Source organism: Nuphar pumila, chromosome 3, assembly GCF_984573655.1.
Source record: "Nuphar pumila chromosome 3, dmNupPumi1.hap1.1, whole genome shotgun sequence".
NCBI lineage: Eukaryota > Viridiplantae > Streptophyta > Magnoliopsida > Nymphaeales > Nymphaeaceae > Nuphar > Nuphar pumila.
In genome coordinates this window covers 122,797,373-122,855,325 of record NC_143251.1, presented here as the reverse complement: position 1 = coordinate 122,855,325, position 57,953 = coordinate 122,797,373, and the positions used below count along the sequence as shown (strand labels likewise).

General features: G+C 37.8%; 1 protein-coding gene across 6 annotated transcripts; it reads left to right on the top strand.

Moving 5' to 3' along the window:
• The first annotated feature begins 383 nt into the window (after positions 1–383).
• LOC149843577 (protein EXECUTER 2, chloroplastic-like) lies at positions 384–53,680 on the top strand. 6 transcript variants are annotated; one of them, XR_016430904.1, is made up of 13 exons: positions 384–861; positions 1,409–1,525; positions 1,614–1,679; positions 18,682–18,788; positions 18,864–18,945; positions 19,121–19,813; positions 39,104–39,230; positions 39,327–39,496; positions 39,791–39,865; positions 52,751–52,843; positions 53,141–53,249; positions 53,367–53,407; positions 53,535–53,680. XR_016430904.1 is itself a non-coding variant. In XM_089999926.1 (12 exons), exons 1-11 carry the CDS (start codon positions 583–585, stop codon positions 53,237–53,239), a joined length of 1,908 nt encoding a protein of 635 aa, XP_089856052.1. In that variant the 5' UTR covers positions 384–582; the 3' UTR covers positions 53,240–53,249; positions 53,367–53,680. The 6 variants fall into 6 exon arrangements, 3 of the variants coding, with proteins under 3 accessions (XP_089856052.1, XP_089856051.1, XP_089856050.1); XR_016430905.1 differs by having other exon boundaries at positions 53,362–53,407; XR_016430903.1 differs by having other exon boundaries at positions 53,141–53,407.
• Positions 53,681–57,953: the final 4,273 nt, after the last annotated feature.

Sequence of the window (57,953 nt, the reverse complement as noted above, 5' to 3'; positions counted from 1 at the left end):
GAATTTACATTTCAATATTATCCTAAGATCCGTTTTTGAAAATAATTCATAGAATGTGGATCAAAAGATTCAAAACCCAATCTGGGTATGATCCATTTTCACCCTAGTACTCGGTGGCTCTCTTTTTTCCACAAGCCTGATAATCTGTTCCGTTAATTCCCTTCTGCCTCTAATACTGCAAAGGTATAACAAAAAGATCCTATCTTCTGACATATAATGTGTTGATCCTAGCCGTCCAACTGATGCATCTGGACGGCTAGGATTACTCCACATTGAGGTGACAATGTGGATTTATCTAGTTGTTGGTTGAACGGCTAGGATTAAACGTGGATGGATCCTTGACGATGATGGGATCCGCCCTCAAGATGTAGACCTTCTGGGAAAAGGAATAATCTGGATAAGTTGGAAGAATCTAAAACAAGGGTGCCTGAGGTCCTGCATAATATTCCATTCTCCCCGCGCGTGCTTATCGATTTTGCGAGGATAGATGTTGTGGTAAGAAACTCAAGGATAACAAGGACCAAGGGATATCGTCGTCGACCATCAGAAGGGGAAGAAGAAGAGAAGAGTAACGAAGAAAGCATGGTGGGACTCGTCACTGGTGCGGCAACGAGTAGGTGGTCTTCTCTTTCTGTCGTGGGATACCACTCTTGTGGTGGCAGATCTTTGGGGAAGAGGGAGTTGCGCACCATCTTGGGTGGTTCATTGTGGAATTCGAAGGAGAGAAGGCTGCTGAGCAGCGGTTCTGCGAGGAGGCGATTGAGGTGTCGCTGCAACTCTGCTTCAGAGTGGGATTGGAACTCGTGGACCCGCCATTTCTCTGAGATCGACCAATCTGAGAGCTATTCCTCGCTTCTCAAGGTTCAAACCAATCTCTCTCTCTCTCTGGGTTTTGCTTTTCCTTTTTTTCCTGGTTTTAAGCTTTAGTTTGGGAATATAAACATTCCCCATTGGAAGAAACTGGCGAATTTTAGGGCTACCCATCTCTTCTTTTTCATGTTTTAAGCTTACCCATTATGATAAATTGACAAATTTGGCGATACCCATCACTTCTTTTCCCTTTTTCAAGCATACCCATCATTCTGTTTCATGGATGACATGATGCATATGGAATAAGTTGCTTGGATGATTCAGCAATGATAGAAAGGTTGCAAGGAAATTAAAGGGATAAGCATGGTAACTACAGTTGAGGAAAGTAAGCTCTTTTCCCAGTGAGCTTCGTAAGTTAGTTTACCTCTTGGCAATAAGACTAGTTGTTCTCCTTGTTTTTATAGATTAGTTAGTTTGAAGAAACGTGCGAAGGAGACGAGAGAATAGGTGTTTTGAACACAACTGAAGTTGTAAGCAGATACTTATCTCCGATAGTAATGAAAAGAATAGAGAAGTTGAACTACTTGTATGTTTTCAGTTTCAACTCGAGGATGCTATCGAGAAGGAGGACTTTCAGGAAGCTGCAAAGTTGAAGAAGGCCATTACTGAAGCACAATCAAAGGATACTGTGTCTGATATCATGTCCCAATTGAAGGTGATACAACGACTTTACTAGATTACTTTTATGTTGTTGTGTACACAGTGCATATGTAACAGCTATCTAACCTGTGATTCCTTCACAGAAAGCTGTGCATGAGGAGCAGTACCATGACGCATCCAAAATTTGTGATCTTACTGGCAGTGGGCTGGTAATTTTCTACTACTAATGTGAACGTGCTTCATTGTTCTTCTTGTGGCCTAAAATGTATTTATTGTTAATTAACATGATGTCGCATAGACTTTTAACTATTTTCACACCCTCTCTTATTTAAGATTCAGAACTATACGATAATGTGATGCATTGAACTTGTGTTCTGTAATGGTACCTTGGTTTATATTTGGTTGAATATGCACTATTCTGCTCTTCTTTTACTGTGGTTGTTACTTCATCAATGACCATGATTGAGTTCTTGCTGGCATCGATGGCATTTTAATATCTAGCCAGCTGTGCTCATATCACTGCAAAAGTGAACTTCCCCTGTTTGTGATCTGATTACTGTAATCAAATACAAGAAGAGTGTGCACAATATAAAAGCTACTAAGTGCTACACAATATACAAGAGAGTGCACAAATACAAAAGCCACTAAGGCAATACAAAAGGCCACTAAGGGAAAATACAAGATCACAATAGGATAAACAAGCACAAGCCACTAATGGGCAAGAGAACACACATTAAAAGTAAATATTTATTGATTAAAATGCTTAAGAGAAACATATTTTAAAATGGGAAGGAACCCATACACACACACACTTGATGAAGAGGACAAAAGCATGTCTAACAGTTAGTTAACAGCAGGTCAAACTAGCTGTTACACTAGCCATTATGCCCAACTGTTAGTAGTGTAGCAACTAGTTTTAAACAAGATAAAATATATATTATATAATACCATTATATGTATTATATAATATATGCGCAAAGGATATACATATATGTATATACATGTATATATGTATACACATATATACATACATATACATACATGTATATACATACATGTACTTGTATGTACATATATGTATATAAGGAAAATACATTAAATATTAACACTCCCCCTCAAACTTACGGTGATATCATCGAAAGTTTGTCAAGGAAAAACTAAAACCGAGGAGAAGGGAGCGCTTTGGTAAAGAAGTCGGTCAACTGATATTACGAAGTAACATATGGTAGTGTGCTAGCTTTCTTTAAGTATTCTTCACGAAGATAGTGGTAATTCATCTCAATGTGTTTAGTTCTTTCATGAAAGGTATGATTGCCAGCTATATAGATAGCACTCTTGTTGTCACAATACAATTTTAAGTGTGTCTGCATGTGAACCCCCATATATTCAAGCAATCTTCTCAACCACACAATCTCTGATGTCGTAGTCACTATGGGTATTCCACCTCCGTTGATGATAAAAATATTTTTTGTTGTTTCTTGCACTTCCACGACACTAATGAATCACCTAAAAAAATACAAAAGCTAATGGTTGAGCGTCTGACATTAGCATCTCCCCCCAATCTGAATCATAGGAAGTAATTAAGTCAAGAGAGGAGGTGGAAGATAACAAGTCCTTTAGAAATATGTATCTAATAATCCTTATCACAACTCTCATATGCATCGTGGTGGGAGAATGTTGAAACTAACGTACAATATGAACTGCATGAGATATATCAGATCGAGTAATGGATAAGTATGTGAGCACTCCAATCATTTACCGATAAGGAGTGGGAACCTTTAGATAGAGGTGGGTGATGGGTCTCATGGCCCACGGGCCTGCCCGACCTAGCACACCACGGGTCGGGCTTGAGCCGAACCAGGATTTTGACCTGAATCGTTCAGTGTATATATAACATAAAATATATATTTTATATATAATATAATATATATTATATATGATATCATACATAGTTGTCAGAGACGAGTACGAGGTACTGGTGCGGGTACGCGAAGCCCTCAAAAGTTTCGAGCACGTTTTGATTGAAACGAGTTTCTCAAAAATGTTGGTACGAGTTTCTAATAAGCATTGGTATGAGGTTCTGGTATGTGATTTTCTTAACATTGGTACGAGTTTCTAATGAAATTGATATGAGTTTTTAGAAATTAGACCTCATCATTTACCTTGTAAGAATAATAACATCTTATATATTGAGATAAAAGAAAAGCTAAGAACAAGAGCAAAAGAACCAACTTTAATAATAAAATAATCACATAAATTTGCCATGTATAGCTATAACAATGGGCTAATGTCTCAAGTTATATGAAAAATATTGAAAGCAAAGTGTTTTAAGACAATAATCAAATAAAAAAACATGGAATATCAAACTAAATACAAAAGAACTGGAAGCAAGATGACATGAAGATTTTCAATGTCAAAACTTCAAGTGCGTATCATCTATGACTGCATAAACCCCTTTCCCTTTGAGTTGTTAGATTGGCCAATTAGTTCCTTTCCTTGGTTTGGAATTCTGCTTTCACCTTTTTGATTTGTCCTTGCTTCAATTTGTATACCGACATTTCTTCTAAAGAAAAGCCTATCTCTAAGCCCACCACCTTGTTCATTAGGGATTATGGAACCAAGGTATTGCTGGCCACTACCTGCAAGAATTTCTTATGTATCATCAGAACTTTCTTCAACTAAGTTGGTCATACACATCTCATCTAACTTAACAATAACATAATCAATAGCAGGATACTCTTGATTAATGTCCCAATTTTTGTAAGGCCCATGCTTGTAATTTTCTTTAAATTGAGAAATCAGCCTTAAGTTTGAATGGATAAATACTAAGTCATCGGCATGTGATGCATTCAACCTATTTCTCTTGATGTTCTGAATAAAACTATGTGTACTCCAATTTCTTTCTGCTGATGATGTAGAAATAGGTTGCGACAAAACTTTTATATCTACTTGGTTGAGTTGAGGTACATCAAGACCATGATAGTCCCACCAATCAAGAACACTCATTCTTGGATCATTTGTATCGTTTATTGCATCGACTATTCAAAATCGAACTCTTCTATTTGCAAAATCCAAATATTGAAACCTAACAATATAAATAATTGCATCATCTCAAAGAATCCTCTTTAATGCTTTCATAGCATTATTCATAATGACAAATTCCTACATCTTTGCCTCTTTTAGTTCCCATGAGGTGCCATGATAAGTATTCTTGCAAAAAGAGCACTCCCATGTCTTAGTACCACCAGAAGATTTTCCTTCGGTTTGAATAACTTTCACAAACTTCCATAATGGCAATCTTGTTTCTTGCTCTGAAACTACTTGACCATCATCTGCTTCTAGAACTGAATCACTGAATTCATAAACACTTTGGTATGGAAACTCATGCTCCTCTTCAATTGTGTAATTGTCTTCTTCCATGATCCTGTAAAACTAATTGAAAATAATAGCAAATATTAGATCATTCATGCACATAAAATAAAAAACACTAAATAAATATATAACCATGAAATTTCTTTTATTTATCAAAAAGACATTGCAACAACTAGAAAGCTATGTCACATGGGTGCGGGTGCGGGGATTCGGCACTTCCAAAAAATCCGGGTGCGGGGGTGCGGTAGGGGCAAAAATGTAATATATATATATATATAAGGGGGGTCCGGGGGTTCCCCCGACGCGGGTCCGTCTGTCGGATCAGTTCTCGATACAGATCCAGGTTCTCCAGACCAGACCCAGACCTGGAACCCAAATGGGTCTGGGTGGGAGCCCGGGTCAGGACCGACTCAATGAGATCCGGGTAGACTGATCCACCCAAAATGGGTTTGGATCGGGTCTCTCATTGGGTCAGAATACTCGATCTGACCTCGGTAATGAAATCACTTAAAACTTAAAGTTCGGTTTCTGAGAAACCGAAAGATTAGTTTCTCAAAAATCAAAAGTCACCAGAAAAGGGCAAAAGCCCCTTCGGCCTCCTAGTTACTAGGAAAATCGTTGGTGAAGCTATCGATGAAATGGCGACGCCCGACGAAAGAAACTCTCTGCTTGCCTGCGACGGCAGCCAGATTGCTGGCCAGAGCCAAAAAACACCAAGTGCTGAAACCCCAGCGAAGAACCCAACTGATGCATGGGTTTGGGGTTTCGGCCAACAGTATCAGTCCGGTGACAGCGAAAATCTAACGACCATCCATAGCAGCCAACGACGCAGGCAAGGCCGACAGTGATCCACGACAAAAAACCCCTTCCAACGAAGGGCATTGGCCACCCGATCCTGCTGACAGAAACCGAAAGTGCCACTTGCGAACGGTGGTACTCCAACTCTGCCACCGACAGCGGTGAGGCCGCCGACGATTGTTGGCCCCCTCATCTCCCCGACGAAAGCCACAATGGCTTAAGGGTATAGCTTTTTTTATTGTGCATTCCACCGACAGCCAAAAAAAATGGACCGAAATGAACCTGGGTGCGGTCAACGCACCCAGGGTCGGGTTGACTGCACCTGGTGCCGCACCCGCACTCGCGTCGACGCGGGTGCGGCACCCTGCTAGTTGAATCCCTGTTACATAGCTAGAAAGTTTGGAGCATGGATAAATTCAAATCATTGTGACAACACTTATAGCCCACAATTAGAAAATCATAATAGAAAAGGGCTATATAAGAGGGTTACATAAGCTTAGTATTGGAACAACCAAATTGTAATAGGGTTGCATAAGCATGTATATGTAAGTTTCAACATCATTTAGCTTCCTTACTTCGCATGCCCATAAACATCTTGAGCCTATGAAAGCAAAATCTAGAATAACTACACACAGAGAGAGAGAGAGAGAGAGAGAGAGAGAGAGAGAGAGAGAGAGAGAGAGAGAGAGAGAGAGAGAGAGAGAGAGAGAGAGAGAGAGAGATCTGTGTACAACCAGCATCAATCATGCATTTCAAGGTCACAAATTTAAGTTTCAACATCATTTGGCTTCCTTACTTCGCATGCCCATAAACATCTTGAGTCTATAAGGGCAAAATCTGGAATAACTACAACAAGTGTTCTTAGAGGGAGGGAGAGAGAGAGTTTTGTATCAGCACCAACAAATCAAACTCGAGTTCTTCTTCTTCCTTCCATCAAGGTGCAACTTTGAAGGACTTTGAGCCTCCAACAGTCCAACGTTCTTAAGCTTCCTTTTGTCTTCTTTTTTGTGTAATTGGTTTTAGTCTTTCAGTGTAATGCCCCAAATTTCAAACTTGCGAACCTTTTCAGAAAAACAAGCAAGAGACTAAAAATATCTCTTTCCTTCAGAGTTTGTTTATGAAATCAGCGGAAGACTATTCTTTTGTTAAATTCAGAAAGGCAAGCTGACAACTTTGGGCGCGTTAGCTAAAAGAACCAAAACGCACAAACCATGCTACTTGCAAGACACTTGGAAAAGCCACTTCCATTAAAAGAAGTTTTGCAAATAGTACAAAATTTGGATATCCCAAGGAAAATCCGTTACAAAACCCAAAACGTCCAAGACGCGAGCTAAGAGCAGGAAGAAGAAAATCTTGAAGCCATCGTGCCATCGCCCGTGGTGTACCTAGTCATCACCTGTACCCATAGAATGGGTTAGTTTCGCGAAAAACTAGTAGGTGCACAAGAGAGTTTACAGGAAACTGAATTATATACATTTAATTCAGTATGATAAGCAGTTTAAAGCAGATATGCAGTTAAACAGGTAAACAGTGCAAACGGGTAAGTAGTGCAAGCGAGTAAGTAGTGCAAGCGAGTAAGTAGTGCAAGCGCGTAAGTAGTGCAAGCGAGTCTCACGACCCAACAACCAGTGTGAACAAACTTTATGTTTTGATATTACTGGCCTGCGGGTACGCGCAGGCAAAACGTAGAAACAACTTAGACTAGTTCGGGCGTCTGTTATTCTATGTATTTTCAATAACCCAAATAATTAGTTGAGTCCGCTCCTAAAGGGACGGCTTTAGCCGAGAGAGGATTTCTCAAAGGTAGGTAAACAGTGCCACAAATACATCCAACTTCTGCAAAAGTGTTGAGCTAACTATTGTAGCCCCTTTCCCCTAACTCCAATGACTGGGGAGGTCGGATCATTGCCCGTGGGGTGGTTGTTAACAACCTGTCCATTGGAGTTTTGTACCGCTCTGTCCTCTCCCTTGACAGACAACAAGAAGTGGATGGGTGCGTTAGGGGTTGCTTAACTAACGAATCATCCTATGCTGTGGTCTTTAAACCACTTGAGTATCTTGCTTGTGAAGGCGAATCAGTCACCATTTAAGCGATTACAACATTGTGCATTTAGCACTATTCGAGGTCGCACGACCATCTCATCCGATCATCGCAGTACTAGCGTGTAGCGCACGACTACAAGTACTCTAGGATGAAAGGGGTATAGCTCCTCAATAGGAGCCTCAACAAAAGTGTTTCACAAAGATATAATATTTCTCAAACGTTACTTTTGACATTCTTTATCTTTTGAAACAACCAGCAGCTTTTGCCAACATTTGGCATGCGATTTTCTAGAATCTCATCCGCTATCGGGGTATCTACATGCCTCGCATGACTCGATACCGGCCTCGATAGACGAGATACAAGTTTCTCAATAGAATCCCTGCTAAGAAGTTCGCTCGAACCTCAACTCGTTTGCAGGACTGCGTACTCGAAGAGCCAGGATCCTTGCGAGGTATCCCCCTCCTTAGATGAGGATGTAACACTAGCTCCCAACTCAACTCTCGTCGCAAGAGAGAGAGTGGTGAATGAGCCTTGCATCCTCCACGAGGATGCCTTTAAGGCATACGCAAAGAGCGAAAACCTCCGCGTCATCTGCAATAGCAAGGCAGTAACAACACATATGCAAAAGCAAGAGTTTAGGCGCAAAGCGCGACGACAAAGTAAAGACGGTAAGCAGAAGTGCAACGAAAAACCTTAGCGCAACGCACAACGGCAAGTAAAAACTGTAAGCAGGAGTACAACGCAAAACCTCGACGCGATGCGTGACGGCAAGTAAAGACTGACAGAAGGTAAAAGACACGACAGAAAGTAAAGGGCAAGGATCGCGAAACCGCGTCCTTGAGTTAAGTGCATACCCGTATAAATAAATAAATAAATATATATATATATATATTTGTATATATAAATATATTTATTTAATGGTCATTTTAGTTTAATTGAACTTAATTCAATTATTCAAGTCCTCCATGCAATCTTCCCCTACCTCGAAGAGTTGCAAGCTTGCTGCCGTCTGCGGGTGTAAACAATTAATGGCTCGGGTCGCGGAGTGCGAGCGGAATCCGTCGTAGCTGCAAATATGCGATATTAACGTGCAACCAAGACAAAAGCAAAAAACAAGGAGAAGACTCAACTTCTCTGATACATAGGGCTGGGGCAGGGCCGAACGACTCTTGCTGCCAAAAGAACAGGTGCAGGGGCCATCGGCCCCTACTGGAAATTTAAAAAGGCAGGGGGCCATCGGCCCCTGCTGGAAAAGTACAAAGGGCAGGGGCCGATGGCCCCTACTGGAATAGCAAAAAAGGGCAGGGGCCGATGGCCCCTGCTAGAATAGTAAAAAGGGGCAAGGGCTGATGGCCCCTGCCAGGAAAATGAGTAGAGAGAAAGAGAGGCGCAGGGGCCAACAACCCCCCTGCGGCTTTTGGGAGAGGAGGCAGGGGCCAAAGGCCCTTGTCGATTTGCTTAACAGGGAAACGAGACAGGGGCCTTTGGCCCCTGTCGGTTTCTTAGAGGAACAGGGAGTGGAGCCCCCCCCCCCTGTCAACCAGAGGTGATGGCAGGGGGCTTTGATCCCCTGTCGACCCACCATGGATAGTGGCAGGGGAGGGAGAGACCCCCTGTTGGCAAAACAGGAGGGACAGGGGGAGCGGAGCCCCCTGTCGACAAGCCAAACGAGAAGGAAGAGAGGGGGAAAGGAGAGAAAACATGAGAAAAAGAGAAAAACCGTACTTGGTGGTCGTCGGCAGCGTCGGAGGGAGTCGCTGGTGGTGGTGGTTCGTCGATGGTCGCCTGCGTCGCTCCCGACAGTAGGAGAGCCGAGAGAGATGCAGGGAGGAGACGAGAGAGAATCGGGGGGCGAAGAGTGCAGAGAGCGACGAGAGAGGGTCGGTGAGGGAGCGTGAGGGTGAGAGAGAAGAGACGAGAGAGCAAAGAGGGGAAAGGGAGGTTTCGAGAACCTCCCCCCCTTTGCCTCGCTGTCTTTAAGAGACAGTGAGGGAGGCGGTGCCTCAGTTGGGTCCGGGTTCGGATCCGGATCCGACCCGAATCCAGTCATTTAAATTTTTTTTTGATTGTTACATTCAGAGTTGGAACTTAGAATCTTAGATGAAAGAGGAAACAACTCTTCTTGTTTAGTATGTTACTATATAATATGACAATTACCATATTGAGAGGGACAATCTTTATGTAATGCATTATAATGAGTCAATGATCGCCACCAAGCCCACCACCATGCAATGAAACTGTGTTTGGTACTCGTTTCACCTACTTAAGAGACACATTTCCTATTTACTTAGAGATGGGTTTCTTATGCAACAGAAACCAGTCTCATATATTTATGGGACGAGAATTTATGGTTTCTGAAACTAGTTTTGTACCCGTACCTGATACTAGTATCACTGAAACGTCAAACACAAGGCTTAGAGGCGTATCATTGCAACTATGATATAATATGCCCAACCCAGCCCGATTAGGCTCACGGGCTTAACAGGCGGGCCGTGGGCTAGGGTTTTCCCGACGGGCTGACCCAAACCAGGCTTTTGGCCTGGTCTATCAATTGATGGGCCGGGCCGGCTAGGTCAACAACATGGTCAACCCGGTCCATTAGCGAGTGGGCTGGCCTGTTGCCCACCCCTACCTTTAAGGTATTTCATTATCAATCTTCATTTTTGCATTGATAACTTTTGTAGTGTCCACTTTCTTTTCCTCATAAATTCTTGACCTATCAATAATCTCTGTATCCAACTTCATTTGCGTTAGTAAATATCCACTAGAAAAATAAGTTGCTTTAATTTCTAGGAAAATTTTAAGAAATTCAAGGTCAGTCATTTCAAAATTTTCTTTACTAACACTTTTAATATAACTAACCCCCTGAGTCCCTACTTATCTCCTCCAACGATGATCATGTCATCAACATAGAGAAGTAATACCACAATACCTGCATCAAATGCCTTAACAAACATTGCAATTGTCACGAAAACGATGTGAAAACCAAGATACTCCAAACCAAAATCCAAATGCCAAACCAAAAAGCATTTTGATACAAACAAGACACATTAAAACAAATACAATACAAATAATGTGAATGAATGATTTCATTAAGAATGAACATTAAAAATACAAAAAAAAAATACATAAAGACCTCACTACAATATACTCTCAAAGACTTAAAAAATACCTAAAACTACCCATCACTCTCTCACTTTACAATGTACACACCCATCCCTATTTATAGGGAAGGAGAGGAAAGGAAAAGAAGGGAAGAACCCTTCTAGCCGTTGGAGAGGATCCAACGGCTAGAAATCTAATCGTTGGACCCTCTCCAATGGTTATATAAAGGCAATATTGGTTGACTTAGTCAACCCAACTTGACTATTATATATAATATATATTTTATATAAATAACAATGTATATATACATATATATTATATATAAATGTATATATATATATATATAAGATTACATCCATCTTAACACTCTCAAACCTACAGTGACTCGCTGTAAGTTTAAAATTACAAAGAAGAACATCATTACGTAGAATGTCTTCATAGACTTCACAAAGTTCTTTCATTTGGTGCTTCTTTAAAGGGTGTTCAATCATACACTCCATTACTCAGAGGATCTTCAATATCACCAATGCTTGAAAAAAACTTGCAAGTAGATCTAACACAAGCAATCTAACAAGAAATAACTATACTTATATAAATTATGGAGGGAGGATGGTCAAACACACAAACATACAATATGTAGAAAATATTTAATAAGTCAATTTAACATTTTCAAAATCGTAATAATTGATTTTGAAGAGTCATTAACTTCAAACATGTTAGTCATTCACAAACTCGACTTAATAGATAATCAAAAGTTCTTAATTCACAAGAGACTATAATAGAATAATGTTAAAAGAGATGCAAACAATGAAAGTTATTTTATGTAAATCATGCACATATATATCTATCACAAAAGGTCACATTAATGCATATCAACTATAATGAAATAACAAAAGATGCAAAAACAATATTACTAAGGGCTTTCAAGATCCTAATCACAAAAAGACACAAGCACAAATCAATGCCACTAAGGGCTTGCAAGATCACAATCACAATGTGCACAAGCACAAGTCCACTATGGGACAATACAATAATAGCCAACAAAAGGCAACACAAGAAGGTAAAACATATATTTTATTGAGTGAATGCTTGAGCTAAAAAGCATAAAAGAATAGGGGGGAACACACCCCTATATATACTTAAAAGGAGAGAAGAGGAGGCCATTGAGAGCTCCCAACGGTCGTATTTTTTATTGTTGGGATACCAATGGCTCTACAAAATTACATTTGAAAAAATAAAAAATAAAACAAGTAAAAAATAATAGTTTAATAAACAGTTTTATTACAAGTGAAATGACTAAAATGCTCCTATAAGGCATTGACCTATATAACTATATATATGAATATATGTATGTATATATAGTATATACATACATGTATACATATATTTTAACATTCTCCCTCAAATCCCATATATATAATATCTTTGCAAAAAAATTCAGAACTGCATTGTTACTGAAATGGGTAGGGCATTAGTCTTTATTAAGAACATGTTGGATTCAAATTCTGCTTTTTGGGCCTTTTTTCACTGAGAATTTTTAGTATGTATAGAATTTTTTCAATAATAATAATCAAAAGACACATTTTAGCTTAATGGTAGGTCCCTTGGTTAACGTGAAGGAGGCCGGTGGATCAAATCCCTCCTACGTAATTTTTTTTTAATAAATCTTGTTTAGGCTCGGCTCGAGCTCAGAACTGAGCTGAGTTCAGACAACGCCTTACAAGCTTGGCTTTGAGCTCAAGCCGAGCTTGGACATAGTGATTTTGATCCTAGCCGAGTTCAAACTGCCCAGGCTCAATTCGAACTCGGCTCGTGTGCATCCCTAGTTGGGAGCTCCGAATAGTCATATTTCTTACCGTTGGGAGCCCCAACGACTCTATGGTCATTTTGACCATAGAGCCCCCAATGGATCTACAAAATTACATTTAAAAAAATAAAAGATAAAGCAAGTAAAAAATAACTATTTAATAAACAATTTTATTACAAGTGAAATGACTAAAATGCCCCTTAGGTCATTGACCTATATAACTATATATATGAATATATGTATGTATAATATAAGTCTATACATACATGTATAAATATATTTTAACAATCAACATCATCGTTATCATGAAGAAATAAATCATAAAGGATTATAAACTATGTCACACGGACTCGGCTCCAAGGTCGCCGCACCCGCGTCGACACGCACCGACACGGGTGCGGCTCGAACTCGGTCAACCCGACCCTGGGTGTGGTCAACGCACCCAGGGTCATTTTGGTCCATTTTTTGGAATTTTTTTTTTTTGAAATTTTCTGGGCTACAGCTGTAAGGAAAAAAACCCATCACAACTAAAAAACCTGTACACTTTCAAGTTTTAAGTACAGAATGGGCACAACTTAAGTTTTTGTGGTTTTTTCCTGTATGAAGAAAGTGAATTATTACAGTGTATGAAGAAAGTGCCCAAAAGTGAATTATTCCTGTTTGAAGAAAGTGTACATAATGCCTTCACAACTCATCACCTGTCCTCTAATGGGCACAACTTTGACCGAGTCTTATATATATATATATATATTTTTAATATATATATATATATATAGCCGAGTCCCCGTGTCCAAAATTTTTTAAATTGCGCCGCACCCGTGTCGCACCCGCACCCGTACCCATGTGACATAGATTATAAATCATTTTCAACCAGCAAAAGATACAAGAAATGATTTTCATCATTTAATTAAGAGAGTCAAATACACAAAGATAAATTACATTTTGAAAGCAATATCAATCATACAAGTAAAAAGGTTACTTATGGACCAATTTTAAGAGGTAACAATAAACAAACTTTCAAGAGCCCATGCTTAGAAACAACGAAAATACAAAGAGGGGTCCCAATGAGGATCCACATAAATACAATAGGAGTGCACAAGAACTAGTTTGTCAAAAGTAATACAAAGTGAGATCAATCTCAAGAGCAGTCAAATGCTCACAATAGCCACTATGGACGTACACAATATAACACACAAGAGATTTTACTAATGAAATGCTTAGAAAGACGTTAATTAAACTTACACAAATTATGCATGACAATCAATCATGGAATAACTCATGCAACTAAAGCATATACAATGCAAAAATGCATGAAAATAATCATTTCTCGTAAAAGAGCAAATGAGTTTAGAAAAATTACGAAGAGATTTAAAAAATCTCATACATCATAATTAATGTATTTTGCAAATCAAAATACTAGTTTGACTGACCATCATAAACAATCACCTCACTAGACCTCTAATTCTCAAAAATCATGTGTATCAACGACTAGAACAAGAGCATAAACATAATGTCACTAAAGGGCCAAAGACACACGAAGGTATGTATAAAATCTCTTATCTACATATAATGATACTCAAAACAAGTGTATCAATGACTAGAACAAGAGCATAATCACAATGCCAACAATGGGCTAAAATCGTACACGAAGGTATGAACAAACATCTCTTGTCTACATATAATGACACTTAGATAAGAGACATAACAAAGAGAAGATACTCGAGGTAAGAAAGCTTGTAATGAAAACACACTAATGTTACCAATAAAAATATCAATTTTAACAATCTTTCAAAACACCCTGGTTTTAAAAATATATAGCCATCATAGATAACCAAAATTATAAGCATTTGTAACAATAACAATGGCCAAAACAACAAATGATTGATACAACACATTCAGATGCAGATGCAGAGATCAAACAAATGTTAGTTAGAGCCGAACCATAAGTTGACAATCTAGATTGACATAAAATGAGGTGCACTCAACTCACCCCAACAAACATCTTTAAATAAAAAGGGCAACATGGATCAAGAGGCCAATCAACTATCAATCAGATCCAAGACTAGTGTCAACACGAAACTCATAAACTTTGATAATTTAGATTGAGTTTTCTTAAGAGCATTAAGTTCAAATCCCATAGCTTCATTCCAATAAGGATATTGTTTGGCGTCATTATAATGAGATGGTTCATAGAAGGAGTTAAGGGCTATTAAGCATGTTCTAAAATTTGGAGAGAATGAGTCATAGGATACAAATCTATTTGGTGCTTTAGAAATACAATTTGATTTTCTATGTGAAAACTCTTCTAAAGATGTGTTTTGAGAGAATTTGTCTAGTGCACATTGGATGATTACCTTCTTCTCGTCTAGTATGTACGTGTATTGCTTGGTATATTTAAATTTTCATGTTGACTATTATCTTTACCATTAAGAGAATGTTCATTTTGATTAGCATCATTATCAAAGGACTCAAGGACCTCAATAAAATTAGACTCATTATTTCATGGTAATAAATCAAATAAAAAGGAGTAATCAATGTTTTCTCTTGATTCTTTACTCTCAAAACCATTTTCATTTTCATTTTCAAGAAAAGTAACATCCTTTGAAATATAAAGCTTGTTATTTATCGGATCAAAACATCGGTATCATTTTTTATTTTCTCCATAGTTTAAGAAAACACACTGAATGGCTTTTGGAGAAAGCTTATCATTTTTATGAGTAAGAACATAACACTTACAACCAAAGATTCTTAGTCTTTTAAAATCCGGAGTCATTTTAAAGAGTTGTTCAAATGTAGAAACATTGTTTAATGAAGTTGAAGGAGTTCTATTAATTAAGTAAGTTGAAGCTAGGACGACTTCAACCCAAAATGTTTTTGGAATATTTTTGGAAATTAAAAGGGTCTTAGTTGTTTCTATTATATGCTTATGTTTTCTTTCCGCTAAACCTTTTTGTTGCGAAGTTTTAGGGCAAGACCTTTGTTGTCAAATTTTATTTTATTTTAAGTAATTCTGAAAATCATTAGACATGTATTCTCCTCCCGAATTCGATCTTAAAATAGAGAGATTACTTAAGAATTGATTCTTAATTATTGCATGAAATTCTTTAAAGAAAGCGAACACATTGGATTTATGATTTGGGAAATCAATCCATGTGTATCTAGTGAAATCATCAACAAAAATCACTTAATATGAGAAGCCACCTTTTGATATGATGGGTGAGGGACCCCATACATCCGAATGGACTAATTCAAAAGGTCATGTAGACACAAAATTTCTTTGAAGAAATGGAATCACTTTCATTTTTTCAAAAATACAATCTTTACAAGCTGTCTTTTTTATTATATGTATTTCCCCAAAAAGCGAAAAGAGACATCTTTGAAAAACTAGGGTGGCTAAGTCTCTTATGCCAAACATCAATGCTTTTGTCATTTACAAAATTACAAAATGACTTAGGTGAAAGAGTAAAAAAAATCATAAAATAAAGATCACCTCTCCTATGGCCTTGCTCAATCAACTTTCCTGACTGGAGATTTTGCACGGTGCAATCTTTAGGTGAAAAAGAAACTTTGCAACCATGATCGAAAATTTGAGAGACGGAAAATAAATTTAAATTTATTTTTGGAACCACCCTTATTTTTGAGAATATTTTAAATCAAGAGTTCCAATACTTTCAATTTTAAAAAAGTCTCATTGGCCGTTGAAACATAAGATGAGGAAAAGTTAGAATAAACTTTAGAAAGAATATTTTTATGTGGTGTCATATGAAAAGAAGCACTGAAATTAAGAATCTACATACCTGGAGGATATGATGACGTTGTGATGGCGGCACCTGAAGTTGAAGATGACTTGATAAGATGTTGGAGTGCTTCCGAAATTTAATTGAGTATCTTTAATATCTCCTCCATTTATGTTTGTATCTTCTTTCTTCGTCGTAACTTCACCAGCGGAAGCCACTTTACCCTTAAGCTTAGGACATTATATCTTCGTCATTTATGTTTGGAGTCCTAGTTTGTATCTTTAATATGTCACAGTTCATTACAATGATGACAAGTAACACCCTTTCTATAACCACTATTATAGTTGGATCCATTTTCATAGTTATTAGTTTTTGCAAAGTGAGGAGGTTTATAGGTTTTTACATTTGATCCCGACCTAGTAACGGCCAAAATATCATCATTCTTATGGGTCATGCCAAGACGAGTTTCTTCTTAGCATATTTTGGCAAGAGCATCTTCGATGGGCATAGCCTTGCTCCTATGAAGAAGAGATGCTCTTGTTCAAATTCCGGTCTTAGATCATGAAGGAATTAAAAAAAGTGTTATTTTTCAACTTGCTCTCTTCTCATTTCAGTGTTTTCGGGAGCCACCCATTTAGGCTCAAGAAGAGCTAATTTGTCCCAAAGAGGGGACAAAACACTAAAATAATCGGGGACACTCATGTCCTCTTGTTTAGTGGATCTAATTTTAGCTTGACAAAAATATTGTTTAGATAAATTCTTTTGGGTATACATACCCTTAAGGAAGAACCAAGCTTCATTGGCTCTTCTAAACTTAATAATGTTAGCACAAATTTTTATGTCAACATTGTTCATAAACCACGCCAAAATCTTAGCGTGGTTACTTTCTCAATCTTCTACCTTTGCACGCCAAAATCTTAGTGTGGTGACTTTCCCAATCTTCTACCTTTGCTTGATAATCATAAATGGCTTTAAAGCGGTCTTCCCCATAAGAGATTTTTCATCACCTTCTTCGATTTTGGTGAGCTTCATCGATGGTTCAAGAGAGGTCCCCATCACGAAGTTCCAAAGTTTCTTCCCTCTAAGATGGTTCTCCATAACCGACGCCAACATCAAATAATTTGAACTATTGAGCTTGAAGGAGAGCTTCACCCTTCATTCGTGCTCCATGTTGAAGAAGAAGATAGAGATGGAGAAAGAGAAAGTATCTTGGTCATGATCTTTAAGTGACACAAAAGAAATCTTCCAAGATAAAAAAGAACCCAAATGGCTCTGATATCATGTAATGAAATAAGCGAAAATACAAATAACAAGTGAAAATCACTTATAAGTCTAACAATGGACAATAACCAAGAAGAGTACACAAGCACTTTAAGTATAAACACATAAACCCACAAAGGGATAATGCCAAAAGGCAAAAAAGAGAAATATTATTAAGAGAGAGAGAACAAATATACAAATGAGGGGGGAACACCCCCTTTATATACACAAACAAGGAGAGAGAGGGAGACCTTGGGGCTCCCACACATGTAGTCGTTGGGGACCCCGACTCCATATGTGGGGTCCCCAAGGGTTCCAAAAAGTAAAAATAAAAAAGTAAAAAATAAAAAAATAAAAATAAAACAAAAAGATAAGTTGTTTTAATAAACAACTTATATTACATGTGAAAAAACCAAAATACCCCTATCGGGTATTTTGGAAATACTGATATATATATATATATATATATATATATATATATATATATATATATATATATATATATATATTTAACACATGTATACGACCCAGGGTCATCGTCAGTGTGTGGTCACCTACCACCTCTATCAGTGAGCTTGTCTTTGCATCCTGTGTCAAGTGAAACTGACTACTACAACATATGCAATGGCAATGAATTTTGAAGGGTTGGATGCAAGATAGTAGCTGAGGGCTTTCAATGGTGATGGGTTAGATTCAGTCCTGCCTTTATTAGGTGACAGATTCACATATAATCTAGTGCTTTCTTTAAAGAGTGTGGTGCAGTGACTTGTTGTAATCAGTAAAAGTGCCATTTTGCTAGTCTTTAACACTAAAGTGAGAATTAAGTTGTGGATGTATTTTAATTAGCAATATCAAAACTTTGGTGCACTTTTAAAAGAATAAAAAGATTTGGTGCAATTTGGAAGAATCTGAAGGCTTAGTTGTCATTCTAAAATGTTCTCTAATTTACAACTGTTCTACATCTTTAAGTTCTCAGTTCATGAATTTATTTATTCTTATCATTTAGTACCCATATGAAATCATGCAGTCATTGTATAATTTTGGATTTTAAATAGTTATAAGTGTGTTTTTGCTTCTTTTTTATGCAGTTAGGTTGGTGGGTTGGCCGGTCGAAGGATCCTGATGATCCGTTTGGAAGAGTAGTGCAAATAACCCCTGCTTTAGGTAGATTTTTGGCAAGGATTTACAGTCCAAGGTAATGTTTTAAATTCTGATGTTGAAATGGAAATTGTTAGCCAAGTTTCTTAATGGTGATTGTCATTTATGTCAGACAATTAATGTCGGGATCTCCTGGTACTCCATTGTTTGAAATATTTGTCATGAAAGATGCTGATGAAAGATATATAAAGCAGGTAATCTTCATTATTAACTAAAACAACATTTAGATTTAGTGGTTGTCAATATGATTGTGCATAGTTTGATCTGTGATACATGGATTTCTTTTTTTCTTCTTTTCCCCTTTGTTTTTATTCATGTGGTGGGTCATGATCCTTAGTTCTTGTTTTGATAGTTATCATCCTTATGCAGGCGGTAGTCTTGCAGCAGGCATCTAAAGGAAGTGCGACAGTCTCTGCAGTCTCATCATCAAAAGCACTTGATGCATCAATGTCTGATTCTCAAAAATCATCCAAAGATACATTGCTGAATGAATGTGATGCTGAAAAAAGTGATGAGAAGAAAGTAAACACCATGGATATCACTGAAGAAGCATTAAGCAGTGTTATTGATTTCCTCAAGGATCGAATACCAGATTTAAAGGTAAAGGTTATGAAAGTCAGTGTGACAGATGAGATCAAGGAAGATAGCAACCTTCTCGAGCAGCTAATGGAGGATGATGTTGATAATACTATCGAAGCCGAAATTTCTGGAGATGAGGCTGACATTTTCGATGATAATCAGAGTGAAAGCATGTCTGATGAGAGTGATACTGATACAATGGAAGAGGGGAAGGATATCAATGTAAAGCTTGTAATCGGTGGGGTCCTTCAGAACCAGAAAGAAGAGACTGTTTCTAAGGCTCCTATACGAATTCCAGCAAATATAGAAAATATGGAGAAAGATTCCTTCTTACTAAATATTTGTGGAACCACTACAGAGAACATTGTTGTGAATGAACCACCTAAAGTTAAAGTTGCTACAGTTGCAGCTCAAGCAGCTTCAGACCTCATGCCTCTTGATGTTGCCAAGGCACTTTGGGGTGTGAATAAAGCTTCTCTAAAGGTAAACCTCATTATTTTTAAGTCATGAAACTTTTGTTGTCTATTTGGACAAAATAATGAGATTTCTCTCCCTGGAAGTTGTTAACACATGTTATGAATCACCTAGTAGCTATTTGTCGATATCTATGCACATGGGAATATGTGGCATGCCTTAGCATATGCAACATAAGCAGTCACTGAAAGAAAAATTGCATCAACACTAATGGAAATAAATAGAAAAGAAAATAAGAATAAACAATTGTAAAGTGTGTACCAATGAGATGGTTGAACTGTCACAGACTCACAATAACCCATTTATAGCATAGACAACATTGTCAACAACATACATATACAATAGCGTAAAAAATGTTTTATATTGTGTTGCTAACAGTTAAAAGTGAAGTCTTGTCATAATCCAGACAATGTTCTTGATTTTAGGGAAATTTTCAAATACCCCCAAATTTTTCGGCCTAATTCATCGGCACACCAAGCATTTCAGAGTTTGTAAATGCCCACCAAAGTTTTTACTTTGGTTAATTAAATGACCCCAATCATAAACTAACGTTGGGTTGTTCTTGGGTTAACCCTAATTCATGTTCTGAAGTTACCATTTTACCCCTATAACTGGTGAAGTAAAATTATTAGTTTACTCTTATTCTATAAGTATGAATAAAGTAAGTTTGACCGTTCGTAGGGCTGTCAACTAAATGTACTTAGTAAAATAATCATTGACTATGTCACAGGGATTCAGCCAGAAAGGTGCCGCACCCACGTCAACGCGACACGGGTGTGGGTGCGGCACCCAGTGCAGTCAACCCGACCCTAGGTGCGGTCAACGCACCCAGGGTCATTTTGGTCCATTTTTTGGATTTTTTTTTTATTTTGCCCTATGAAATGGGCTACGGAATTTAAAAAAAAATCTTGGGGGGGGGGCGCTGCCCCCTATAACCCCCCGCCCGCTGACCGCGCTGGGGGGAACCCCCAGACTCCCCTTCTCTCTCTCTATATATATATATATACATACATATATATATATATATATATATATATATATATATATATATATTTTGCCACACCCCCGCACCCAAGGTTTTTGAAAGTGCCGCACCCCCGCACCCATGTGACATAGATTATTGATTACAATGATACCTGAACCCTTGACCTCCCCAACAAGAAACATGACTCTAACCACTACACCATAAAATCGTTGTTAGTTATTTTCAGAAAAAAATTATATAAAGCTTAAAGTGAAATAAGCCAATCAACCTAGGGGTATTAACGGGTCGGGTTTGGTTCAGACCCAGGTGGAAGCAGACTCAAACCTCATTTGAGATGATGATACTAGGTCTGGACCCAGGTCTAATCGGACCCACCATAAGAGAAGCCATACTCAGATCCTATAAAGATTACATGAACCAGACCCAGATCATACCTAGTAACTTGAGTTTAGGTTCGAATATTTATCGGGTCAGCTAATGAGGAACCAAACAGGCCTAGTTGTGCTATTAGTGGGTCGAGTAATTGTTGGGTTGATTTAGGGGTGTCAATGGGTCAGGTTTGACGAACCCAACCCATACCAAACCCTATAGGGTTAGGGTTTGGTGATAAATAAAAAGGCCCAATTAAAATTCGGGTTGGACCTGAAGGATCCGATTAATATATGGAGCCGATATGGTTTGTGAAATTTCATACCAGACCTGGGCTTGACCCAAGTTTCGATTAAGATCCACAAATTTTCAATGTAAAAGTAATAAAAAATATTATTTTACCAGGCATGGTCTGGGTCTGGTTCATGTAATCTTTATAGGATCCGAGTATGGTTTCTCTTATGGTGGGTCTGATTAGACCTGGGTCCAAACCCGATATCATCATATCAAATGAGGTTTGGGTTTGGTTCCACCTGGGTCTGAACCAAACCCGACCCATTGACACTGTAAGAAAATGAGAACCTCCAAGTCACCAAAGTGGATACACAAAAGAGCTACAATAAGATCCACAAAAACACCAAGATGAACTCACAAAGAACTATAAATAGGCTCACACACAAAACCCACTCTATGGGCACACAACACTCACAAGTATAAAAAAATTTGTTTTATTCAAGTGGAATCCATGAAAGAAGCATACATTTAAGAGGGGCTTTGCCCTATATTTATACACAATGAGGAGAGGACTCATAGAGAGTCGTCGGGCCCCCAACGACTCTAAATAGAGCTGTTGGGAGCCCAACGACTCCCTATGTTGACTAGTTCAAAACCAAAAAGTAATAAACCTAAAAAATCTAATATGTATATATATATACATATAAATATATATATATATATATATGCACATTTATTTTTAACACTCCCTCTCAAACTTACGGTTGGATAACCAAAATTGTCTATGAGAAAATGAAATCTAGGATCTGCAAGAGGTTTGGTGAAGAAATCCGTCAGTTGATATTCTGAAGTAATGTAAGGAAGATCAATAGTGTCGTGTAGAAATTTCTCTCGAACATAGTGGCAATCCATCTCAATGTGTTTGGTTCATTCGTGAAAGGTTCGGTTGCTAGCAATGTTGTAATACGCATGATTTTATCGAATAGATAAGCTCGAATTATTATTTTTAATTTCGATTCCAATTGGATCTGGGATGCATTGTATTGCGGATCATTGCATCGAAGTTGTATGGGCCAGGGTATAATTGGGTGGATCCATAGTAACTTTGGATCCATAGTTTCACCTCATGGTATTGAAGAGAAAAGATTTGGATCCTGAATCCAGATTGGCGTATATGAGCCCATGGATTTAATAGATCGAGGATCCATACCACATCAAAACCCATTAGAGATATTTTAAAGCTTGTAATAATTTGAATCCTCAGATGTATCCAAGCTGCACAATTGTAGGGACCCATTAAAGATTTGGGTCGAGGGTCACGAGTGTGGCCAAACCGAAACCGTACCCAATTGGGAGTATAAAAATATATATATATATATATATATATATATATATATATATATATATATATATATACATCTAGATCTGATGTTGGACCCATATGGGCCCAAATGCATGGGGTTCATGGGTTGCAGACCCGGTCGAACAGAGCCCGCACCCCATTGGTGCATTAAGTAAAGAAAAAAAAACACACACACACATTTGGACCCGGGTCGGATCCGGAACCTGATCCGACCCGGATCTGCCAACCTGTTAGGGTTAAAACTCGCATGGCCAGGGGTTTCTTTTAAAACTCCCCCCCCCCCCCCTCTGCGCCACTCTCCTTCTTCCTCCCTCTGCTAGGGTTTCCTAATCCGCGCCCTCTCGCACCCTTAAAATAACGCAAGGGCGAGGGGAGGCCCTGTGCTCTTCCTCTCTTGTCTCTCTCTCGGCTCTGCACTCCCTGCGTGCGACTGAGCCAGCGCTGGATCTTCTCTCTCTCGGCGTGCGATGTTGGTCGATGGCAGTGTCGCCTCCCTCTCGCCGTCGATGTCGTCGCCAGCGACCTCCCAACAACCCGAGCCGCTGTCCTCTACAACCTCCCTGCAACTTTTCCCCTTTGCGAGCTCTGGTGACATCGCCACCACCTTCGTTTTCCCTTTCTTCAGCAGCACCACCCGACAACGACTCTCCTCTCGTTCCCTTCCATTCTCACATTTGTCGGTGAACAGGAGTTCGGCTGCACCCAGATTCACGGCAGAACAAGAGGGGAAATCATCAAACAAGGTAGGATTTGCTGTTGTTTTCCTTGTTTGGTATGTCATGGTTCGAGCATGCTGTGTGGGTGGCCAAAAATCCCTAACGGAAAAAGAGGATTTCGGGTTTATGGTGCCGAAAATCCCAAATCGATTGAGTTGGGGATTTCGGATACCAGAAAGAGGGGTTCAATCGAGCTAATGCCTTCCATGTTGAGATTTTGTGTAAGTCAATAATATGATAGATGACACCGTGTATTAAATCAATGCTAGGTTTAGATTAATCGTGTGTTTTGGTATGTGGTAATCTATGTTGAAACCCCAGTCCTTTGAATTTGATTGGGTATAACTGCATTGTTCGTTTGATATCATTTTTCTGTTTAAATGTTGTTACCTGTGAGCATGACCATATAACAGTAACACTCAGGTGCACTAAGTCTTTGGAAAAAAAATCAAAGGATAGGAAAAAAAATATAGGGAACTTAATCCGGGCCGACAAGAGAAGGGAATCTGACCTGTATCTTCATTTGTATTTATGTAGGTCTGGTGGGTTATTTTTTTTGTATCAGTTTCTCTAACAGAAACAGTTTGTGTCACTATATGCCTTGTAGATTCAACCTTTGCATGCTCTAGCTTTGGATGCAGTGTTAGCTCTACCATTTACTAATATGTATGCTTAACAGGGAAATTCGGTCATGGTATTGTCTCAGTTCTGATAGGGTAGGGGTGAGTGTTGTTATTAATATTAGGGGTTGAACTGGCATCGTTCTATACATAGTAACTTATACAGACTGCTCCTGACAGAAAAATCATTGGTTATCATATTACACTTTATGCTGTGGAAAAAAAAAGGATTAGTCATTGGCATAGCTTGTCTGCGATATTCAAATATATATATATATATATATATATACCTCTGCATACTGAATTCTGCTAATAAAAGGGAATTTACTTTGGAATGATTACCAGTGGGACATATTGTGGTTATTCGTTGCTAATTAGTTCGATGTATAATTTGCTGCAATTCAGATGAACCATAGTGGTGCAATATTTCTATTTAAATGTCATGATAGCAGAATTTTGTTGCCTTTTCTATGTAATTAAGCAACAATAAGTTCTTTGATATATGTGTGCTAAGTGTGGCTCTGAAAATGTAGACTTCTCTTAATTGTTGATTCCTGTAAAATGGTCATACTAGCTATACTATTATTGGACCTCAAAGGAGGATCAATGTTAATCTATTTTGTTGTTTTATCATAGGATTCTGAAAAATTTAGTTTGACTAGCCCTGTACGTGATATCAGTGATCTCTGTTAAATGAAATCTATAGGTTCACAACATCATGTGATAGGATTAGGAATCAACATGCTTATTTTATGGGATCGTTAAAATTGTTTGGAAATGGATTGAAAGATTTGCTATTTCTGAATATACATACCTGGTAATCTGTTGTGGGAAAAATCTTGGAAGTAGGTATACATGAGAATCTAGTTGGATTCATGTTAAGTTGAAATTTAAGTTAACATTTACCTGCATATTCAGTTGATATGCAAATTCCTATTTAGATGCCTATAGGTGGATGCTCGGTTCCATATGAAGTTGCATATTAGTTAGATGCTCAATGCCTATGTAATTGCATAGTAAGTGTATGTTCAATTTCGTACAAAGTTGCATATCAAGTTGATATTCAATTTTATATACTAAGTTGCATAATTTAGTATGTTCAAATGCATATTTCTTAAAATATTCAAAATGCCATTAAGTGTATATCTTTTAGAATGTTCAAATGCGAATGTGTTGGAAGAAAGGTATCTAGTTGTATTACCAAATCTCTAAGATTACAGTGCATGCTCAATAAAGGACACCAACTGTGTCTCTGCTTGTTTGGCAGAGATTTTAGTTCATGCCACCCTGTGTTGGGATGTCACAAGTCAAAACTTAATGGTACGTGGTGTAAATTTGCTATTGAAGAATAAATAAATAATAATAATGATGATGAATGATGATCTGGTAACCGAACCTATGGGTCGGTTTGTTGTAGACATATGAATGTCAGGCTAGTGTGTTGTGGGTCATGCATAGACCATCAAAGTTATGATGTGAATTCACATGAAACAACAACAACAACTACGCCTTCATCCCAAAACAATTGGGGTCGGCGATATGAACCAACAAAGAAAATCATTATGGGTCTTCCACATGAATCCTTCTCCTCCATTCATTTCTATCCAATGCCATGTCCTCGGTGAGGTTCAAAGCATTCATATCCTTTCTTATCACCTCCATCCATGTCTTCCTAGGCCTACCCCGACCTCTTTTAACTAATATATTTTCCCATTTCTCCATCCTTCTAACTGGAGCATCATTAGGCCTTCGTCGAATATGTCCAAACCACCGTAAACGATTCTCTCTCATCTTATTTTCAATGGGTGCAACGCCTACCTTCTTACGTATCTCCTCGTTTTGAATCTTATCTTTTATTGTATTTCCACACATCCATCTCAGCATACGCATCTCAGCTACACTCATTTTTTGAATATGATGTCTCTTGGCAGCCCAACATTCCGTACTATATAGTAAAGCGGGCCTAATAGTCGTCCTATAAAACTTTCCCTTCAACCGCAATGACATTCTACGATCGCACAACACTCCAGTTGCACTCTTCCATTTCATCCACCCAACCTTTATCCTATGATTTATATCTCCATCAATTTTTCCATACTTTTGAATGATAGATCCCAAATATTTGAAAGAATCATCCACCGGTATTTCGTGCTCACCAAGCTTCACTACACTCCCATCACTACTTCGTTGCTTACTAAATCGACATTCCATGTATTCTGTCTTACTCTTACTCAACTTAAAACCTCTTGCTTCCAATGTCTGTCTCCATAATTCTAACTTAGCATTAACCCCAGCTCTAGACTCATCAATCAAAACAATATCATCAGCAAACAACATACACCACGACACATTTTCTTGAATTGATCTCGTAAGCTCATCCATCACTATAGCAAATAGGAAAGGGCTTAAAGCAGATCCTTGATGTAACCCAACCGTTATAGGAAAATTGGTTGTCACCCCTCCACAAGTGCGGACATTGGTTACTACTCCTTCATACATATCTTTAATTATACTACATGTACTTGAGAGAAACACCTTTCTTCATCATTGTCCACCAGAGAACGTCCCTAGGTACTCTATCGTAAGCCTTCTCCAAATCAATAAAAACCATATGCAAATCTTTGTTCCTCTCTCTATTTCTCTCATTAAGTTGTCTAAGAAGATGTATAGCTTCCATAGTTGATCTTCCAGGCATAAAACCAAATTGATTCTCCGATATCATGACAATCTTCCTCAACCTAGATTCAATCACCCTCTCCCAAAGTTTCATAGTATGACTCATGAGTTTTATACCACGATAGTTTGTGCAGTCTTGTATATCACCCTTATTCTTATATAGAGGCACCAAAGTACTCTTCCTCCACTCATTAGGCATCTTATTTGTCCGCCAAATCTTGTTAAAAAGATTTGTCAACCATTCTAAACCTTTCTCTCCCAAGCATTTCCAAGCCTCGATAGGTATACCATCTGGGCCAACTGCCCTTCTTGATTTCATTTTCTTCAAAGTCTCTGCAATTTCTTTCTTTTGAATCTTGCGCATGAAGTCACGATTCTTCTCATGAAAAGGAATTGAAAAGTCTCCAAGATCCTAAGCATGACTTTCATTAAATAGCTTATCAAAATAATCTTTCCATCTCTCCTTAATCTCCTCATCTTTGACTAAAACCCTTTGCGTTTCATCTTTGATACATCTAACCATACCCAGATCCCTCGATTTCCTATCTCTCATCTTTGCAAGCCTATAAATATCCTTCTCACCCTCTTTGGTATCCAACTTATCATAAACCTCCTTATATACCTTATCCCTCGCGTTCCAAACTACTTTTTTAGCTTTCTTCTTTGCTATCATATACTTCTCCAAATTCTCATTATCACGATTTTTACTTAGATTTCTATAACACTCTCTTTTAACCTTAATAGCTAATTTGACATCCTCGTTCCACCACGATGTATCCTTACCTAGCGGTGCACCGCCTTTAGATTCATCCAATACCTTCTTAGCCACCTTTCTCATGTCACCCGCTATCTTATTCCACATAGATTCTGAATCCTCCTCGAGACACCAATCAACTTCCTTAACTACCCGCTCTACAAACATTCCTTGTTTAGCTTCTTTCAGTGCCCACCACTTAATTCTAGGATCTATCATATGTCTATCCCTTTTGCGGTATTGTCTAATTCTAAGATCTAAAATTAAGACTCTATGTTGTGTAGCTACACTTTCTCCCGGTATAACCTTACAATCGATGCAACAACCCCTATCTCTCTTTCTAAGTAGGAAAAAATCTATCTGACTCGTATTAACCCTACTTTTAAATGTTACTAGGTGAGACTCCCTCTTCCTAAACCAAGTGTTTGCTAAGATCATATCATAGGACAAACCAAAATCTAAAATCCTTTATCTACTTTCGTTTCTTTCTCCTATACCATAGCCTCCATAGATACTCTCAACTCCATCCCTACTAATGCCTACATGCCCATTAAGGTCACCGCCGATGAAAAGCCTTTCTCCATAAGATATCCCTTGTACTACTCCATCTAAATCTTCCCAAAATTGACGCTTAATGGAATCATCTAAACCTACTTGAGGTGCATAAACACTAATAATATTAATAATATTCGTACCTAATACTAATTTAATAAGTAAAATCCTATCACCCTTCCTACGGACCTCAACTACATTATCTATAAACTCACGACTCATAACAATCCCTACTCCATTTCTATTCTTATTTATTCCTGTATACCAAATCTTATATCCCCAAGGTTCTATCACTTTTGCTTTCTCACCTACCCATTTGGTCTCTTGTAGACATAAAATATCAATCTTTCTCCTACACATAACATCTACTAACTCTACCAACTTACCTGTTAAAGATCCTATGTTTCAAGTGGCTAACCAAATTTTATGGTCTTGGACTAACTTCTTTACCCCCACCCGTCCAACAAAGTGAGGGAACCCTTGCCTATTTGACACCACACCTGGGCGCCGGTGTGACGCGTCGCTTCCGGGCGACGACCTAGCAACCCTTGCCCATTTATCACTGCCTCCGGGCCTATAGAGTACAGCGCGTCGCTCAGTAGGGAACGCCCCAACGAAATTCTCATATTGGTTCATATTCATAGGGTATGACTAAGTTTTTATGCTGGCTGTCACAGGCCTACCACAACCCTCCTCCTTTATCCGGGCTTGGGACCGGCAGTGTATAACTAAACAGTTATACACAGGCAGAGTTAAAGATACATGTGAATTCACATGAAAATGAGAATATAATATTGTTGCCCGACTGGTTTAAAGATACCGGGGCATTTGTGCTTCACTGGTTTAAAGGTACCGAAATACTCTGGGTAATAACCATAAAACTGACGATAAATTTAAATAAAAAATTTTGTGGCCTGACTGGTTTAAAGGTACCGGGGCATTTGTGCTCGACTGGTTTAAAGGCACCGGAGCACTTTGAGTGGGTTATGCAATCAATATGACAAAGGATTGAGACTGTTCTATATACCTGGGTAAAATGACTAAGGTTGGGAATTCTACTGTTGTGGTAATAGAAGGAAGTTGGGAAAATGCCATGTACTTCGGAAAATAAATTAAATGAAAAGATTAACCCACTCAGTTTCGGGCTTACCTTGGAGAGGGTAGGTGGTACAAAACTTCGGGGACATGTGTTTTACTGTTTCGAGCGTAAAGCGACTCGTTGGTCTCAGTCCTCGGAGTTGGAGGACCCGGACTACCAATATGTCCTAGGTGGTAGCTCTTTGTTCTTCTGCAGAAGTTAGGGATGCATCTTGTTTTGGTTTGGCCTTTGGTAGATTCTCTCGGTCACTGGCCGCTCCCTTGGGATTTCAGTCTCAGTTAGAATGTTCGGGTTGATAAAATAACCTTGAATAATATACCCCCGAACGTTCTTTTCTGTGATGGTTGCCTCGGCCCGCGTGTACCCACGGGATAAGATAAAATAATCATTATTTAGAACAATTAGGTATCACAGTGAGTGAAGTCATTAAAGAGACAATTGCATATTCTCTCAGCATGCTTTATATTCTGAGCTTGTGATGAAACGAAATCCTAAAATGTGTAGATATGAGATAATGGAGTTCATATTGTGGTTGTTACATGAATATTATGCATGTTACTGTTATTGTTGTTGCAAAATATGCTTTATTTGCTTAATGCCTTACTTGCTTAATTGTTGTTGTTGCATAAAATGCTTTACTTAATTATTGTTGTTGCATAGTCTTCTTTACGCGATTCTGTATAGGCTGAAAATCACACATGACACCCACATCACATACTTGACACATGATATACCTGCATTATGAGTTACAGTTTTCCTATTTAGACGTGGTAGTCTAATTCCAATCAATTTACTATTTTTCAGATAAAGAATAGGGTTTATGAGCGACTGCGGGATGAGACATCGGATCAAGATTTTTGGATTTATTGTTCCAGGGATAGTTGAGTTCCTTTTATGTTTTTAAAACTCTGATGTCATTATTCATTGATAGTGAAATGAAATAAACGTTTTGGCTTTCTCTCCACTGTAATGTTCCAGAATGTTTAACCCCATAATATTACTTATTTTCGCTGTTATAAAAAAAAATCCTCTTAAATTTGGGTTAAAATTTTTTTGGGGCGTTTCAAATGTAGATGAAACTTTTGTTGTCTGAGTAGAGTCATGATGCTCCTTTACTCTAAACACCCATGTCAACCAGCAGTCTTCTTAGCCAGACCACCTCTATAGTAGTTGTAGTCATGACTCGGTATTATGCTTCAACTAAAGAAAAAGAAACTTTTTGTTGCTTCTTACGCTTCCATGAAATCAATGATTCACCTAAAAATACACAAAAACCAGTGGTTAAGTGTCAATTAGCATAAGTATAAGCAATTAAATCTAAGGAGGAAGAAGCAGATAAGAAAAGTCCTCGAAAAATAGAAGAAACAACTCCTATATGAACAGTGGTGGGAGCTGTGAAAATGTCTTTAAAGAGACTATGCGCACAAAAGCACTAAGTTCTAAACGTGAAATGTGTGCACAAAGGCACAAGATGAACACTTACAAAAGATTACAAATGCACAAAGGCACAAGATGAACACTTACAAAAGATTACAAATGCACAAGGGCATGAAATAAAAAGAAATCTTTATTGAATGTTTGAGAGAGCTTTTACAAAAAAGCTTAAAGATTACAAAGGGGGTGAGACCCCTACATATACACTATGAGAACCCTTGAAGGGGCTCCACATATAGACGTTGGAGCCCCTCCAACGATCATATTATGGACCGTTGGAGGGGCCCAACGTCTACAAAAATATATATCTATATATATATATATTACATTTTAACATCCCCCTTCAAACTTACGGTGTAATAATCGAAAGTTTGCCAAGAAGAAAATTGAATATAAGAGAACAGAGCACCTTAGTAAAGAAGTCAGCCAATTGATATTCTGATGTTACATAAGGTAGATCAATGACTTTTTTCAGATATTTTTTTCTAACATAGTGGCAGTCCATCTTGATATGCTTCGTGCATTCATGAAATGTGTGATTCTTGACAATATATATTGCACTCTTGTTGTCACAACACAGTTTTGTAGGCCTTGAATACAAACTCCCATATCTTTCAGCAACTGCCGAATCCAAACATTTTCCATGGTTGTAGTTGCCATGGCTCGGTACTCAGCCTTAGTAGATGATAGATATGTTAAAATGTAAACAACACATATATAATATTATTATTATATATTTTTGTATTTATATTTTTTAATTTTTTTGTAATTTTTCTTTTTGCTTTTGGTATCTAGTTCTATTAGAACTAGATACATCTAGTTTGGTCAAGTTCCAGTTGGAACTTGACCAACTTTCTAGCTGTTGGAACTAGTCCAACGGCTAGAACTCTAGCTGTTGGAAGTTCCAACAACTAGAATTAATACTCTTGTATAAATGGGGGTGCATCCCCTTGTGTAAATCATTCCTCTAAATGCTTTTTAAGCATTTTGCTCTCATAAATAAAGTGTTATTTATTTTTATGCTTTTCCATTTATACCCTTTTATGGGTCTTGTCTAAAGTATCTTTTAGATACTTGCTTTTGAGTAGATTCAAGTGCATTCGTGGAGCCTACCATTTCATTACATGGTATCAAAGCTACGGAACTCTTAGATCTTGAAAAACTTCTGCCTCGATTTTCGTGCCTCTTGTGTAAAGGTGTGTTATTACCTTGTTCTTACAAAAAGTGTTTTGTCACTTGCAAAGGAGTGTTTCATCACTTACCAAAAGAGTGTTTTATCACTCTTCTATCGACTACAAGAGGATCCATTTGGAGAAAAGGACTTGAGCAACAACATTGTATTGTATCCCTTTCTTCCTTTTTCTCTATTTTTTTTTCTTCTCCTTACTATACACCCTTGTAAATGATGCATGACCATAATAAGGTCACCATCATACCCATGAAGTTGAACGATACTAATTATGTGATGTGGGCTTCAATTATGAAGCACCATATATGGGGAATAGTGGATGGTTCCGATTTGTAACCTAAACTATCTCTCACCAAAAAAGAGGGTGATAAGGAAGTCCCTCTAACGGAAGAGGAGAAGACTAAGGCTCTAACCTCTTATGAAAAGAAATGGAAAGAGTAGAGGATGGGGCATGCAAAGATAATGTCATGGCTTATTAATAGCATAGACATTAAAAAATGTTCTAGCCTCGCTAAATTTGAACATGCCGATAAGGCATGGGAATACCTCAAAGATATATATTCCCTTAAAGATATTGCCCATGCGTGCAATCTTCAAGAAAAAGTTCGGACATTAACTTAAAATGACAAAACTATTCGTGAATATTATAATGAGTTGTCTAAACTTTGGGAAGAGTTGGATATTCTAGAGCCAAAATGACATTGCGCCGAAGATATCAAGCTTCGTAAAAAATAACTCGATATGGAACACTTTTACCAATTTGTGAATGAATTAAGGCCGGAATTTGAATCCACCAAATCGGCTCTACTTCATCGTTGTAAAATCCCTACTATTGTGGATGCTATTGAAGAACTAACTATGGAGGAAAATTGTCTTAGAAAGAGTACTCTAAAAGTTGATGATGATTCAGTTCTAGTTGTGTCTAGACTAGGGAATCATACTCGCACTTATAGACCGCCTCATTTTGGGAGACAGAGTGGTGAGTTTGACAAAAGAAAAGTTATTTGTCACCACTGTCATAAACCCGGGCACTATAAGCCTCAATGTCCGACGCTAAAAAGGAGAGACGAAAAGAGGGTAGCATCTGTTGAAACCGAGCCAAAAGATCAAGATGCACATGTTTTCATGGGTTAACTGATGGAGATTCTTCAACCTCTTCTCAAAGGGTTATCCTCTTTGACTGAAGCCTCAACTGGAGCGGCATTTGCATTTGTATTGGGTCCATGTAACTTCCCTTGGATCTTAGATTCTGGCACTTCATTTCATATGACACCAAATGCTAAATGTTTATCCGAATGTCTTAAAAATAACTCAAGTATATCCAAAGTCTTTACAGCAGATGAAACATCTCTTGAAATAAAAGGAATAGGATGTTTTGAAAGTTTTCAAAAATCCAAAATATTTTGTATTCCAAAAGTTAGATATATCCCAAAATTAAATTTGAACCTTTTATCTGTTTCACAAATTTCTGGTTATAGATGTAATATATCCTTTTCTTATGATGGTTGCTGGATACAGGATCGCCAGTCAGGGAAGCTGATTGGGGAAGGCCATAGAGGAGGACTGTATTACATGAACTTTTTAGAACTACCAAAGAATGTATTTTGTTTAAATGTTCAGAAATTAGAAACAAAATTATGGCACAAAAGACCTTGCCATCCTCATATGTCAAAAATCCAATACTTTTCAAGTTTGGGAAAATTTTGTAAATCTGAAAATTTTGCTTGCAAAGACTGCATTCTTGGTAAAATGAAAAGATTACCTTTTTCTAGTAGAACCTTTGTCTCTATAAAACCTCTTGAGTTAATACATTCGGACGTTTGAGGACCTGCACTAGTTATCTCTAAATGTGGTTATGCGTATTATGTCATCTTTGTTGATGACTTTTCTAGACACACTTGGATTTATTTTCTTAAACATAAATCCAAAGTTTTTGCTCACTTTCAAATATTTCATAAAATGGTCACAAACAAATTTCAAAGTAATATTTTCATTTTCGCACCGATTCAGGGAGAGAATTTATGTTTGGAGAATTTAAAAACTATCTTAATCTATATGGCATTACTCATCAACGATCATGCCCACACACCCTTCAACAAAATGGTCTTGCGGAACACAAGCATCGCCACATTATGGAAACCACTCGGACTTTGCTAATTGCAAGTCAAGTTCAAAAAGGTTTTTGGGCTGAAGCCGCTCTAGCTGCCACCTATTGTTAAAACTGCTTTGGGTTGGCAGTTTTATCGTGAATACCGAGAAGGAGGAGTAAACAAGAGAGGAGAGAGGAGAGGGGATTTTCCTTGGAATCAGCAGCCACAGATTTTCTGTGTTGCTGCACTAAACATCATTAGAATAAAATAGGTTTACAAACCCTTTTTACAATGGCAAGATTGCCCCTGGTTAGTAATGTATAATACATTATAATATAGCATACACATGCACTTGCTCTATATGGATATGGATCCTCTACTGGATCCATATCCGATCTGTATTCTAATACCTATCTCATCAATAGAGTGCCATCTTCTTCATTAAAAAATATATCTTTAATTGAAAAACTTTATGATTTAGCTCCAGACTACTTTAGATTAAGAGTTTTTTGTTGCAAATGTTTTGTATTTACAAACAAAAATGATAAATTCTCCCCTTGTGCAATCCCATGTGCTTTTTTAGGATATGCTGAAAATCAAAAAGGCTACAGGTGCTATGATCTTCAAAATGACAAATTATATGTATCAAGAAATGTGTCTTTTCTAGAAAAAGAAAGTTCTTTTGAAAGTGAAAAATTCAAAGATATTACTGAATATTCCTTTTTAATCGATTTAACTTCAAAATTCAATAAAGAGGATTTTGAATATAACTTTGACAATGATCAAAGTCCTATTATTTTTTAAAATGATAGCGAAGACCAAACCAGTAGGGATGTTGGCCTGCAATATTCAAGACGAAGAGTTGGAGAGCAACACCCACCATGTGCATTAGAAAGGTTTTCTGAAGTTCTCTCTCGTAGGACTTCTAGAATTTTTCGACCTCCCAAAAAAATTGTCTCTTACGAATCTTTTTCACCCTCGTATAGGGCAGCTCTTGCATTAATCCAATTCTATGTTGAACCTTCCTCCTATTCTGAAGCCAAAAACCATGAAGAATGGGTTGAAGCTATGAAAATAGAATTGGATGCATTAGAGAAGGCCAACACTTGGTTCATTCAAGACTTTCCTCTCGGAAAGAAACCTATAGGTTGTAGATGGGTCTATAAAGTCAAAATCAAAAGTGATGGGACTCTAGAAAGATATAAGGTACGACTCGTAGCCAAAGGTTATGCTCAAGAGTATGACATTGACTACGAAGAAACCTTTGCCCCCGTGGCCCATATGACCACTGTTAGAACTTTAATTGCTTTGGCTTCTATAAAAAAATGGCATATATTTCAAATGGATGTCAAAAATGCTTTCTTAAATGAGAGTCTTGTTGAAAAAGTCTACATTGGAAGCTCCTCCTGATATTAGTATTCCTAAGGGTAAAACACTTCGTCTTGAGAAGGCCTTTTATGGCCTCAAACAGGCACGAAAAGCCTGGTATGACAGATTTAGTCATGTTATGATTGATATTGGATTTCATTCTTGTTTGACTGACACTGCCTTGTTTATTAAGCAATCTGATGCAGGTATCATCATCCTTCTTCTTTATGTTGATGATATGATTATCACTGAAGACGACAAATAGGGAGTTACCAATATCAAAACTCTTCTTAAAACTCATTTTGAAATGTCTGATTTAGGATTATTGAGATACTTTTTAGGAATAGAAGTTGCTTATTCCCCTTGTGGGTATTTGATATCTCAATCTAAATTTGTTTTTGATATTGTTTTCAGGTCTGACATTACAGATGATAAGAAGGTGGACACTCCAGAAGTGGTCAATGTTAAAATGAAAATTGATGATGGAGAGCGTCTTGATGATCCCACTTTGTTCAGACAACTTGTTGGAGCACTTTCCTATCTCTCTATCACTCGGTCAGACATAGCACATGTTGTACACACAGCTAGCCAGTTTCAACATGCTCCCACTTATGTTCACATGAGAGCAGTTTTATGTATTATTAGATATTTAAAGAGTTCTCTCTCACGAGGACTCTTCTTGTCTGCATCATCATCTTTAGATTTAATTGCTTATACTAATGCTGACGGGAGAGGTGATCCTAATAATAGGCACTCAACCACTGGTTTATGTGTATTTTTAGGTGAATATCTAATATCATGGAGGTGTAAGAAGCAGCAAAAGGTTTCTCTTTCCTCCACTGAAGCTGAATATAGAGTCATGACAACTACCACAATGAAAGTTGTTTGGCTCAGGCGACTGCTCGCTGATATGGGAGTTGAAGCAACATAGGCCTCACGAATGTGTTGTGACAACAAGAGTGCAATCTACATCGCAAGCAACTGAACTTTCCATGATCGCACCAAACACATTGAGATGGATTGTCACTATGTCAGAGAGGAGAAATTGCATGGAACCATTGATCTGCCATATGTGACGTCAGAATACCAATTAGCAGACTTCTTCACCAAGCCTCTCGCGGCTCCCATATTTCACTTCCTCTTAGACAAACTTTCGCTCATTGTATCGTAAGTTTGAGGGGGACTGTTAAAATGTAAACAACACATATATAATAATATTATTATTATTATACTATTATATATTTTTGTATTTATACTTTTTAGTTTTTTTGTATTTTTTCTTTTTGTTTTTAGTATCTAGTTCTATTAGAACTAGATATATCTAGTTTGGTCAAGTTCCAGTTGAAACTTGACCAACTTTCTAGCCGTTGGAACTAGTCCAACGACTAGAATTCTAGCTGTTGGAAGTTCCAACAGCTAGAAAGGGAGAGGGCATATACCAGAACTTTAATAAAATTTTCAAAAGGGGTTAGGATATGACAACAATTTCAAGGCCAAAATACGCAGAAGACCAAATGGCAGTGCACTAGGTTCAATGATGTGTTCTAATGCAAACTCGCACCACCGACTGTTTATCAGTCACCCTGAGATGATGCGTAACTGAAAAGAAAAAGCACGGTCTGAACAAGGAGTTTAGCATACATCCAGATATTACCCCAAACCCCCAAACAAAAACCCCCTATCATCCTAATAATCCAACATGTAATTAACCGCACCGCAAATATACGCAGAACCCTGACTGCTCATTCTGATTTCACACATATTTACCTCCCACCGAACCCTACAAGCCCCAGATTAAACTAATCAAGCGGTCAATACCTACCAAAAAAAATCTGGGTAGAGCATGCTTGCAGAACCAATATGTATATACAACCAAAACACACAACTTAGGTTATACAGAAAATTGCAAAGATAGAAAATAAACTAGTGGGAGAATCTCCTTTATAAAAATGCAAACCGAGCTTCCAGTTATAAAACACAGGGTTCGATTTGTTTTCCTTTTTTTTCTCCTTTCATAGAATCCATTAACCCCCAAAATATGCTAACAGATGATTAATATTTAATATGGATTTCCAAAAATATTATATGCAACCCTCTTGTTTGGTGTCTCGTAAACACGCAGGAACATGATTCCGCGTTTGCGCAATCTTAGATTCACGCAGAGGAGTTGTGCTTATATCTTGCATTCTGGAAACATGTACACTACAAAAATCATAATATCTCCTACCTTAGAATCGTGAATCCCTGCTTATGCTGTCGTGCGCTCGCGATGCCGGGGTCTCACCTCTAGATCGTGCACGAGAGGGGAAGAAAGAGGGAGTGAGAGAGAAAGAGAGAGAGAGTGTGTGGGGTGGGGTGGGGGGGGGGGGGTTAAGGGATGCAAGAAAGAGAGTCGGTTGGGGAGAGAATGGCGGATTAGAGAGTCGGTTGGTGAGGAGTGGGGGTCCGTTTCCCCCTCCTCTCCACGTTCTTCGTGAAAAGGGTTTAACGTCCCTTCCCCCCCATTATGTGTGATTAGGGTTTCTCATTGAACCCTTTTCATGTTTTTTTTTTTAACTTTTCATTTAATGCACATGCACATGCGAATTTGGATCGATCGTGACCCGTGACCCATTTATCTTTTTGGGTTCCAAAATTTCGTGCTTATCCGGATCCATCTGGGGATTTGAATCCTCTTTTAAAATTTTAAAGTATTAATATTTAAATTTTCAAATATAAACCCAAACTAAATTACTTTGGATCCAATTACATTATCATGGATCTCCACTAACTTATTATTGGATCCAAGATCCGTTGTGTTTATGAAACCCTTTAAAAAAATGGATCTAAGGATCCGATGTTTTCTTTACACTATGGATCTGAATTAACATACATGGATCCAGACCACTATTATGGATCCAAACATGATATCCGAGATCCAAATATGAATAAACAAATAAAAAAATCAATAAATTTTTTACTAAGTACATTCAGTTGACATCCCTACACACAGTCAAGCTTACTTTATTCATACTTATAGACTAAGGGTAAACTACTAATTTTATTTCACCAGTTATAGGGGTAAAATGATAACTTCAGAACATGAGTTAGGGTTAACCCAAGAACAACCCAACGTTAGTTTATGATTGGGGTCATTTGATTAACCCAAGTAAAAGCTTTTTTGGGCATTTGCAAACTTTGAAATGTTTGGTGTGCGGATGAATTAGGCCAAAACGTTTGGGAGCATTTGAAAATTTTCCTTGATTTTATCCCTTCGCAACATGTCTTGATTTGTATCTTTCCATTGTCTCATTCAACTTATACTTAATTTTGTAGACTCACTTACAACCACATTTTTGTCTTTGGATATAGGGACAATTTTCGAGTTCTGTTGTAATACATCACTCATATTTCTTCATTCATGACCAGTATCATTCTCTTATTACAGACAGCTTTGTGGTGTGATGTTGGCTCATGATCATTAAAAACTTTATTTAAGAACACTTTGTACTTTTTGGGAAAAACTTTCATATGATACCCATTTTTCTATCGGATGCTTTCTTGGCATGATCTTCTCAATGAAGTATTTTTTGTTCTATTGTTCTTTTGCATTGATAAGATCATGTGTCGTTTTCTCAACCAACATTTCATCTTTCAATCTTCTAGTCACTGTTTTGATCTTCTGATTTAGACTTATATTTCCTTATTTGTAGCCTGCATTGATGTTGATTGCTATTCCCCTGTTCTATTTTCTTGCATATGGATGCACTGTGTCGGAGCCTGTTTGTACTTTCTTGAAAAACTTATTATGTATATTACTATATATACATGAACTGATGTTTCTACTATGTTCCTCTTTTCTTCCTTTTAGGTGTCCAAAGGTCTCAAGGAGATTGTTAAGCTTGCATTAGCTCAGGCTCAGAAATGGAGCAGACTACCGAGTAGCACTATTTTTCAGCGCATAGTCCCAGATAGTGAAGGCTTAGATCCTTTTGATGGTAGGATGCTAGATCTAAATTACTTTCTATATAAATAATTGGGAAGCAAAAGTGATTCAGATTCCTAAATTATATGACATGTTGGCTGAAGGACAGGGTTGTATATTGGAGCGTTTGGTCCATATGGATCTGAGGTGGTACAGTTGAAACGTAAATATGGTCACTGGCACACTACAGGGGAACTTGAGACTGGCTCCAACATCGAATTTTTTGAGTATGTTGAAGCTGTAAAGCTTACCGGTGACCTTAATGTTCCTGCTGGCCAGGTATGTCTGACTAAATTCTCTGTAAGTGTTAAGGCCATGTAATAAGTCCAGGAAAGTAATCCAGTGGTTGCTTCCACAAAAGCTATGCATCCAAGAAAAGAATGGTCACCAACATGGAAGTTAGTTGTGTGTCAGTCACTTCCAATGGCCACGTGTTGAGCACCACCCATTATGGTTTGGATTGTAATCGGTGACAACACTATTCTGCGTGGTCGTCTGTACCATTTTATGAGTATTGAGGCTTGTATTTAATATGAAGCACATTATTTTTTTTTTTGAAATTGTTGCAAGCAGGTCACCTTTCGTGCTAAAATTGGGAAAGGAAATCGTCTATCAAACCAAGGAAATTATCCAGAGGAAATTGGGGTGGTAATGTTCTATGCCTTGATACTTGCCTACTTCTCACTGAGAAGATTCTCAAGTAATATCTGACATGCTAAATTTTAAATGGCCTAATATGTTCAGTCCTGTGTTTGTATTTGCCTCGGAAAATTTTCCACATCGACTAAAACCTCTTACATTTGCTGTTTCTTCATCTGTTTGTCTGCTGGGTTTTGCAAATTTGTGAAACTAACTTGGAGAATCTGAAAAATGAAATGAAAAAGAAACAAAACAAAGTTTGGTTATCCACATCAAATTTGTGGTCACATTTTTGGCCAGACCTGATTGCCACTTGCCAAGATACCTCTATATGGGTGTCTTGTGTAATGGACCCCGCCTCCCAATGACAAATCCTGGTATCATATTAAAACTTACTTTTGTATCTATGGCAAACCAAAAAAGTTCATTGTAGGCTGATATACTTCGATTTTGAAAGTATCTGCCTCTAACATGGCATTTTTTCCCAAAATTTTGAAATTACTACTATTTTCAATCTCAAGAAATTGTTTTTTTTTTGTCGCACTCAAGAAGAGATACTAATCCTCCTGCAATTTCTATATGGTGGCATAAATTGTATTCTCTAAAGAACTCCCTGCATGAATTCATATTGCAATTTCAGTGCCTGTCACTAAGGTTTGCTTGACTTTCTAAAATGCCTACAGGCTAAAGAATCCATACTTTGCTAGTTTTGCATGCTGTTGGATGTTACAGTGTTCGGGTAGTTTATTGTGTCATGAAAAGAGGCCCAATAGGGCAAAAAGTCACTCTTTAAGAGTGACTACTAGAGCCAAGAACACAAACACCAAATGTGCACACACAAAACTCTCAAATATAGAAAATGACTTAAAGTCATAAGTTGGATTTACTGAAGAAAGTAAGAGAAGGGTGTAAAAACCCATGCTTACAAGAGGAGAATACCTCCTCTATTTATAGAGGAGAAAATCTGACCGTTGGAGCCCCAACGACTACAAGGGAGCCCCCTTGTGGTTCCGTTGGGGCTCCCAACGACTACAAGTGTGGGGCCCCTTGTGGTCATTACAAAAGGAAAAAATAAAAGAAAAAAAGGTAAAAGAAAAAAGGAAAAAAGAAAAAAAGAAAAAATAGAAAAGTACATTGGTGGTTTTACAATAATACCCCTATCAGGTATTTCACTAAAGAAGAAATAGTATATATACATATATGTATATATATACTTATATATATATGGATGTATATATATATATAAGTATATGTATATATATATATATATACATATTTTAACACGCCCCCTCAAACTTTACGGGGAGAAGACCGAAAGTTTGCTAAGGAGGAACATAAATCGTAGAGTTGGAAGCGCCTTGGTGAAGAAGTCAGCCAGTTGATACTCTGAAGTGACATATGGCAATGTGATGGTCCCTTTGAGATATTCGTCTCGAACATAATGGCAATCCATTTCGATATGCTTGGTCCGCTCATGAAAGGTGTGATTGCTGACAATGTATATCGCACTCTTGTTATCACAACAGAGCTTGGTGGGAGTGGAAATGGGAACGCCCATGTCACCAAGAAGACTTCTGAGCCATACAATTTCCATAGTTGTCATCGTCATAGCCCGATATTCAGCTTCAGTAGATGATAAGGAGACCTTCTGCTGCTTCTTGCATCTCCACGAGATGAGTGATTCACCTAAAAAAATACAAAGACCCGTAATTGAGATTCGATCATTGGGATTTCCTCCCCAGTCAGCATCAGTAAAAGCAGTCAATTCAAGAGATGAGGAAGAGGATAAGAAGAGTCCCTTGGAGATGATATTTTTGATATATCGCACAATTCTCATTACGGCCGCCATATGAACCATGGTAGGTGCGTGCTGAAACTGGCTTGCTGCATGAACCACATGAGCTATGTCAGGACGGGTGATGGATAGATAGGTGAGGGATCCAATTAATTGACGGTAGGGAGTTGGATCTTCATGAAGAACACCATCTTCAAGTCTTAGTTTCGCATTGATAACTTCGGGAGTCTCAACTTTCTTTTCATCAGATATTCCTGATTTGGTACAAATTTCTGCAGCTAACTTCATTTGAGATAAGATGTATCCTCGTGCGGAATAAGCCACTTCAATTCCTAAAAAATATCTCAAATAACCAAGGTCAGACATATCAAAAGTATCTTTTAGCATAGACTTAACATCATTTACTCCCTTTTTGTCATTCCTAGTGATGATCATATCATCAACATACAGCAGAAGCATAATCATGGAGTCACCTGTCCTTTTAACAAAAAGAGCAGTGTCAGTATAGCAAGAAGAAAAACCTAAATTGATTAATACATTACTAAACCTGTCATACCAAGCTTTAGGAGCTTGCTTAAGTCCATATAAAGCCTTTTTTAATTTTAAAACTTTTCCATTTAAATTCATACCTGGAGGTGGTTCCATATAAACTTCTTCATTTAAATTACCATTCAAGAAGGCATTTTTAACATCAAGTTGAAAGATTGGTCATTTTTTAACAGAAGCTATAGCAATAAGGGCTCAAACACTAGTCATTCGAGCAACTGGGGCAAAAGTTTCATCATAGTCTACCCCATACTCTTGGGCATATCCTTTGGCTACTAACCTAGCCTTATATCTTTCTAATGAACCATCACTCTTAGTTTTTACTTTAAACACCCATCTACATCCAATGGGTTTCTTGCCATTGGGAAGATCAATGATTTCCCAAGTTTGTGCCTTTTTAAGGGCATTAAGTTCAAGCTCCATAGCTTCATTCCAATGAGCATATTGTTTAGCATCATTGTAAAGAGATGGTTCATGAAAGGAGTGAAGAGCAAGAAGACATGCTCAATAATTAGGAGAAAAAAAGTCATAAGAAACAAATCTATTTGGTATCTTGGGAATGCGATTTAATCTTCTTTGAGAGGTTTCTTCTATCGACTCACTTTGAGAAAATCTTTCAAGGGCACAAGGAGGATTTCTTTCATTCCTTCTAGAGTAGACTTGTATTTGTCTTGAAGCATTTTCTTCTAAGTTTTGATCATTATTTGATTGTTCAACAAGATCTTCATTAAGAGGTTCACTAGGATCAACATGATCATCTATGATGTTTTCTTGAGGTAACAAGTCAAATAAAAAAGAATAGTCAATATTTTCATTTGGTTGATGCGAAAAACCATTTTCTTCTTCGAGGAATGTGACATATTTTGAGATATAAAGTTTATTCTTAAGTATGTCAAAGCATCAATATTCTTTTTGTTTTTCGCCATACAACAACAACAACAACAACTACGCCTTCATCCCAAAATAATTGGGGTCAGCGATATGAACCAAAAAAGAAATTCATTTTGGGTCTTCCACAAGAATCCTTTTCCTCCAATCATTTCTATCCAATGCCATGTCCTCGGTGAGGTTCAAAGCATTCATATCCTTTCCTATCATCTTCATCCAAGTCTTACTAGGCCTACCCCGACCTCTTTTAACTAATATATTTTCCCATTTCTCCAACCTTCTAACTGGAGCATCATTAGGCCTTCGCCGAATATGTCCAAACCACCGTAAACGATTCTCTCGCATCTTATTTTCAATGGGTGCAAAACCTACCTTCTTACGTATCTCCTCGTTCCGAATCTTATCTTTTATTGTATTTCCACACATCCATCTAAGCATCCGCATCTCAGCTACACTCATTTTTTGAATATGATGTCTCTTGGCAGCCCAACATTCTGTACCATATAGTAAAGCGGGTCTAATAGTCGTCCTATAAAACTTTCCCTTCAACCGCAATGACATTCTACGATCGCACAACACTCCAGTTGCACTTTTCCATTTCATCCACCCAACCTTTATCCTATGATTTACATCTCCATCAATTTCTCCATACTTTTGAATGATGGATCCCAAATATTTGAAATAATCATTCACCGGTATTTCTTGCTCACCAAGCTTCACTACACTCCCATCACTACTTCGTTGCTTACTAAACCGACATTCCATATATTCAGTCTTACTCTTACTCAACTTAAAACCTCTAGCTTCCAATGTCTGTCTCCATAATTCTAACTTAGCATTAACCCCAGCTCTAGACTCATCAATCAAAACAATATCAGCAGCAAACCACATACACCACGGTACATTTTCTTGAATTGATCTCGTAAGCTCATCCATCACTATCGCAAATAGGAAAGGGCTTAAAGCAGATCCTTGATGTAACCCAACCGTTATCGGAAAATTGGTTGTCACCCCTCCACAAGTGCGGACATTGGTTACTACTCCTTCATACATATCTTTAATTATACTAATGTACTTTAGGGAAACACCTTTCTTCATCATTGTCCACCAGAGAACGTCCCTAGGTACTCTATCGTATGCCTTCTCTAAATCAATAAAAACCATATGCAAATCTTTGTTCCTCTCTCTATATCTTTCAATAAGTTGTCTAAGAAGATGTATAACTTCCATAGTTGATCTTCCAGGCATAAAACCAAATTGATTCTCCGATATCATGACAACCTTCCTCAACCTAGACTCAATCACCCTCTCCCAAAGTTTCATAGTATGACTCATGAGTTTTATACCACGATAGTTTGTGCAATCTTGTATATCACCCTTATTCTTATATAAAGGCACCAAAGTACTCTTCCTCTACTCATTAGGCATCTTATTTGTTCAACAAATCAAGTTAAAAAGATTTGTCAACCATTCTAAACCTTTCTCTCCCAAGCATTTCCAAGCCTCGATAGGTATACCATCTGGGCCAACTGCCCTTCTTGATTTCATTTTCTTCAAAGCCTCTGTAATTTCTTTCTTTTGAATCTTGCGCATGATGTCACGATTTATCTCATGAAAAGGAATGGAGAAGTCTCCAAGATCTTGAGCATGACTATCATTAAATAGCTTATCAAAATAATCTTTCCATCTCTCCTTAATCTCCTCATCTTTGACTAAAACCCTTTGCGTTTCATCTTTGATACATCTAACCATACCCAAATCCCTCGATTTTCTATCTCTCATCTTTGCAAGCCTATAAATATCCTTCTCGCCTTCTTTGGTATCCAACTTGTCATAAACCTCCTTATATACCTTAGCTCTCGCGTTTCGAACTACTTTTTTAGCTTCCTTCTTTGCTATCATATACTTCTCCAAATTCTCATTATCACGACTCTTACTTAGATTTCTATAACACTCTCTTTTAACCTTAATAGCTAATTTGACATCCTCGTTCTACCATGATGTATCCTTACCTAGTGGTGCATCGCCTTTAGACTCACCCAATACCTCCTTAGCCACTTTTCTCATGCCACCCGCTATCTTATTCCACATTGATTCTGAATCCTCCTCGAGACACCAATCAACTTCCTTAACTACCTGCTCTACAAACATTCCTTGTTTAGCTCCTTTCAGTGCCCACCACTTAATTCTAGGATCTATCCTATGTCTATCCCTTTTGCGGCATTGTCTAATTCTAAGATCTAAAATTAAGACTCTATGTTGTGTAGCTACACTTTCTCCCGGTATAACCTTACAATCGATGCAACAACCCCTATCTCTCTTTCTAAGTAGGAAAAAATCTATCTGACTCGTATTAACCCCACTTTTAAATGTTACTAGGTGAGACTTCCTCTTCCTAAACCAAGTGTTTGCTAAGATCATATCATAGGATAAACAAAAATCTAAAATCCTTTCTCCACTTTCATTTCTATGAAACTTTTTTTCGCCATATCCCAAGAAAATACATTCAATAGCCATAGGAGAAAGTTTATCATTTTTGCGAGTTAAAACAAAGCATTTACATCCAAAAATTCTTAATCTTTTATAATCGGGAGACATATTGTAGAGTTTTTCAAATGGAGAAAGATTTTTTAAAGAGGATGAAGGGATTCTATTGATGAGATATGTTGAGGTTAGAACCGCTTCGGCCCAAAAGGATTTTGGGATATTTTTTGAAATCAATAATGTTGTAGTTTCTATTATGTGCCTATGCTTTCTTTCCGCAAGACCATTTTGTTGCGGAGTGTTGGGACACGAACGTTGATGACAAATTCCATTTTCTTTTAAGTAACTTTGAAAATCATTAGACATATATTCACCTCTCGAATCGGATCTAAGAATAGATAGATTTCCCAAAAATTGATTTTTAACCATTGCATGAAATTCTTTAAAGAAGGAGAAGACTTTGGATTTGCGATTTAGGAAGTATATCTACGTAAATCTAGTGAAGTCATCAATAAAGACCACATAATACGAAAAACCTCCTTTAGACAAAATTGGGGAGGGTCCTCACACGTCGGAATGAACAAGTTCAAATGGCCGAGTGGTAAAGTAACTTCTTTGAGGAAACAGAGTAGCTTTAGATTTCCCAAAAATGCAATATTTACAAGTCATGTGATTGTCTTTACAAGTATCGTTCAAAAAAGGAAAAAGTGACATTTTTACAAAATTTGGATGGCCAAGTCTCTCATGCCAAATTCCAATACTTTTGTCTTTAACAAGATTGCAAGATGACTTAGATGGAAGCGTCAAAAAGTCCATAAAATAGAGATCACCCCTTCTATGGCCTTGCCCAATCAGCTTCCCTGACTGGAGATCCTGCACGTTGCAATCTTTAGGTGAGAAAGAGACTTGGCATCCATGGTCGGTGATTTGGGAAACGGAAAAGAGATTTAAATTAATTTTCGGAACGATTCTTACTTTAGAAACGAAAAAGTTTTGAGAGTTTTTGAAGTCAAGTGTTCCAATACTTTCAATTTTCAATGACGTTCCATCGGCCGTTGAAACATAGGAGGACATGGGTTCGGAAGAAACATTTGAAAGAGAGTTTTTATGAGATGTCATATGAAAAGAAGCACCAGAGTCTAGTATCCACATACCTTGAGGTGATGAAGAGTAGGCGATGGCGGCTCCGGATGTTGAAGGAGAAGACTTGAGAAGGTGTTGGAGAACTTCAGAGATATGATTAAGAGTTTCTTTGATATCTCCTTTGGTACTGTAACGCCCCGAAATTTAACCCAATTTTTTTTTTTAAAGCGGAAACAACTAATAATTCTCGGGTTAAGCATTTCAGAACAATACAGGAAGGTAAAAGCAAACCACACCATTTATTTCCACTTCAATAATAATAAAATCCAACATCAGAGTTTTCACATTGAGTCTCAAAACAAAAATCTCAATCTGAAAGTAAACAGAACCGCCAGGGAACAAATAGATCAAGTCTCGATCAGCGCCTCATCCCGCATCGCTCATAGAACTACTCTTCTCCTGAAAATAATAGAAATTATAGGAATTAGACTACCACGTCTAAGTAGGAAAACTGTAATTATTCTTGCAAGTAGATCATGTGTCAAGTGTGATGTGGGTGTCGTGTTTGAATTACAGTCTAAACATAACCACATAAGGAATTCGATGCAATAGCAATCATAGACATATATCTGAATAGAAAGGTAGATTATGTAACAATTATACTTAAGCACAAGAAACATTTTATGCAACTACAACAATTAAGCAAGGTATTAAGCAATTAAAGCAGAACTTACACTAATATGAACAACATCCATAATATAAATTCAATTAACTAATAAATACACAATTTAGGATGTCGTTTCATCATAAGCACCGAATATAAAACATGATGGAAGAGTAAGCAATTGTCTCTTTAATGACTCCCATACAGTGATACCTAACTGTTCTAGTTAGTGTTTATCTTTTCTTATCCCGCGGGTACACACGGGCCAAGGCAACCATCACAGAAGAGAATGTCCGGGGGTATATTATTCAGGGTTGTTTTATTAACCCGAACATTCTAACTGTGACTGAAATCCCAAGGGAGCGGCCAGTGACCGAGAGAAACTCCCAAACGCCAAAACCAAGACAGGATGCATCCCTAACTTCTGCAGAAGAACATGGATCTACCACCTAGGACAAAATTGGTAGTCTGGGTCCCTCGACTCTGAGGACTGGGACCAATGAGTCGCTTTACGCTCGAAACTAACACATGTCCCCAGAGTTTTGTACCACCCACCCTCTCCAAGGTAAGCCCGAATCTGAGTGGGTTAATCTTTTCATTTAATTAATTTCCCGAAGTATGGGGCATTTCCCCAACTTCTTTCTACTATCATAGTAGTAGGATCCTCAACCTTAGTCATCATACCAAGGTGCAGAGTATAGTCCCAATCATTTGTCTTATTAATTGCATAACCCACCCAAAGTGCTCCGGTGCCTTTAAACCAGTCAAGCACAAAAGTTATTATTTAGTTTCATTACCAATATACTTGAACCAGGCCACGTACCTACATTAGGTACTTAACCCGTATCAGGTAGTCCAATCTGTCTTGCCCATTAGGCAAGGCACAAGTCCCAAGATTGCCGCGTGCACCAGGTTATGTGTTGAGTCAACCTTTAATCTATGACAGTTTCTATGTATGCCCCGTATAATTTATTATCATGTAGGGTCTCAATATTGAAATGAAAATTTCCCACACACATGGTAACTACCGGTATTTTCAACAGCTAACATGGGTTATCATAAGCATGCCATATCTCACAGCATAAGACATAGACAAAAAAAAATAGGCTAACAGGAATTTACATAAACAAGTTAGGGTCTACATAATGGAATAGTTTCAATCGGCCAGCATAAACATGCCATGTTTTACAGGATGAAACAATTAGCATCTGTCGACATAATTTATGTTGTGTTCAACATAGGTTTACAGAATAAAATAATCAACATTGGCTGATCATAAACTATGATAAGTTCAGCATAACTTTACAGCATAAAGTAATCATCATCAGACAATCATAAACTATGATAGTTCAGCATAGCTTTACAAACTAAAACAATCAACATCGGTTAATCCTAAACTATGCTAAGTTCAGCCACTATCTTGAATGCCAACTCTCCAATTGTCATTGCTTTTAACAAAACAACATGCTGATATAAAGGTACGCAATATCCAATAATAGCTAAAGAATGAGCAGCAGAGGAGCTAATTTGATTACTGTACTTATTCAGCAACTACATATGTGTTTTCGTGCAATACCATGTATAATCAAATAGGGTATAATCTGAACATATAACTGCGCAATGTACAATAAAAAAAACATGTATATGTGCGATTTATGAAATAGAATATAACCGAAAACCTCTACTCTGTGTTGGGCATGAAGTAACATATAACCAGAACTCGAGCAGGACCTGTACTTTGATAAAAAAAAAATGAATTAAATGAAAACACTGGAATTAAGCATGCATTCTACATTAATCGATCAGATGACAAAAGGTCACAAGGCTTGTACAACTGCCTGCAGTATCGCACAATGATTCATCAATTGAAAACAACAAACTTACGCATGCATTTCAAGTTAACTAATCAGAATCTACCAATGTATGCAGTTATCATAAACTAATTAGAATATCTCAAGGCGAGCAGTTATTGTTAACTAAATTGAACGAATCCATATGAACAGTTGTTGTTAACCAATTAGAATATATCGATGTATGCAGTTAAGGTTAACTAATGGGAATACAATAAGACAAAGCCTGGTTTATATGTGAAAACCCAAATAAAACTTATTAATTAAGTACATAACCCTAATTAAAACTATGTAATATGATTGAGTGCCCTCTCTGTACGTTATCAACAAGCTAATAATCCTACTAGTTACCCATTTGGTTTAGTAATAACAATATTCCATGTACAGATTTCTAAGATGCGAAAAAATAAGGGATTCACATTCAAAAGAACAAAATGTAGGAACTACATAACCTATGGGTCATCTGTATGACATATTTAGCTTAACAAAAGAGGATATACTACTAAATCATACAAGATGTAATTAACCATTTTCCCTTTTTTTTTTCATAACAATCTGAAACCCCCAAATCGTAGATTTGGGGTTTTCGGTTTGGAGGTGGCAGACGACCCCAAATTGGGGATCTCTTTGAACAGCAAGGAACATATACAGCTATTTAGGGGTTCGAGAATCCCCTGACATGACTCAGCCAACATTTTATCCCATTCGCAGTCCCTTTCCTTTTATTGTACGCACCCCCCCATTTTATCAGTCGATTTGGGTTTTAGACAACCCGTACCCCACCAAACCCATGATTAACCTGAAAAACAATCACAGAAACCCTACCATTTTCCCGGTGAGGTTGTTACGGCAGCTACGAGAGGGGTCGGTCGGCCTGGACAGCACCACCACCGGCGAGGTTGGCTCCTCACTGCAAGGCCTCGAGCTGCGGCTTGGGATTGGAGGGAGCTTCGAGTTTTAGAAAGGTAGAAAAGGGTGAGAGAGAGAGAATGGGACAGCGAGAGAGGGAGAAGGAAGAGGTCGGGGTCCCCCTTTGTAGGTGGGTGGCCCCCCGAAAAGGAAGGGAAGCACACCCTCCCGGCGGCTGCGGGGTGCTCCCCCCACCTCCCATCATCTTAGGTGTTAGGGTTCGGCTGAACCCTAACACTCGTTATCGCAGGGGAGAGGGTTTCCCCTCAAAAGAATTTTATCGGGCAACACATATCGGGTTGCCCCCTTTATTAACCCCTCTTTAATTTTAACAGGGGGGGTGGATCGGGTCCGGGTCCGAACCACGACCCGAAATGCTGGACCCAACTTTGATTTGGGTCCGGGTCGCTTAAACAGCAGTGGACCCAAGGGTTGGATCCACTTGGGTCTGAACCGAGGATTTGAAATATTTAATTTCTTAAATATTTATTTATATAATATTACTAAAATATTTTAATTTCCGAAATTTTCTTTTGGGTCCAATAACGGATCCTAGGCCCAAATCCACATAATTCTTAAGTTTTAGTGTAAAATTTGTGGTTCTTACAGGTATTTTCTTCTTTCTTTGGAGAACTTTCTCCAACCGCGGCAACCTTTCCTTTGAGCTTTGGACAAACCGGTCTAATGTGCCCCGATTCATTACAATAGTGGCATATAATTCTCTTTCTAGGCCCATTGTTATTTTTGTTAAAGTGGGGAGGTCTATATGCTTTAACATTTGATCCGGGCCTAATAACGGCCAAAACTTCATCACTCCTAATGCTCAAGCCAAGTCGAGTTTCTTCTTGATATATCTCGGCAAGGGCATCTTCAATAGGAAGGGATTTGCTTCTATGGAGAAGAGATGCCCTTGTTCAAAATCCGGGCGAAGGCCATGAAGGAATTGAAAAAAGCGCTCTTTTTCAATTTGTTCCCTTCTTAGTTCAATATCTTGTGGAGCAACCCATTTAGGCTCAAGAAGGGCAAGCTCATCCCAAAGAGGGGTTAGAGAGCTAAAATAGTCCCGGACACTCATATCCATTTGTTTGGTGGAACAAATTTTTTCTTGACAAAAAAATTGCCGAGCAAGATCCTTTTGGGTATACATACCCTTAAGGAAAAACCAAGCCTCATTGGCTCTTCTAAATTTGGCAATATTAGCACAATTTTTAAGGTCTACATTGTTCATAAACCATGCCAAAATTTTGGCATGGTTACTTTCCCAATCCTCAATTTTGGATTGATGTTCATTAATGGCTTTCATGCGCTCATCGCCATCTAAAGCTTTTTTAACTTCATTTTCAATTTTGGTAAGAACAATAGAGGGTTTGGGAGTAGTTCCCATAACAAAGCCCCAAAGTTTCTTACCTCTTAGATGATTTTCCATAGCGGAGGCCCACATGAGATAGTTGGACCCATTTAGCTTGAAAGAAAGCTTCACTTTAGAGTCACGTTCCATAAGCACCAAATATATTTTCTTTCTTCAAAACTTTGAGAGGCACGCGTTCCAAGATGACAAAGGAAAAGCCCAATCACCAACCGAGCTCTGATACCATGTAATGAAAAGAGGCGGAAGCACCAATAGGGCAAAAAGTCACTCTTTAAGAGTGACTACTAGAGCCAAGAACACAAACACCAAATGTGCACACACAAAACTCTCAAATATAGAAAATGACTTAAAGTCATAAGTTGGATTTATTGAAGAAAGGAAGAGAAGGGTGTAAAAACCCATGCTTACAAGAGGAGAATACCTCCTCTATTTATAGAGGAGGGAGGCTCTAAAAAGGAACCACAAGGGGGCTCCCTTGTAGTCGTTGGGAGCCCCAACGGTCAGAAATCTGACCGTTGGAGCCCCAACGACTACAAGTGTGGGGCCCCTTGTGGTCATTACAAAAGGAAAAAATAAAAGAAAAAAAGGTAAAAGAAAAAAGGAAAAAAGTAAAAAAGAAAAAATAGAAAAGTACATTGGTGGTTTTACAATAATACCCCTATCGGGTATTTCACTAAAGAAGAAATAGTATATATACATATATGTATATATATACTTATATATATACGGATGTATATATATACATAAGTATATGTATATATATATATATATATATATATATATATATATATACATATTTTAACATATTGGACTCATATTTTGCAAGATTTGTTCATTCATAAGGAGAATGCTGCTGCTTCAATGTTTCTACACGTAACGGTTTGGTGTCAAGTTGTACCTTTCAGTTTCCAGAACTACTTTTGGATTGCAACCTGTGACCGAGCATACTTTGTCTCTGGGCTCCTAGTGACCCCAACTGGGTAACCTATGATCCTTCCATCGTTTGGAATCATTATCTCTTGGCATCTACCTCAGATTTGCTTGTTACTCACTAGTCTGCAGAATTTGTGACAGAACATACTTTGTATAGGTTATCCTTTGTTCGGTCATCCCAGTTTGCATCTAGATCTGTAGTTGACCTGAATTGGACAAAGTTGCTCCAGACCCAAGTTGGGTCATCGCCTCTGGAAATCCTTCCTAGTGTTACTAGTTGAATTATAAGAATAAATAACGTGAGTGGTATTACTAAAGTGGAAGCTTGTTTATATATTTGAGCACATTTTTCTGACTTACCTGCAAATGGCAGGTTGCAAGATATAGAGGGCAGGGAAGAATAGCAGAACCTGGGTTCAAAAACCCTCAGTGGGTTGATGGTGAACTATTGATACTGAGCGGAAAGGTAAGGAGATTTGGCGAAGACTTTAAGCACTTGCTTTTTAGTTTTGAAACATTTTCAAGATTGTGATTGTAGTGGGTTTTGTACTTGCCCACTTGAGTAAAACATGACAGTCATTTATGGAATCAACTACCCAATCACAAACAGATTGTGATTGTGATTGTAGTGCTATGGATAGTGGATATCATGCGTATAGACCTACATGCTGAGAATATGGATATCAAATCAGGTGGGCTTGGTCGCTCCAAGTCGAGTCTTCAAATGCTGTTTTAACATGTTAATTCTTCTTTGTTTGCCCAGGGCATGGGACATTTAAGAGGTGCGAAACTTGGATTTCTCTATGTTGTTCCAGAGCAAAGTTTCGTTGTACTGTTTGACCGCTTAAAGCTCCCAGAATGAATACCATACGGTATAAACTATAGAGTTTTTCAGGCATCAGTAAATTGGGTATCATGGTGAAGCTCAAGATGCTTTTATGCTTTTCCAAATAACCTGGTTCTTGTGATATTTTTCCAAATCAGAGCAGTCAACCTGGTTCTTGTGCAACATACGGTGATTCTGATCAAGGTGTGAGCTGCTACTCTCGTTTATATTCTTTGCCTTCAAATTTTTGCAAGGAATATTTTAGAGCTTCTGCAATCAGAGTTATCAATCTGTCTGTCTTCTGGTCCTGAACCTTTAGCTTCATTTGTAGGGCCGTTCATCTGTATAACCCTTCTTCACGTGGAATTGCCCTAAAGCCGATTGTGCTGAAGGTTCCAAATCAGAATCATCAGGTCTAACACTTGTATTTTACTAAGTAGTGGTCTAATGATAAATTTGAGATTTTTCCTCATCAAATTGTACTATTAGATGGATGATCTCTCTCTCTCTCTCTCTCTCTCTCTCTCTCTCTCTCTCTCTCTCTCTCTCGCTTGCTCGCACACATGCATGCATACACACATGTGCATGTTTGTGCAGGTCATTTTGTCGATTGAGGAATGGTTGGTATGGATATTTTCGTCATTGGAGTGCTTAGATCTGGTCATCAAAAAAACCGTTTCTGCATAGCCAAAATTGCTTTCAGGAAGTACATCAATGCTAGAGGTGATGATAATTGGTTTGCTGATTTATAAAATACTAGCTCTGTCTGATTCAATGGAATTCATTTGCATTTTCTGAAGCTGCTAAAATAACAATTCGCAAACAACTGTTTTACCTTTTTAAGACTTTAAAGAGAGCACAGCAAAGAGAAGGATGATCTTTAACCCTTCGCAGCTATCAGTAGCAGAGCAAGGCACAGCTAAGAAATTAGCCAGCAAGGAGAGCATCTCACGCATCATCTCTGCATTCAAAAATGGCAGCTAGACCATCTACTATTACTGGGTGTATCAAGTGGACAGCAACATGTCTTCCATGAGTGTGCGAAGCTACTTTTTTTACTTAATCTTGTAGTTAAAACTGAATTTGAACACTTAACACACTGGAAGAAGGTTTCTTGTTCCTGAAAGTTGTATTGTAAGCTCTTTATATCAAAGTTTTCGCACATCACGATGTCCAAGGCATCCTGCGTAGTGGCCTACAAGAGCTCTGCACACCTGGGTAAGTGGATTGGTTTAAAATTTTCAAGTTGAAGGAGGTAGAGAGTTCCATACCCGGGGTGTGCGGCCTATGCTTCAAGGCCTAAACCAAATGAGAAACTATTTCTCTGGACAAAGGAAGAGTACTTGGGGAGTTTTATACTCCGGGCACCCACTTAGGCCCACGATCAAATGTCCAAAAACATAGCAGTGGCTTCTCCATGCTAAATTTAAAAAATAAAATGGGTATTTCTTACAAAACCACCCAAGAAAAACGGCCTTTCTTGCGAAAGGCCACCCATGCGGGAAGGTGGTTCTCCATGGGGGGTTGAGGCTTATATCGTGTGAGTGTGGGCGTTTCGATCCCATATTTTTTCTTCCTGGTGTTAGCGATCTTCGTTTTCTCAACCTTTTTCAACCAAAGGAAACACTTTTACATGCCATGTTATTCCACAGATCTGAAATCCAGAATTTGGGTTAAGTTATATTAATGCCTTTATCACCATACTGATCAGTTCGGAATAATTACAGTTAAAAGAGTAGTCTAATAGCAAATCTCTTATTCAATAGGTAACCAATAAGGTCAGCCACTTTCTTAATGTCACTCTTCACTGCTTTTAGGGAAGAACAGTATCAGAGGCAGCTTCACGAATCGCAGTCAGCTATGGAGCAATGCGTAACCAGCATTGCCTGCTTGTCAGTGATGCTACAGTGGCACTCTTGCAGTATGGAGCGTGAGAACTAGTTCTCAGTGTAACTGCGGCATTCCATGAATCAATCTATGAAAAGGCATTTTATTGATGCCATGAATCAATCCATGAAAAAACATTTTGCTCAATAAATTGATAGATATTAGTGAATTTTAGTGAGTCATGATTGTGTCCTGTAGCAGCTCAAGACTAGGGGTGTCAATAGGGATTTGACCTGGACCCAACCCATATTAAACCCTATAGGATCAAGATTTGTTGATAAATAAAGAAGTTCAATTAGAATGGGTCAGACTCAAAGGGTCTGATTAATATATGGGTCCCGGTATGGTTTGTGAAATTTTAAACCAGACCTGGGCCCGACCCGAGTTCTGACTAAGATCAGCAAATATTTAATGTAAAAAAGATAAAAATAATATTATATTAGTGAGTATGGTTCATGTAAACCTTATAAGATCTAGGTATGGTTTCTCTTGTGTTGGATCAGATTAGACCTGGATCTGAACCCAGTAATAGCATCTTAAATCAGATCTGGTTTTGATAACACCTTGGTCTAAACCAAACCTGTAATATTGCGTATTTTTGTACTTAGTCATTTTATGAGATTTTTGAAAATTTGGCCAAGTTTGGGAGAAAAATCATTTGAGCCTCGATTTTAGATCGATGCTTTTAAGTCTGGGCTTGACCCAGGTGTCATCGACAACGTCGAGATGAGCCAATCGAAATGTGAGAAAATTTTATTTTTTGACCTTTAAATTCAAGCAAAATTCGAGAAAAAAATGGGTTATTTTCAAGAAAATTTAGAATTTGATATTCGTGTAATATGGCGTTGGATGCGTCTCAAAATTCTGAGCGCAACGATATTTTACTTTTCTAAATTCAGACTACGGTTGACCCGAAAATTATGTTTTTTCAAAAATTGAGCAGTTTATCGAAATGGATCCGGAGTTGGATTGGGTTGGATCCGATGCATATGATCCAAATTATTATGGATTTGGATATTATTAAAGACCTACTTTAATCTGGATTTAATATAGATCAAAATCCATTTTTGTTTTGGGTATGGGTTTGGATTTTGGATTCAAATCCAATGCCCAACATTTTTACAAGCTTTAAATTCAGTTAGGGGATTTAAATTGGAGTTAATTAAGTATAAAAAGTTTTTCTAATCAATTTGACAATTTTTGGAAGCTTTTAAATAATTAATAATTAATAATTAATAAATATAAAAAAAGTTAATTATTTAAATTTTATTAATTCCGAGTTTGAAAATTGGGATAATTAGGACTTCCTAAGATGGGTCCTCATACTTACCTATAAAGAGCTAAGAGGGTTTAAGAAGGACTATAAAAAAAAGTTAGAAAGTTTTAGAAAAGTCAAAAAAAATTAAGTTGAAAATTTTGAAAAGAAAGAAGGTGAGAGAGGGTCCCAAGGGGGAAACCCTCCCTCTCTAGCCCATCTAAAGAGGGCTGGAGAAGGGGCCTCTCCTTCACTTTATAAAAAAAAATGTAGAGAAAGGGGGAAAGAAGAAAGAGAGAGAGAGAGAGAAAAGAGAAAAAGAGAGGAAGAAGAAGGGGGGGATTCAACCTTCTCCAACCATCAAATCCACCTTCCACCATTATTTTCTTCATCTCGGATTCATGGTACGAGTTTTTCTTTTGAATTGAATGAGAAAAAAAGCATGGATTTGTATTCCAGGCAATATTTTGGTGAAAATCCTTGAGATAAGAGTAAATCTAAACGATTACTCCAAGATTCGTGGGTGGAATTAATGTATTCTCACCTTTTCGATATGTGCTTATTGTCATGTTAAAACAAGAGTTTTGTTTTGCATACGTTCATGTTAGAATAATATGTTAGATGCCTATTGACCTAATGATTTCCAATGTATGAGTAGCTCTTTCTTGCTACCCAAAAAACTCGATGCAGTTGAAGTAGATGTTGTACCTGTTGTACATAACATCATCCATGTATCAAAGATAATTTCTCATGTTCTTGCAGTCTTATCCATGATTCTTGGAAATTCTATAATAAACTAGCAGGTAGTTGGTGTAATCAGTAATCACATTCTCACACTGACAGTTTAACAGAATATGGGAATAATCTCACTGATAAAGAATTATGGGGTTTAGACTCTTTGTTTATGATCAGGTAGCGTATGGTTTCCAATTTTATTTTCAATAAATGCAGACAAGAATTTGGGTAAGGTGTGATAGCTGGACGGATAGAGTTAATCCTATTGAAAATCTTACTAGGGATACCCACTACATTGGCTATTGAAATCCTGTATAGATATATTTGCTCATTAATGGTCTCAAGATCACACCACAACTTATGCATGGCATCAACACACACTTCCACATTATTCAAGTTCACAATTTTATCCAATATTTATGATTTCGATATCCATTACCCTTATTTTTCAATGGATATAATCACTTGGTGTTATAAAACTATGCCAATAAGTAAACAAAGACACTTTGTAGTGTCTGACAGTTATGCTAGCACAACTATGGAATATATCAATCAATGACCAGACTTGGCCACGTCTGACAAACCTCGTCTGCCAGGCCTGTCGAGCCGCAGGGGCCCAGTTGAGTGGGCTCGACTGGGCAGGTATAAAAAAAAAAACTGATACTAAACTTTCAGTTTAGTTTGTTGGGCTGGCAGGCAGCCCAGTCGAGTGGTGCTCGACAGGCTGTCAGGGTGCACACAGGCCTGGCTTGGGCCTATATAGTGGCTGGCAGGCCCAACCGCTGGAGTCGGACCCCAGCCGACTAAGTCGGCTGGGTGTTGGAGTTTAAAAAAAAAGAAAAAAAGGGAAAAGAAACATTATATAATTATATA

Excerpts from the sequence above, each read along its gene's own strand:
- LOC149843577 (XM_089999926.1), top strand. The coding sequence starts at position 583 with ATGGTGGGACTCGTCACTGGTGCGGCAACGAGTAGGTGGTCTTCTCTT. Across the intron at positions 18,946-19,120 it reads ATGAAAGATATATAAAGCAG|GCGGTAGTCTTGCAGCAGGC; the intron begins GTAATCTTCATT and ends ATCCTTATGCAG. Across the intron at positions 39,866-52,750 it reads ATCCAGAGGAAATTGGGGTG|GTTGCAAGATATAGAGGGCA; the intron begins GTAATGTTCTAT and ends TGCAAATGGCAG.